Consider the following 60,948-nt stretch of genomic DNA (forward strand, 5'->3'; position numbering starts at 1 on the left):
GATGGTATTCATCCCAGGGTACTTAGCGAGCTTAGCTCAGTGATTGCCAAACCTCTTTACTTAAAGGGATACTGTCATGGGAAAAAAAGATTTTTTCAAAATGAATCCGTTAATAGTGCTGCTCCAGCAGAATTCTGCACTGAAATCCATTTCTCAAAAGAGCAAACAGATTTTTTTATATTCAATTTTGAAATCTGACATGGGGCTAGACATTTTGTCAATTTCCCAGCTGCCCCATGTCATGTGACTTGTGCCTGCACTTCAGGAGAGAAATGCTTTCTGGCAGGCTGCTGGTTTTCCTTCTCAATGTAACTGAATGTGTCATGGGTTTTTACTATTGAGTGTTGTTCTTAGATCTACCAGGCAGCTGTTATCTTGTGTTAGGGAGCTGTTATCTGGTTACCTTCCCATTGTTCTTTTGTTTGGCTGCTGGGGGGGGGAAAGGGAGGGGGTGATATCACTCTAACTTGCAGTACAGCAGTAAAGAGTGATTGAAGTTTATCAGAGCACAAGTCACATGACTTGGGGCAGCTGGGAAATTGACAAAATGTCTAGCCCCATGTCAGATTTCAAAATTTAATATAAAAAAATCTGTTTGCTCTTTTGAGAAATGGATTTTAGTGCAGAATTCTGCTGGAGCAGCACTATTAACTGATTCATTTTGAAAAAAAAATTTTTCCCATGACAGTATCCCTTTAATTTTTCAGGATTCATTGAGGTCTGGCATAGTGCCGAGAGACTGGCGAATTGCTAATGTGGTGCCTCTATTCAAAAAAGGATCCCGTTCTCAGCCTCAAAACTATAGGCCAGTTAGTCTGACGCCAGTGGTAGGAAAGCTTTTCAAAGGGTTAATAAAGGATAAGATACTGGACTTCATAGCAAATCATAATACTATGAGTTTGTGCCAGCATGGTTTTATGCGTAATAGATCTTGCCAGACTAACTTAATTTCTTTTTATGAGAAGGTAAGTAGAGACCTCGATTCTGGGATGGCAGTGGATGTGATTTACTTAGACTTTGCTAAAGCATTTGATACAGTGCCACACAGAAGGTTACTGGTTAAATTAAGGAATGTTGGCCTGGAACATAGTATTTGTACCTGGATAGAGAACTGGCTAAAAGATAGACTACAAAGAGTGGTGGTAAATGGAACATTTTCTAATTGGACCAGTGTTGTTAGTGGAGTACCGCAGGGCTCTGTACTAGGTCCCTTGCTTTTCAACTTGTTTATTAATGACCTGGAGGTGGGCATTGAAAGTACTGTTTCTATTTTTGCAGATGATACTAAATTGTGCAGAACTATAGGTTCCATGCAGGATGCTGCCACTTTGCACAGTGATTTGTCTAAACTGGAAAACTGGGCAGCAAACTGGAAAATGAGGTTCAATGTTGATAAATGCAGGTTATGCACTTTGGCAAAAATAATATAAATGCAAGTTATACACTAAATGGCAGTGTGTTGGGAGTTTCCTTAAATGAGAAGGATCTTGGGGTCTTTGTAGATAACAAGTTGTCTAATTCTGGGCAGTGTCATTCTGTGGCTACTAAAGCAAATAAAGTTCTGTCTTGTATAAAAAAGGGCATTAACTCAAGGGATGAAACATAATTCTGTCTCTTTATAGGTCCCTGGTGAGGCCTCATCTGGAGTATGGGGACAGTTTTGGACTCCAGTCCTTAAGAGGGATATAAATGAGCTGGAGAGAGTGCAGAGACTAAGTGCAACTAAACTGGTTAGAGGGAGGGAAGAGTTAAATTATGAGGGGAGACTGTCAAGGTTGGGGTTGTTTTCTCTGGGGGAAAAAAGGCGCTTGTGAGGGGACATGATTAGACTTTACAAGTACATTAGAGGACATTATAGACAAATAGCAGGGGACCTTTTTACCCATAAAGAGAATCACGTACCAGAGGCCACCCCTTCAGACTAGAAGAAAAGAAGTTTCATTTAAAGGAACAGAGTAGGGGGTTCATCACAGTCAGGACAGTGAGGTTGGGGAATGCACTGCCGGGTGATGATTCAGTTAATGACTATAAGAGGGACTTGGATGATTTCTTGGACAGACATAATACAAAGGCTATTGTGATACTAAACTCTATAGTTAGTATAGATATGGGTATATATCATTTATGTGACAGTAGGGAGGGGTGTGTGTATGGGGCTGGGTTTTCATTTGGAGGGGTTGGACTTGATGGACTTTGTCTTTTTTCAACCCAATTTAACTATGTAACTATGTAACCCTGATGCCCGTGCTGCAGTCTGTATATTAACAGTACAAACCAGCACACAGGATGCACTGCCCCACGGAGCTTACAATCTAGGTTATGAACCATTAAAAGGATCATGTAGTGCAGCTTAATCCTCTCCTCAAGGAGCCAAATGAATAAATTCCCCTATGTCAGGCCAGAAGTCTGAATCCTCCTGTGCTGGTGGGGACCAATGATTAGGACACGCCCACTGCTTATTTGCACCAGTGTCGGAGGGAATTACGTGCGGGTGAAGCAGTTGTACGGTGCATTGTCCTCATTAGCTACAACCCGCAGTGCAGATCCCTTTCCCTCCAATTGTCAAGTGGCTCAAAGGCTTATTTTTATTACAACTTCACTCCCCACCCATCCCCAAGCCATGTGACCCTATGGGACACTTGTTACTGGCGTTAGGGGAGGGGCCACAGTGACTAACAGCTGTGGGGTGTTTAGCATTGCAGCTGCATGGGAGGCAGGCTTCCTATTGGGCAGCTGTTGCTAAGCAGATGTAGCTGGCCAGTATAACATGGGTATAAAAGGAGCAGCTGTGGAGCCTTAACTCAGATCCTCCTGAATTACTGAAATGAGGAATGATCTCCTTATACAGTTGGTTTTCTTGTGTATAATATAGTGAATTAAGTAGCCCCTCTTGTAAAATATAAGGATATTATAAGTTACCGAGGAGTTTCATGACCATATAAAAGTACGAGGCCGAAGGCCGAGTGTTTTTATACAGTTCATGGAACTCCGAGGTAACTTCTAATATCCTCATATTTGCAACAAGGGGGACTTTATTTATTATAATACACAAGTTTCAGTGAGTCATGTGACAGAAATGACATCAGAACTCACCGTTTATAACTGATGACATCAGAACTCACCGTTTATAAGGATATAGTTTACAAGATTTCATGGTTTTTGTGTATTATAAATGTATCTATTTATTAAAATTAATTCAGAGATTGTCACAGCGATGATTAAAGTGGAGGAGTTTGTAGTTAAGCTTTGGGCCTAGGCTGAAAGGCCAGAGCCCAGGACTTGCTATTGGCCACTTGTTGCCGGGCAGAGGTTACTATAGTTGTGTTACCAATGGCAATGACAGAATCAGGTTGTCGGGTCTCATTTACTAAACCAGCCGGACACGAGCCAAGAGGCACCTCGACAGTAGCCCAAAAATAGCACAATGTGGGTAGTGAAAAAAAAATCTAAAAAATAAATGAATAGATGGGACATAAATATAGAGGGGGCCAGGAGGTACAGGGGCACATGAGGCCTAATTCATACACTGATTCAATAAATGTTGGTAAAAGAGCTCTAGACATGTGACCAGCAGATTAGTCAGTCCCAGTGCATGCTGGGTATTGTAGTCTCACATTCCTCTTGGCAGTTGGTAAATTGTGAGACAAAACCACATTACCCAACATGCACTGGGACACGCAGGCTCGGCACATCAGGGCAAGGAAATACTCTTGTGTCCAAAGTACAAAGACCCATAAAGTCGCCCAAATCCGCACGTTGTACTTTCTAATCCCGCCTGGGCTTTTAGTCAGTAGCCCAATTCGGCAGGAGAAGCACCGAGCTGCCAGCCCAGGACACAATAGGACAATACGTTGTTGTCTGTATAAAGTCGGGGGTTGGTGTATTTATTGGGTTCAAGCACAATTAGTGACTTCCCACGTGTGACCGTTAGGAGAAGAAGCGCAACTTCCTATTGGGTAACAGTGTAACACGTGCAGTGAGGGAGGGCGGGGTCACGTGATACTGACGTCTCCTGCATTCTATTGGCAGCTGAGGGGGCGTGGCTAAACGGGGCAGTTAATATGGCAATAGCTGACAGATTAGTACAGAACAAGAATGACGACGGCTGGAGCGGGAGCGTTGGGCTCGGTACTGTGTGTCCTGACTGGGGCCTCCCGGGGCTTCGGCCGGACTCTGGCCCATGAGCTGTGCCCGCGGGTGCTGCCCGGCTCTACGCTGCTACTCGTGTCCCGCACGGAGGAGGCGCTGAAGCGGCTGGCGGAGGAGTTGGGACACGAGTTCCCCGGGGTGCGGGTGCGCTGGGCAGCGGCGGATCTGAGTACGACTGAGGGAGTGAGCGCCACCGTGCGGGCAGCCCGGGAACTGCAGGCGGGGACAGCGCACAGGCTTCTCATTATCAACAACGCAGGTACCGGCATCAGACTGTGCGGAACATAGGGGAGGAGTCAGACTGTGGGGAACCTAGGGGTGGAGTCAGACTGTGGGGCACCTAGGGGAGGAGTCAGACTGTAGGGAACATAGGGGAGGAGTCAGACTGTGGGGAACATAGGGGAGGAGTCAGACTGTGGGGAACCTAGGGGAGGAGTCAGACTGTGGGGAACCTAGGGGAGGAGTCAGACTGTGGGGCACCTAGGGGAGGAGTCAGGCTGTGGGGAACCTAGGGGAGGAGTCAGGCTGTGGGGAACCTAGGGGAGGAGTCAGGCTGTGGGGCACCTAGGGGAGGAGTCAGGCTGTGGGGCACCTAGGGGAGGAGTCAGGCTGTGGGGCACCTAGGGGAGGAGTCAGGCTGTGGGGCACCTAGGGGAGGTGTTAGGCTGTGGGGCACCTAGGTGAGGTGTCAGGCTGTGGGGTACCTAGGGGTGTCAGGCTGTGGGGTACCTAGGGGAGGAGTCAGGCTGTGGGGTACCTAGGGGAGGAGTCAGGCTGTGGGGCACCTAGGGAAGGAGTAAATGCTATTTGTTGTAATAAAAGCCAATAGATGCACAGAATTGGCCAATCAGTAGCTTTAATCAGTCCCGACCCTTCAGGATCCATTGGAGACGTCAGTAAGATGTTTGTGGACTTCTCTGCCCCAGAAGAGGTGACCAAGTACATGAAGTTCAACGTCTCCTCCCCTCTTTGCCTTACTGCATCGCTGCTAAAGACTTTCCCTCGCCGGCCGGACCTGCAGCGGCTTGTGGTGAACGTCTCGTCTCTGGCGGCCCTCCAGCCATATAAATCCTGGGTCCTGTACTGCTCAGGGAAGGCTGCGAGGGACATGATGTTCCGGGTATTGGCAGAAGAGGAGGACGACGTGCGGGTTCTCAGCTACGCCCCAGGTAACATTGGCCAATCAGATTGCTGGGGTTGTGCAGTCTGATTACAGTATGAGCCAATCAGAAATAAGCTTTCACTGGCATAGTGTCATCAGAATAATGAATGGAAACATCGGATTGGCTGCAGTGGTACCTGGGAATCTTGCTCATTGGTCCAATAAGGTTGTTTATTTGACAGACGAGTGCTGAAATAGGTTTCAGTTGCCCTTGAAAAGGCCAAACCTTTACTTACTGAATGTGCAGCATTTCACTCCATTTACTTCTCCTCTATAATCAGTGCAGGTGGGCTCTGCTCCCGGGGGAGGGACTTGGACTTTGGATCTGAGCCGCATCACATGACTTTCTGGGCAGAACCACGAGGGCAGGAAGGGGGGAGGTCAGATTCACAGGAAATGAGCAGAACACAATTTTGCGCTTTTGATCATTTAGTTGAGCCAGAACTACAGTTTTAAAGGGGAACGTGGCCCCAAACTGAGCAGGAGACTTATATCCAGTCTAATATACATTTGCCTCTCTATTTGTTATATTTCTCCTGCAGTGATGAGCGGAGACTGGGTAACAAGGTAGGTCTGGTTGTGCAACTACATCTCCCAGCATTCCACCCCCTGCACTGTATTCTCATAACTTTCCTTTATGTGGCTGCTGTACATGTGGGAGGTAAATCCATAAAATAAAAACTCTTTTTTGGTTTGTATGCCCTTTAACTCTCCTCGCCCCTGTACCTGTATGAGATTACTCAGAAGCACGGTGCATGGCTGCTTAGAAGCAACACAGTCTCACACGCAACACGGTGCATGGCATAGAAGCAGTTAATGGTGAGTTAAGGGCCACTGCAGTCTGCGGCATGATGTCATGCAGTGTATAGTGTGTGTATAGAGTGTGTGTGTGTATAGAGAGAGAGAGAAAGAGAGAGAGTAAGAGTAGAGTGGTGCATGATGGGGCAGTACCTATAAGTAAGTGCCTATATTGGGGTATTTAGCAATATGGCAGCTCAGCATATTGGCAGTTGCACTGAGTGGGGCCCATTGGTGATCCCCAGAAGCTACGGGGCCACCCCAGCCTGTTCAGTTTGACTCTGTAGCCAATCAGATCACAGGGATTTCACCAGCCCCATGTCTCACTGCAAAATCCAACCTTCTCCCCCAAGTCTTACCCGGGTACAGATCTCTGTCCTTCCCACTCATGCAGGGGATACAGAGATCTCTGCACCTGGGTAAGTACTGGGGGAGATTGGATTCACTTACCCAGGGGGAGGTTCCTGTCTGACCATGGGAAAGAGAACAGACCAGGAGCAGGAAGTACAGAGAATGAGTAACTACTGGGGGCATTTGGAGCGGCTGGTTCTGTAGTATTACATTTTATATACAGTCAGCTGAGTATTCAGAGTCTCCTCCCTGTGTCACAGACATGTACTGACCCGTGTATCCGGCAGGTCCCCTGGACACAGACATGCATGAAGTGGCATGCACCCAGACGGCCGACCCAGAGCTGCGCCGCGCCATAATGGACCGCAAGGAAAAGGGCAACATGGTCGATATCCGGGTTTCTGCTAATAAGATGTTAGATCTGCTGGAGGCCGACGCCTACAAGTCTGGCGACCATATTGATTTCTACGATTAGCGACAATACGACCTGTTCCAACTGGACTTCTCACTGCCACATACAGCACTAAATGCCATCTCTCTCCTCTGTGTAACACTATGTGTGTGTGTAACTGTGTGTGTGTTTATAACACTATGTGTGTAACACTAGTTATGGTTGTTTAACTCATTATGTCTCTGCTCAGTGTCAGCCAGGGATATAATTATAATGAGTTAATTACAGGCCGGTATTAACATAAGGAAACCAGTGAAGGCAGAACATGAACTTTAATAAACTGGAGATTTTATTTCCTTATAACCAGACAGTTCTGTGTGTATGTTCCTCAGTCCTGGCAGCAGGGGGCAGTGTAACTGGAGTCCCTCCCTCTCGCCTGGTCCCACCCACATTTCCAGCCAATCAGTTGGAAGCTTTGCTCCTCTCTGCAGAACTTGCAGTAGTCATTGGAGAAATGGATGTGGAATGTAGTTTATTTCTATATCTGAGTCTCCTGATTGGCTTTATCCAACGTTTCCACTTGTTTCACCCCACTGCCAGGCTGTGCCCCTATCCCAAAAGCAAAAAAACAGCAGTGATGATGCCCCACCCCCTCCCACCAACGTGACATATGCCTCCCCCATTTCTCAGATCAACCTTAAATTTTTCCTCTATAAAGGGCATGTAAGGGCAAAAAAATAAAATCCCATTTTTATTTTCTTTAATAAAAATAAATCTATCTTCAATATACTTTAATTAAAAAAAGTGTACCGTTTTTATAAGAGACCTGACTGTATGCAGTGAAATTCTCCCTTCATTTACTGCTGTGGATAGGAATTGTCAGACTGTCCCTAACTGCTCTGCAGGGAAACAATCATACTTATGAACAGCAGGGGGAGCCCCCGCCTTACTTCCCAGCCATGCAGAACTCAAGCAGCTTTGTTTGTTTCCCTGTAGAGCAGTCGGCGACTGTGTAGAGATTTGTATTGGATTTTATTTTTGCCTTTACATCCCCTTTACTGTTTCCAACTCCAGCTGCAGGAACAAAGATCATGGAGCCAGATTTAAACAGATAAACTGGGATTCTATTTGGAGGATTATTTTGCTGCAGCCACTGGTTCTGCAGAGTTGGAGAAAGTTTGTATTAAACAATACAAAAACTATAAAATCCACATTAGATGACATGACAACACAGGACCCAGTGCAGTCTGTATATTCTGATTATTAAAGGACAAGGAAAGGCAAAAAAATAAAATCCCATTTTTACTTTCTTTAATGAAAAAGAAACCTGTCTCCAATTTACTTTAATTAAAACATGTGCACTGTTTTTATAAGAAACCTGACTGTATCGAGTGAAATTCTCCCTTCATGTTTATGTTTAGTATACAAAATACAGCATTTCTAGCCTTATTCTATTTTAGAATAATGAGGGGAGCTGCATAGAGGGGGGGTATCCTTTCATTAATATGTAATACTGTAGTTGGGGTTGGTTTGTCCTTTAACCAATAATACAATTCAGCAGGTCATTGGCCCCGGGGCCCGTCTGCACATAAATAGAGTCTGGTACCTAATTCCTAAATTCACCCCATAACCTCCAGTGTCCCCCCAGAAATGTCTAAATTGCCCGTTACAGTTTTGGGGAGGGTCCCGAAAACAAGATGTTCCCCCCCACCTCTAGACCTCAAGATTTATACTGGTTGTACTGACACTGCCTCAACTACTACTTAAGATGCTGAACTTATTATAAACCAGGCCTCCTCCTTTTTTTTTAATTTTGTCCCCCCTCTTTCTAAAAGGTGCAAGTGATAAATGATTGACAGCCGAGTCCCCCCCCCCTGAAAGCCCTCCCATTGGCTCGGCAGAGAAGCAGGAGAAGAGGATCCAGTTGCTGATGTTTCTCATGATAAAGAAGTGATGTGATTGGTTATTCGCTGCCTCTGCTACTGACCATGTAGTGACACTGAGCCGCCAGCAGAGGGCGGTCCCTATAGGCACAATGAGTGACACTTGTAGTTATAGGTTATTGGGGGGTAACTTCAGAGGAAGGGGGGCCAGTAGCTATAGGGGGCCCTAATTAATGAACCATTATATTTATTGGTCAAATACACCAACACATTTTGTGCTCTATAATGAATTTGCTGTGGGGCCCAGTGACATTAGTTATGTAACAAGTGGATGTGGGGGTGCATAGACGTGGGGTGCAGTGTTGGGCTCCATATTTGCTTTAATACAGAACCTCAGGCCTCAGGGTCAGACTAGTGGGTGCAGGGCTGCCATCCCAGAAGCCCCTCCACAAGGGCCCGCGGCTGCTCCGCCCCCAACTCCCTCTCCTCCTAGTGGGAGATCAGCAGTATGGGGGTGTCCTGCCTATATTTTTTTTACATGGGGAGACCCTGGACATCACTAATTTTTTAAAAAATTCTATGAGGGGGGCCTGGCCACCAATGTTATTTTTTACCATGTGAGGTTCTTCGTCACCAATAGTTTTTTTATGACCACCAATTTTTATTTTTTTTAATAACGTGGGGGCTCTGGCCATCAGTCTTTTTGTTTTCACTGTGAGAGGGGCCCAGTAAATGTTGTATTGGGGGCCCAGTTATTTCAGCTGGCAGCCCTGTATATATATATATATATATATATATCATCAGAGGGATATTATACTGCACCTTTACTGATACACAATAATGAGCTTCTTATATATCAGTGACTGAGAGTTCATCCTTAGATACATATTCCTCTTAGTGAGAACTTATAGTTCCTTCTACAAGAGAAACGAGGATCAATAAAGCGAAATTCTCTCCCAGTCTGTTTCACAATTACATCCTCCTTTATTTCTGGAGCACCAACGTATTCTGAGATTATACCTCATTCCAACCAGTCCCTGCCCAGAAGAGCTTACAATCTAAGGGCCTGATCACAGTCACACACTGGTGTCAGTTTCATGGCCAGAGATGTGGGGAGTGAGAGGGAATCCAGAGAGAACAGACTCCTGTAGATAATTCCCATGGCTGGAATTGAACCCAGGACTGAGGAGCTGCAGGACTAAGCACTGAGTCTCCAGTCAAGGTTATTAGCGGCTTCTTCAACAGGAACCTCGGCCACTGACGTCTTACACTCCAGGAAATCAAAATCTCTTTAATTAATAAGAAGTAACAATAACAATACATATGTGGCCTTACAGAGCATTTCTTTTGTAGATGGGGTCAGTGACCCCCATTTCAAACCTGGAAAGAATCAGAAGAAGAAGGGAAATAATTTACTACTATGAAAAAAATGAAGACCAATTGAAAAGTTGCTTAGAATTAGCCATTCTATAACATACTAAACGTTAACTTTATATTACTCATTTTTCTATTCAGGCATCTCCTATTCATATTCCAGTCTCTGATTCAAATCAGTACATGGTTACTAGGGTGATTGGTACCCTAGCAACCAGATGGCTGGCCAGGTGTCTCCTTTCTACACTCACAGGATGATTCTGCCAAACCACTTACCTGATTCTTGTCTATGACCAATAATAACATGAATAATAATGTGCCAAAAGCAGGCCCCCACTTATCAGTACGACTAATCAGTACCACTACTGGCAATTATAGGCCAGTAAATCTGACATCTGCGGTGGGCAAATTATTTGAAGGCTTGTTAAGGGATCACATTCAAAATGTTGTCCTCGTCAATGGCATTATGAGCAGCAATCAGCATGGCTTTATGAAGGATAGGTCATGTCAGACAAAATTGATTGCTTTTTATGATGAGGTAAATAAGATGCTGGACAGTGGGGGGGGGCAGTAGATCTATTTGGATTTTGCCAAAGCGTTTGATACTGTGCCCCACAAACGACTGCTTTCTAAACTAAGGTTTGTTGGGCTTAATGAAGTCGTTTGCACATGGATAGGAAACTGGCTACTGGATCGGGTACAGAGGGTGGTTGTTAATGGGACATTCTCTACTTGGAGTAAGGTTCTTAGTGGGGTCCCTCAGGGCTCAGTATTGGGTCCACTTTTATTTAACTTGTTCATTAATGACTTAGGGGAGGGTGTTGTAAGTAATGTATCAGTGTTTGCAGATGACACAAAACTATCAGCCCAATTAATTCCATCCAGGATGTGGCACTTGCAACAGGATCTTGACAAACTGGCAATCTGGGCAGCTAAGTGGCAAATGAGATTCAATGTTGATAAATGTAAAGTCCTGCACCTGGGATGTAACAATATCCACTTATACCCTTAATGGGACTGCACTAGGCAAATCCATAATGGAGACGGAGCTTGGAGTCCTTGTAGATAATAAACTTGTCTGTAGCAAGTAATGCCAGTCAGCAGCATCAAGGGCAAATAAGGTCTTGACTTGTATTAAATGGGGCAGAGAGTCACGGGAGGAGGGGGTCCCACTGTATAGAGCACTGGTAAGGCCCCATCTAGAATATGCCCTACAGTTTTGGTCTCCATCACTCAAACAGGACATTATTGTATTAGAGAGGGGACAGAGAAGGGCAACTAAGCTGGTAAAGGGAAAATCTTAGCTATGAGGAAAGACTGGCCAAATTGGGGATGTTCACTCTGGAGAATAGGCGCTTAAGGGGTTATATGATAACTATGTATAAATATATAAGGGGATCATATAATAATCTCTCTAATGATTTATTTACCAGTAGGACTTTCCAGCTGACACGAGGTCACCCATTCCAATTAGAAGAAAAGAGGTTCCAGCTAAATATTGGGAAGGGGTTTGTTACAGGGAGAGCTGTGAAGATGTGGAATTGTCTCCCTGAATCAGTGGTACAGGCTGATACATTAGATAGGTACAAGGAAGGGTTGGATGCTTTATTCACCAGTAGCTCCTCCCAGCAGACAGGAGGGAACCAATGAGATTAGAGGAGGGAAAGGGGTGTTACAGGGAGAGCTGGGAAGTGAATCAGGGGTACAGGCTGATACATTAGATAGGTATAAGAAGGGGTTGGATGGTGTTTAGCAAGTGAGGGAATACAGGGATATGGGAGATAGCTCATAGTACAAGTTGATCCAGGGACTGGTCCTATTGCATTTTGGAGTCAGGAAGGAATTTTTCCCCCTCTGAGGCAAATTGGAGAGGCTTCAGATGGGGTTTTTTGCCTTCCTCTGGATCAACTGGCAGTTAGGAAGGTTATATATAGACTATATTACTATGTTACTATGTCAGTACCATTACTAAATAGTAGGGGAGAGAAATCCAGACAAACACAATCCCTGGTCCTGGGGTTTAGCAGGTAGAGGTCAGACACCCTGTCGGATATTGGGGGGAGCTCACGTGACATGAGGATGGTATGGGGGGGGCAGGGAGCCAAATGTATCGATTGCGCATCATCTCCTGTCATGTCACATGATGGAGGATTAAACCATTGCTGCCCACTGGCATGTGAAGGAACAGGGAATCAGAGGCCGATCTTCCCGTGGAACAATGAGAGAAGGAAGAGAGAAGCTGCAATGTATCAGTAGGAATCCATTCCCTGGGTCACTCTCTGGCTGCTCTGGGCTTATTATCTGCCTCTAATACAAAGTATAATGGAAGTGCTACTGACTTGTCCAATTAATCACATTCCCTGGGCCCCTGTAATTCAGTAAATAAACAAGTGAATGTGATGACAAAGACGGGGTTTTAGTTACAAAGTTATTTTCGTACAGTTGATGAGCCCCCATAGTACATGAACGTAACCCCCAAGTTGTTACCTCTGGTCATTGTATAAAGGATCTTGGGCCTCTCTGCACAGTCACATTACTGGTAATAAGTGTCTCCTGGACCTTCGTTTCAGTCTGAAGACTCGATCCTCCCCCGCTGCTAACTTGCAGCTTTTAAGAGTAAGGGCACATTGGGCGATTCTGGGAGATTTAGTCGCCTGGCGAACACCTTCCCTCACTCGGCGCTGGCTAAAATGAAAAAACGCCGGCGCTAATCACACGCGACTATTCATTTTCCGAAGTTGCCTGAAGTTTTCTTGTGAGGCAACTTCGGAAAACGAATCACTGCATGTGATTAGCGTCTGCGATTTTTCATTTTAGCCAGCGCAGAGTGAGGGAAGGTGTTCAGGGAGATTGGTCGCCGCAAAGTCGCAGCAATTAGTCGTCAGGTGACTAAATCTCCCCGAATCGCCCAATGTGCCCTTAGCCTAAGAGGGAGAGATTGCCCAAACCAACGCCCATTTTTTAAAAATAGTGAAGGCAAAGTAAAATTTCTGCCTGCTCTGGGCTTTTTATCTGCATGCTCTGGGCTTACTATGTGCCTGCTCTGGGCTTATTATCTGCCTGCTCTGGGCTTATTATGTGCCTGCTCTGGGCTTATTATCTGCCTGCTCTGGGCTTATTATGTGTCTGCTGTGGGAAAGTGTGAATAATGCTGCACAACTAGTGGCTGGTGGGAGACAGAATAGTGTCAGTAAATAATGGTATAAGGTGCAGTGACACAGAGAGACCAGCAGATGGCAGACAAGCTCTATGGATTTTATCATCAGCTCCCACATACATTTCTCTAAGGCAGGAGACCCCAGACTTTTATACTGGTGAGTTAAATTGAAATATAAAGAGTTGGGGAGTCCCAAAACTGTCTGTCAGTGGGGGGGGGGGCTTCCTCGCTATATATGTGCAGCAGGGGGTCAACCATTATTATGTACAGGAGGGTCCGAACCCCTAAATTTACTCCCCTGGAATCTGTGTGTATTGGGAAATCAGTTGGGATTTGAGCAGCCAATCAGAATGGAGAAAGTGATGCAGAACTTTTGTGTATTAGTCAGTGAGTATATACTGTATATATATATATATATATGTGTGTGTGTATCAGTCAGTGAGTATATACTGTATATATATATATGTGTGTGTGTGTATTAGTCAGTGAGTATATACTGTATATATATATATGTGTGTGTGTGTATTAGTCAGTGACTATATACTGTATATATATATATATGTGTGTGTGTGTATTAGTCAGTGAGTATATACTGTATATATATATATATATGTGTGTGCATCAGTCAGTGAGTATATACTGTATATATATATGTGTGTCTATTCATATGGTCCCACCAGCAGTCTAAATATAAATATACATATAAATATAGATCTTTAATGTACAGGTACTGTGGGGGCTGAGGGGGTATTACTGTAATACATATAATATTTGGGGGGTACTCGTGTATTTGCAGGGGGCACTGGGAGATTTCTGGAGTTAACCCTCACATGTATTGTCATTACACAGAGAGACCAGCAGGGGGCAACACAAGCCAAGAAATTCAGACTCACCAGGAAAGTCTTTGCCAATAGGGAAGTGTGGGGGGACAATGAATCTGATAACAAACAGGCTGTACAGTAAATAAATGACAGTTACAGAATGAAGCAGGAGGATGGGGGGCAGTCTTCACAAGAGCTTACAATCTAAAGGATGCGGATTGCACAGGAGCATGTGACTGAGGAGACCTGAGGGGTCAGACTATGGCATGAAGGCCCTGGGTCACCGACCCTCTGGATGTAACACACACTTTATATATATGTGACTGGGAGCTACAGTGTGCAGTGAGGGTCATTACAATTAAAGTGGTACATCCCTCCCTATAGTAAAGAAGGAGGAGCCTGGAACTGATCCAGTGTCAGATTTAGCTCAGCCCCCCCCCTCAACTGTGACTCTGGGACAAGTTTATTATTTCAGGGGGTCACGGGGCCCCAATAATGAGAGTCTGAGGCTCAAGGGCCCAATGAGATCTTACTGAGAAGTTAAATGGCCTGAAATTGTCAGTCTCCTGCCTGGGGGGGAGGGGGCTGGATTTAGGGTCTTCACTTGTGGCCATTGAGTCAATCATCTTAATTTCAGCCTCTGTCTGACCCTAATAATAATAATAATAATGACTCTAATCCCCCCCAGTCACCTGTCCTTACCCTTAACCCCTTATTCTGCAACAACCCTCACATTGACAGGAACATTTCCCCTTGAACTTACCCATGAGACTCAACCTGCTTCCCCTCAGCAGTTATTGTATCATCCCCCCCCCCCGAGTGACATATGGCAGCTCCGCCCTGAACTTTCTTCTTCTTCTTCTCCTGCTCTGACACATGGAAAGTGATATGGGGGGCCGGCCGGTGTCTGGGGGGTATTTTGGGGACAGGATAAGGGGGATATATTTATCTCTTGTGCATTTCTTATCCTCACATACCCCCACTCTCTAAGGTCCGTCTGTATATTCAGTCCACCCCCAGGCACTGTCACTCACTTATGTTTATTATTATTATTATTATTATTATTATTATTGTGTTATTATGTTATTATTATTAATGTATTATTATTATTATTATTATTATTATTATTATTATTATTATTATTATTATTATTATTATTATTATTATTATTGCTATTATTGTTATTATTATTGTGGTGCTTTGGAACAACTGTCTGCTGGCCGGGGCCTGGGCAGAGGAGAAGGGGCCACTTCCAAAGCTGTATGGGGTAAATCAGGGGAATCTGAGGTCAGAGAAAATAAAGAGCCAAACAAGTTCTGGGAACAATGGAGTCTTAGGCAAAGCTGAAAGTGCAAGTTCAATAAGATGTTCACACGCAGTATGGTATATCACAGCCATGCAATATAAATGCAGATATATAGTAGAAATATTCTGTAACATAATCCCTGTCTATTAATATCAATGTCCATATCTGAGGGTGAGACAGTGGGGGAGGGGCAGAATAATAAGTGGGCGGGGCAGAATCCTGAATATCAGCTGATAGAAGTGCAAATGTCAGACAACCCTTCACATAGTGACTGTGAGTAATATTTAACGACGGTTGTCTCATTAGGATGAACAGCAATGACTGATTAACCAGATTAGTGTCGCAGAGCAATCACTTCGCTGGTAAACTGTCCTGTCCGGGGCCACTTGGGACTTTAATGGATAATTATTTAGGACACTTTGGAAGTTAATGAAGGGGGGTGGAAAAATTCCAACTCAACCCTGGAATCTGCGCTCGGCCGTGTCCACATATTATTGTCCATCTTCAGCTTCTCCTTATTCCAATAAATTAATTAAAGAGCAATGCGGGGCCCCGGGCTCCCAGGAGAAGCTTCAATGTGTCCCACCCCCTGTACTTGCCCATTAGCCAATATATTTCTATTGATTTGTTTCACTAAGTCATTGTCCCGGGTGTGACCTAATCCTCAATCTTATTATATTCTCCATTCAGCCACTAGGTGGCGCATCAGGGAACTCTAACAGCAGAGACATCGCTTCTCTAAAATCCTTGGATGATGGCATTGCTGCAAAGTCTCCAGATATCACTAGGGGGCAACTAACGATAGTTCCTCACTGTCATTAGGTATAAACGAACAAATTACTCCACTGTGGAGATTTCCCCTAAAATAAAGTGACTGTATTATCTTTATTCCCTATTAATAACATTGGGATCATATCACTGACCTTCCTATATATTTATCTTTATTCCCTATTAATAACATTGGGATCACTGACCTTCCTATATATTTATCTTTATTCCCTATTAATAAAATTGGGATCACTGACCTTCCTATATATTTATCTTTATTCCCTATTAATAACATTGGGATCACTGACCTTCCTATATATTTATCTTTATTCCCTATTAATAACATTGGGATCACTGACCTTCCTATATATTTATCTTTATTCCCTATTAATAACATTGGGATCACTGACCTTCCTATATATTTATCTTTTTTCCCTATTAATAACATTGGGATCACTGACCTTCCTATATATTTATCTTTATTCCCTATTAATAACATTGGGATCACTGGCCTTCCTATATATTTCTCTTTATTCCCTATTAATAACATTGGGATCACTGACCTTCCTATATATTTATCTTTATTCCCTATTAATAACATTGGGATCACTGACCTTCCTATATATTTATCTTTATTCCCTATTAATAACATTGGGATCAACCATAATTTTTGCCAGTCATGTGACACCCCTTACTCCAATTAACAGCAGCTGGAGGGCCCCAGGTTGGACTTCCCTGATACATATATATTATTATTATTATTATTATTATTATTATTATTATTATTAATACACAATAAAATTATTTCTGTAGTTTTCCACCCCCCAAGTTGTCCTTAGGATTCTGGGGCCCCAGAAATAACCCCCAGCAGATGGTTCCCAGGAATCAGACGGGGGGGTCCCACTGGTCTCAGTGTTGGTTACACAGTTACACTCTCTCAGTTGTACTAAATGAGCAGTCATGAGACTAATCACAACAAACACTAACGGGCAGATTAGACAGATAAGGGCACTGGTCTGTGTAACTGATTCCCAGTTACTTATTATCCCCCCCCCCCGCCTTCTGTTATTTAGAGGTCACATTACCCAATGTCTAATCCCTCAGCCCTTTCCCAACTCTCAGCCCTCAGCTCTCTCTTAGTTCTCTCTCAGCCTTCTTTCAGCTTTATAAGCCAACACTCAGCTCTCTCAGCCCTTCCCCAGGTCTCTCTCAGTTCTCAGCCCTCTCTCTCAGTGACCTCGCATCTATCTCATTCTCAGCCCTTGCCCCTCTCTCAGTTCTCTCAGCTCTCTCATTTATATCAACAGCATCTCTCTCTCTCTCTCTCTCTCTCTCTCTCTCTCTCTCTCTGTCAGTCTCTGTCTTTTTCCTTTTTTGAAGATGCCCCAGTAGCCCCCCATCTTCTTTGCTAATTCCCAGCACATGCTCTTAGTCAGGGACTAACAATATACAGAATATAGAGAATATAACAAACATAACAATCATCCCTGTATCATCAGCTTCTATAAGAGAGAACCTGCTCTCCAACAACCCCCCAGCTTATCCCAGAGCTGTCTGAGCATGTGCAGTGCCGCTGACTCTCACAATGGATTCGCTTTACTACTCCCCTTGGGACAATGTTGGAAAGTGTTTTATTCAGACAGAAAATATAATCGTTTTGTTTCTGTGCCTTGAAGGTGTCATTAGGTTAAAGGGCCGGGTGTAGAAACTGCCTCTTACTTATCCCACATATTAGGCCGCATGATTGGCAGATGAAGAAGGGAGATAAAATTCCTGCCCGATAAAATCATTAACCTCGGCCAATAATGAGGCTCGTTAGAAGGAAATAGAATTCCACTTTGATGTTACATTTGCCTCCCCTCCAGCATCGGGGGCAGCGCCAGGGAATCGCTCTTTTTGTTCCACAATTTGACCAATAGCTGATCTATTAATTGCCCCGGGGCAGATGGGCAGCCACAGTTTCAGATCTTTCATCTTTAAACCCTAAATTATTGAAAGTAAAATAATGGTGTCTGGTCCCTAAAGGAAAGTCTCCCTTAACCCTCTGTGTCCCACAGTCTCCATTATACCTTTCCCACTTCTACCCCCAAGGGCTTCCCTCCTGCTGCCCCTCAGAGATTCACTTCTTGCCCCCGTCCTTACCTACTGCCCCTCTCATCTCTCCTGCTCATCTCATTCCCACGGGCAGGGCGTCCCTCCTGCTGCCCCTGTGACTCTCATTAACTGCCCCTGCCTGGGGCCAGAAATAAGACTCTGGGGGTGACTGAGAAGTTGAGATCGGCTGTTGAGAGTTGGGAGAAAGCAGCGGAGCCAGTGTTTGTAGCCTCCCCATGAGACACATTCACCTTCACCCAATAGAACCTCCTAGTGTGTATAACACTGCTGTTGTGTAGGACTGAGGCCTGGAGTTCAATTCCAGCCAGGGCACTATAAGCACAGAGAGTGTGTGATCTCCCCGGGCTCCTCCCACAAATACACACATGCAGGTTAGATGAAACCATAGTGTTTAGTGATTGTGATAGGGACAAATACAAGAGTCCTCTGCACTCAACCCATTATCAATATATTTAAGACAGCGACATTTTGTGCTACTGCTACAAAAAAATGCCTTACCCTTTAAACAAAACAGGGATTGTTTGTCCATATATTGCAATATATTTAAGATGAACAACTACATCAAAGTCATCCCATATCTGGCCAGTCCTACGCTTAATTTTCATCTGATTCATTAAGAATTCTATTGCTTCATTATACATTTTACACAGGGACTAAGTTTTACCTGCAACTTACTTGCTGCTTTTCCTTGTTTGTGATGGTGATAGGAACCTTAGATTGTAAGCTCCTCTGGGACAGAGACTGCCGGAAATGACCAGTGTCGGACACCGGGAAAATACCCGGTGGGCCCCGACTCTAGTGGACCCCTGCCGGGCCAGACCCCCTCTCCCAAACAGTTTTTCAAAAAAAACAATTTCGGCGCATCGCAGTGCCGTTTGCGCATGCGCGCTTGGCGATTTTTGCGCATGCGCAATGCGCCGCCCGAGCGAGTATGCTGATCAGCTCTTCGGCTCAAAGTAGGTAGCGGGGGCCAGAGGGGGGCCCTGGACAGCGGTCCCGGTGGGCCCCCCAGTCTGACCCTGGAAATGACAATCTCAGTAGAGCACTGCGGAATATGTCAGTACTAAATAAGTAATGAAAACTAAGAGGAGACGTCATTAGCCATTTCACCATGTGGTGGCGCCCAAGCAGCACATCTGATATATGTAATTCTCCTGTATTGCACGGGGCTCTTTATATGTTCATTTATGTGCGTTTAACATAATATATATAAATATAATACATACGGTTTTACACCTTTAGTCTGCTTTTATAAAGGCCTGGGCACACGCTGCTATTTCGATAGATTGGTCGCCCAACGACAAATCACTTAATTTCCCAGAACTGCCTTCCCGTCGGCAGTTGGATCGATTTGGATTTCCGAAGTCACCCCTGAAGTTTCCTCATGAGTCAACTTCAGGCGACTTCAGAAAACGAAGCGTTCCAAGTGCCACCCCGAGGGCAATTTATATTCTAGCCGGTAGGAAGGCAGTTGGGGGAGATTAGTCGCCCGAAGAAGAAGTAATTTGTCGCTGGGGGAAGTGTGTGCCCTGACCCTAAATGTGTTACAATTACCTGCGGGGCTTGTGCCCTGGGGCTACTGTTCAATGCCATAGTCACTGTTTATTGAAAGAAAGAGGCTGATGTTCTTCTGCTTAGGAATAAAATTATAAACCTCTCACATCTTTCCTAAGCAGAAGAACATCAGCCTTTCTTTCTCCTGACAACTTCCTTGACTACTTGCTGGTCAGACTGGTGGGAAACTGACCAGCAGGTGGCGCTGTTGTAACAAAATTCATTCATATTAACAGTACATGTATCCCTTAATATCTTGGAATTAAAATAAAATAAATAATGAATGTAAATTGCAAAAGTGCTTAGAATAGTCCCCTCGTTTATTTTACTTTCACTTATTTTAAAGCTTTACTTATCCATTCAGTGGATTTGGGGGTTTGTTTTTGAGAATGTGAATCAGATTCAGGTCTCCTCCAGTTGGTGGGTGTTGGGTTCCCTTACTGCTATTAGATTAGATTTATTGTAGATACATAGGAATAATAATAAGTCCCGGGTGCAGTTACACATCTCTACAACTAACACAGAAGCACAGAAAAGGCCCAAACAAGAGAGGGAGAGAGAATAAATCGGCACATATTTTGGCTGATTTACAGGATAAATTGACAAATAGTTTCCATATTTAATCTGTAAATTGCCTCAGTGCTTATGATTGTACAGTCTGTAGGATAATTGTGCCCCTGAGCACTACATCCCCTCTGACTCGCCTCTAAAAAATGCAGCAAAATTGTACCCAAACCCATCCCTGGCACTCACTGATCATCTGAACCAGCAGGAGCCTGGGAGTTGTAGTTCTGCAGCATCTGCATAACATCAGGATGGACAACAGCAGGAGGGCCCAGATCCTCAGAACATTCCTTCTGTCATGGAGCATAATAGAATAGTGATAGACTGAGTGTGTGAGTAAGTGAGTGAGTTTAAGTGAGTGAGTAAGTGTGTGAGTAAGTGAGTGAGTGAGTGAGTGAGTGAGTGTGTGAGTAAATGTGTGCGGAGCAGTGCTGAGTAATTGAGACACTATACTACGTTCTCTGTGGAACTGTTCTCTATGTACTATACTGCGTTCTCTGTGGTACTATACTGTGTTCTCTGTGGTACTATACTGTGTTCTCTGTGGTACTATACTGTGCTCTCTGTGTTACTATACTGTGTTCTCTGTGGTACTATACTGTGTTCTCTGTGGTACTATACTGTGTTCTCTGTGGTACTATACTGTGTTCTCTGTGGTACTATACTGTGTTCTCTGTGGTACTATACTGTGTTCTCTGTGGTACTATACTGTGTTCTCTGTGGTACTATACTGTGTTCTCTGTGGTACTATACTGTGTTCTCTGTGGTACTATACTGTGTTCTCTGTGGTACTATACTGCGTTCTCTGTGGTACTATACTGTGTTCTCTGTGGTACTATACTGTGTTCTCTGTGGTACTATACTGTGCTCTCTGTGTTACTATACTGTGTTCTCTGTGGTACTATACTGTGTTCTCTGTGGTACTATACTGTGTTCTCTGTGGTACTATACTGTGTTCTCTGTGGTGCTATACTGCGTTCTCTGTGGTTCTATACTGCGTTCTCTGTGGTGCTATACTGTGTTCTCTGTGGTACTATACTGTGTTCTCTGTGGTACTATACTGTGTTCTCTGAGGTACTATACTGTGTTCTCTGTGGTACTATACTGTGTTCTCTGTGGTACTATACTGTGTTCTCTGAGGTACTATACTGTGTTCTCTGTGGTACTATACTGTGTTCTCTGAGGTACTATACTGTGTTCTCTGAGGTACTATACTGTGTTCTCTGAGGTACTATACTGTGTTCTCTGTGGTACTATACTGTGTTCTCTGAGGTACTATACTGTGTTCTCTGAGGTACTATACTGCGTTCTCTGTGGTTCTATACTGTGTTCTCTGTGGTACTATACTGTGTTCTCTGTGGTACTATACTGCGTTCTCTGTGGTAAAATATATTGCGTTCTCTGTGGTACTATACTGTGTTCTCTGTGGTACTATACTGTGTTCTCTGTGGTACTATACTGCGTTCTCTGTGGTACTATATTGCGTTCTCTGTGGTACTATACTGTGTTCTCTGTGGTACTATACTGTGTTCTCTGTGGTACTATACTGTGTTCTCTGTGGTACTATACTGTGTTCTCTGTGGTACTATACTGTGTTCTCTGTGGTACTATACTGCGTTCTCTGTGGTACTATACTGTGTTCTCTGTGGTACTATACTGTGTTCTCTGTGGTACTATACTGTGTTCTCTGTGGTACTATACTGTGTTCTCTGTGGTACTATACTGTGTTCTCTGTGGTACTATACTGTGTTCTCTGTGGTACTATACTGTGTTCTCTGTGGTACTATACTGCGTTCTCTGTGGTACTATACTGCGTTCTCTGTGGTACTATACTGTGTTCTCTGTGGTACTATACTGTGCTCTCTGTGTTACTATACTGTGTTCTCTGTGGTACTATACTGTGTTCTCTGTGGTACTATACTGTGTTCTCTGTGGTACTATACTGTGTTCTCTGTGGTACTATACTGTGTTCTCTGTGGTACTATACTGTGTTCTCTGTGGTACTATACTGTGTTCTCTGTGGTACTATACTGTGTTCTCTGTGGTACTATACTGCGTTCATCTGTGGTACTATACTGCGTTCTCTGTGGGCGTTCTCTGTGGTACTATACTGTGTTCTCTGTGGTACTATACTGTGCTCTCTGTGTTACTATACTGTGTTCTCTGTGGTACTATACTGTGTTCTCTGTGGTACTATACTGTGTTCTCTGTGGTACTATACTGTGTTCTCTGTGGTGCTATACTGCGTTCTCTGTGGTTCTATACTGCGTTCTCTGTGGTGCTATACTGTGTTCTCTGTGGTACTATACTGTGTTCTCTGAGGTACTATACTGTGTTCTCTGTGGTACTATACTGTGTTCTCTGTGGTACTATACTGTGTTCTCTGAGGTACTATACTGTGTTCTCTGTGGTACTATACTGTGTTCTCTGAGGTACTATACTGTGTTCTCTGAGGTACTATACTGTGTTCTCTGTGGTACTATACTGTGTTCTCTGTGGTACTATACTGTGTTCTCTGAGGTACTATACTGTGTTCTCTGTGGTACTATACTGTGTTCTCTGTGGTACTATACTGTGTTCTCTGAGGTACTATACTGTGTTCTCTGTGGTACTATACTGTGTTCTCTGAGGTACTATACTGTGTTCTCTGAGGTACTATACTGTGTTCTCTGAGGTACTATACTGCGTTCTCTGTGGTTCTATACTGTGTTCTCTGTGGTACTATACTGTGTTCTCTGTGGTACTATACTGCGTTCTCTGTGGTAAAATATATTGCGTTCTCTGTGGTACTATACTGTGTTCTCTGTGGTACTATACTGTGTTCTCTGTGGTACTGTGTTCTCTGTGGTACTATACTGTGTTCTCTGTGGTACTGTGTTCTCTGTGGTACTATACTGTGTTCTCTGTGGTACTATACTGTGTTCTCTGTGGTACTATACTGTGTTCTCTGTGGTACTATACTGTGTTCTCTGTGGTACTGTGTTCTCTGTGGTACTATACTGCGTTCTCTGTGGTACTATACTGTGTTCTCTGTGGTACTATACTGTGTTCTCTGTGGTACTGTGTTCTCTGTGGTACTATACTGCGTTCTCTGTGGTACTATACTGTGTTCTCTGTGTTACTATTCTGTGCAGCCTATACATGTGCTGGATTATGTCAGTGTGAAACGCCCGTGTCCCTGAGTCTCCCTCAGTCTCTCTGTGCCAACAACTCCTCCCACTTCCTCTCTCAGGGACATGTCACTTCCACATTGGACAGGGATGACAGTTCCTGACACCATACCTCCCAACATTTTGGAAGTAAAAAGCACAGCAATGTTTTTGACCACACCCCTTTCTGTGGCCACACCCCTAATTACCATGTTTGTTTTACAAATTTTGTCAGGTTATGAAAGTTTGAAAATATTTCTCCTTATCTAAACTGTGTTTTTGTGTCTCAAAATTGTTACAAAGTATCTTATTTGCACCTGTTAGCTGTTCTGGGCTCACTGCTAAAAGCCAATTAAGTGAGAAACTTTGTTTCTTTTTCTGGCTGTTCAGTGCAGAGAAAAGAGGGACTTTCCAGTACAAATGAGGGACTGCGGGTTGAGCTGTCAAAAGAGGGACTGTCCCTCCGAAAAAGGGACAGTTGGGAGGTATGTGACAGGCAATGACTAAGTTTTGTTCAGTTCAGTGATCAGGTGATGTGACTCTGTCCATATAAACATCAATTGAGACACTTGGGGAGATAGAGAGATTAAAATGACTGACAGACTCCCCCCAACTCTCTGTGGGACACTAATCTCCCTGTTACACAATGATTATCCCATTACTGAATAGAGATGTGAGAAACAATCCCAATTACACAATTAGTGACACACACACTGGGGAGGTTCCTCACTGTATCACATGGGACAACTGGACAGACTCCTGATAATCACAGACTGACTGTGGCGTAACTGTAAGGGCTATTCCACACGGGGAGATAGCGACGCGTTTGCGGTCGCGGCGACAAAGCGCCGCGACAGTCGCCGCGACCGGCGCAGGCGACAGTTTTGTATGGGCGCCTATGTAAAAACGCCTGTGCTAACCACACGAGGCGATGCGCTTTTCAACAGTCGCCTGAAAATGCCTCGCCAGGCTTTTTCAGGCGACTGTTGAAAAGCGCATCGCCTCGTGTGGTTAGCACAGGCGTTTTTACATAGGCGCCCATACAAAACTGTCGCCTGCGCCGGTCGCGGCGACTGTCGCGGCGCTTTGTCGCCGCAAACGCAAACGCGTCGCTATCTCCCCGTGTGGACTAGCCCTAAATATCAATATCACTGACCATTATCTAGAAATAATGCTTTGCAAATTTACAAATTACATTTTATTACTGCTACTTTTTATTACTCATTTTTCTATTCGGGCCTCTCCTATTCATATTCCAGTCTCTTATTCAAATCAATGCATGGTTGCTAGGGGAATTTGGACCCTAGCAACCAGATTGCTGACATTACAAACCAGAGAGCTGCTAATTAAAAGCGAAATAACTCAAAAACCACAAATAATTAAAATGAAAACCAATTGCAAATTGTAACTCTCTACATCATATTCATAGTTAATACAAAAGTGATCAACCCCTTTAACTGAGGAACATTAGTTGGGTTGAGTATTTTTATTATTCCCGAACAAAGATAGTCGTAGACAGACAGACAGACAGACAGACAGACAGACAGACAGACAGACAGACAGACAGACAGACAGTTAGATAGATAGATAGATAGATAGATAGATAGATAGATAGATAGATAGATAGATAGATAGATAGATACTGTAGATAGATGATAGATAGATAGATAATAGATAGATAAATATGTAGATAGATAGATAGATAGATAGATAGATGATAGATGATAGATAGATAGATAGATAGATAGATAGATAGATAGATAGATAGAGAGAGAGAGAGAGAGAGAGAGAGAGAGAGAGAGAGAGAGAGATAATAGATAGATAGATAAAAGATAGATAGATAGATAGATAGATAGATAGATAGATAGATAGATAGATAGATAATAGATAGATAGATAGATAATAGATAGATTACAGATAGATAAATAGATAGATACATTATATAAATTGATAGGAAGACAGATGAGAGATATTATCAAGAAGAATCCTATGACATACTGTGGCTTAGAAAACTGTGTAGATTGTAAGCTTTACAGGCGAGTCACCTCTTTTCTACTGTATCTCTTACAACATGGCACTTAAGATTTGTGTCCTTATATAAGCTCATTGTACTGTGTAATGTTATTGTATTTATTGTCTGACTTGTGTGTATTATATATTGTACTTGTATATATTGTACTTGATTATAATACACAAAAGCCATGACTATCCTGTAAATGATATAGTGAATAAAGTACCCCCTCTTGTAAAATATAAGGATATTATAAGTCACCGAGGAGTTTCATGACCATATAAAAGTACGAGGCCGAAGGCCGAGTGTTTTTATACAGGTCATGAAACTCCGAGGTAACTTCTAATATCCTCATATTTTACAACTGGGGGTACTTTATTTATTATAATACACAAGTTTTAGTGAGTCATGTGACAGAAATGACATCAGAACTCACCGTTTATAACTGATGACATCAGAACTCACCGTTTATAAGGATATAATTTACAAGATATTCATGGCTTTTGTGTATTATTTCCTTATAAACGGCAAGTAGTGATGTCATTTTGGTCACATGACTCAGTAAAACTTGTGTATTATAATAAATATTAGTCGTAACCTCGGAGTTCCATGACCTGTATAATAACACTCGCACTTTGGACTTGAAAACTTCTTCTTATATTTTACAATAGGGGTTACTTTATTCACTACTTTATTCACTCCTTTATTCACTGCTTTATTCACTACTTTATTCACTACTTTATTCACTCCTTTATTCACTACTTTATTCACTGCTTTATTCACTACTTTATTCACTACTTTATTCACTCCTTTATTCACTACTTTATTCACTGCTTTATTCACTGCTTTATTCACTACTTTATTCACTCCTTTATTCACTACTTTATTCACTACTTTATTCACTACTTTATTCACTACTTTATTCACTCCTTTATTCACTACTTTATTCACTCCTTTATTCACTACTTTATTCACTCCTTTATTCACTCCTTTATTCACTCCTTTATTCACTGCTTTATTCACTACTTTATTCACTGCTTTATTCACTGCTTTATTCACTGCTTTATTCACTACTTTATTCACTACTTTATTCACTACTTTATTCATTACTTTATTCACTCCTTTATTCACTCCTTTATTCACTACTTTATTCACTACTTTATTCACTACTTTATTCACTACTTTATTCACTGCTTTATTCACTGCTTTATTCACTGCTTTATTCACTACTTTATCCACTACTTTATTCACTGCTTTATTCACTGCTTTATTCACTCCTTTATTCACTCCTTTATTCACTACTTTATTCACTACTTTATCCACTACTTTATTCACTCCTTTATCCACTACTTTATTCACTCCTTTATTCACTCCTTTATTCACTACTTTATTCACTACTTTATCCACTACTTTATTCACTCCTTTATCCACTACTTTATTCACTACTTTATTCACTCCTTTATTCACTCCTTTATTCACTACTTTATTCACTCCTTTATTCACTCCTTTATTCACTACTTTATTCACTACTTTATTCACTACTTTATTCATTACTTTATTCACTGCTTTATTCACTGCTTTATTCACTGCTTTATTCACTACTTTATCCACTACTTTATTCACTACTTTATTCACTACTTTATTCACTCCTTTATTCACTGCTTTATTCACTGCTTTATTCACTACTTTATTCATTACTTTATTCACTGCTTTATTCATTACTTTATTCACTGCTTTATTCACTGCTTTATTCACTACTTTATTCACTACTTTATTCATTACTTTGTAAACTACTTTTGTTCACTACTTTATTCACTACTTTATTCGCTGCTTTATTCACTACTTTATTCATTACTTTATTCACTGCTTTATTTGCTTTATTCACTACTTTATTCACTACTTTATTCATTACTTTGTAAACTACTTTGTTCACTACTTTATTCACTACTTTATTCACTACTTTATTCATTACTTTATTCATTACTTTATTCATTACTTTATTCCTTACTTTATTCATTACTTTGTAAACTACTTTGTTCACTACTTTATTCACTACTTTATTCACTATCTATTGTGTGGCTGCTAATAGAAATAAAGTTATATTATACACATATACACATATACACATATACACAGACAGACAACCAGACAGACTTGTTACAGAAGGACAAGAGACAGGGTCGGGTGTTTGCTACAGATTTGGGAGCAGATTTATATATTTGGGTGAATTCTGCAAAACATAATGTTTCTGTTATATAATTCACTTTATACAATTATTTACCCCAATTTGTTTTAGCTTTATATTTTTATTCATATATTTGTCTTGTTAATAAACGAGTTCCCCGAGCTGAGCTGTTTATTCCGCACGAGCCAATGGAGAGAAAGTGACTGTGCGACTTCCTCCGACTCTGGACGCAGCGACTTTATAGTCAATAAGAGAATTAGCGGAGAAGAGTCTGTTGTACAATCAGTCCCTCGGCTTCTGACATACGGGGATTTATATCTATAGACCCATGAGCTGTATGTAACTCTCTCTCTCTATATGTATAGAACTAAACTGACCAGGGGAATCATTCCACTGATTCGCACTCCCGAGCCCGACCCCGGCGCTTCCCGACCCCCCATTCACTATTCACACTGATAAATCTGTGAGTGTTCAGCTTTTGACTTTACTGATAATAACCAATCAGCATCTGTAGAAATAATAGTGACCTCAACTTACTGGAAATATTCTGACTTTGAACTGAGACAGACTGAACTGAGAGACTGAACTGAGAGAGACTGAACTGAGAGAGACTGAATTGAGACACAGACTGAACTGAGAGACCGAAGTGAGAGAGAGACTGAACTGAGAGAGAGACTGAATTGAGGGAGACTGAACTGAGACGGACTGGGGGAGAGACAGAGACACTGGGGAGAGAAAGTGAGGGAAAGAAGGGGATCAGGAGGGAATATGAGAGTAATGGGGGGTGAGAAAGAGAATGAGACAAATAAAATAAAGGCAACAGAGGAGGGAGAGAAAAGAAAGAATGAGGGAGAGAAGACTCATAAAAGAGGAGACAGCGAACAAAACGGGAAAAAATAAAAAGGAGAAAGAGAAGAAAGTGTGAAGAGGCGAAAGAGACGTGAGAATGAATGAGAGAGAGAAGTAGGATTGAGAGACAGAGAAAGAGAGAGAGATGAGAGAAGTGAAAATAGAGTAAATGAGAAAGAGAGAAAGGGAGACAAAGAGAGAGAAGAGGAAGAAAGAGAGAGAATAAAATAAGAATATAAAATAAATAAAGGGAGTGAATGAGAGAAATGAAAGAGACAGAGAAGGGGGAGACTGACTTGTAACGTTGATATTTATCGTATTTGTGGGTAAATAGAAGATATTGGGTTAACTCTTCCTTCCCCGGAGAGTCCTGTCCAATCCCAGGCAGTGCAGCATTACAGGGGTTAATGGGGAGGGTGTGGTCGCCTGTTATAATAAGAGATTCATTAGGTGGGAGGTGGTCGCCGCCCCTCGGAGCCTCTATGAGACCCTCCCCTCCATCACCAGGCAAGTGTGTTATTGGGGGCGCTCATTCCTGAGTAGAGGCTTCCCTGGGAGCAGGTGGAGCAGAGTCAGAGTCAGTCAGTCAGTGAGAGTCAGAGTCAGTCAGTGAGAGTCAGAGTCAGTCAGTGCGAGGGGAGCAGCAGAGCCAGTGGAGCAGCAGCAGCAGCAGTGAGTGGAGGCAACAGATCTTTGTGTCTCTCTTCGAGGCCGAGGTGGATGGAGTTGGGGGTCGTGTGTGGACATTGAGCTAAAAGTTTTCTCCCCTGATCTCTGGATTCTTCTATTGGGGGTTGGGGGGCTGCAATAGACTGTGAGCTCCTGGGACAAACTCGGGCCCCTGAGGAATCATGTTCCAACCTGCAGGAAAGCGCTGCTTCACTATCGAATCTCTGGTGGCGAAGGACAATCCCTTGAGCTCCGAGGAGCCCCTCCGACCCGCGACCCTCCAGTACCCCGCGACCCCAGCAGAAGCCTTTGTCAGTGGCTTCCCCAGCCCGGCCGGACGCTCCATCTATAACAACCCGGAGCTGGTCTTCCCCGAAACTGTCACCCACCCGCCTCTGACTGTCAGTCACCCCCACCAGCTCGGGGCGCCCCACCTGCAGCACCCACACTCCTTCTTCGCACCCCAACACAGGGACCCCCTCAACTTCTACCCCTGGGTCCTCAGGAACAGGTTCTTCGGACACAGATTTCAAGGTAAACCTAAAAAATAGTCATGTCCCCTGCTCGGGAGCCACTTACCTGCATGAGCACTTACCTTCCTACCTGGGCACTCATTTACCTGGGCACTCACCTACCTGGGCACTTACCTTCCTACCTGGCCACTGACTGTATAAGTGAGTCAGCTGGGAATTCACGTGCCTGGGCATCGGGCTGGGGTTTCTTCAGAGCTAAAATCACTTTAATCAGTACCGCGATTTTGTAGTGCGATTTTGTAGTGCGATTTTGTAGTGCGATTTAGTAAAGTGTCGGCTTAATAGTAATTATAATCATGTAATTAAATGTTACACTAATCAGTATGTGTTTGCGAAAGTAATTAAGGCAATGTATAAATATATGTGTATATAGTGACTCCTGAACAATATCATTACTGATTGATATCATTCGTATGGCAATAAATCTGTAACATCTCTTCTATTAATTGCTCTGTGTGTGTGAGACATAATATTATAGGGGAATGTTCTGTGTATTACAGAGAGGTATAATATACAGGAATGATTGGGGAAATATTCTGTGTATTACAGAGAGGTATAATATACAGGAAAGATTGGGGGAATATTCTGTGTATTACAGAGAGAGGTATAATATACAAGAATGATTGGGGAAATATTCTGTGTATTACAGAGAGGTATAATATACAGGAATGATTGGGGAATGTTCTGTGTATTACAGAGAGGTATAATATACAGGAATGATTGGGGAAATATTCTGTGTATTACAGAGAGGTATAATATACAGGACTGATTGGGAGAATAGTTTGTGTATTACAGAGAGGTATAATATACAGGAATGATTGGGGGAATATTCTGTGTATTACAGAGAGGTATAATATACAGAAATGATTGGGGGAATATTCTGTATATTACAGAGGTATAATATACAGGAATGATTGGGGAAATATTCTGTGTATTACAGAGAGGTATAATATATAGGAATGATTGGGGGAATATTCTGTGTATTACAGAGAGGTATAATATACAGGACTGATTGGGAGAATATTCTGTGTATTACAGAGAGGTATAATATACAGGAATGATTGGGGGAATATTCTGTGTATTACAGAGAGGTATAATATATAGGAATGATTGGGGGAATATTCTGTATATTACAGAGAGGTATAATATATAGGAATGATTGGGGGAATATTCTGTATATTACAGAGAGGTATAATATACAGGAATGATTGGGGGAATATTCTGTGTATTACAGAGAGGTATAATATATAGGAATGATTGGGGGAATATTCTGTATATTACAGAGAGGTATAATATACAGGACTGATTGGGAGAATAGTTTGTGTATTACAGAGAGGTATAATATACAGGAATGATTGGGGGAATATTCTGTGTATTACAGAGAGGTATAATATACAGAAATGATTGGGGGAATATTCTGTATATTACAGAGGTATAATATACAGGAATGATTGGGGAAATATTCTGTGTATTACAGAGAGGTATAATATATAGGAATGATTGGGGGAATATTCTGTGTATTACAGAGAGGTATAATATACAGGACTGATTGGGAGAATATTCTGTGTATTACAGAGAGGTATAATATACAGGAATGATTGGGGGAATATTCTGTGTATTACAGAGAGGTATAATATATAGGAATGATTGGGGGAATATTCTGTATATTACAGAGAGGTATAATATACAGGAGTGATTGGGGAAATATTCTGTGTATTACAGAGAGGTATAATATACAGGACTGATTGGGAGAATAGTTTGTGTATTACAGAGAGGTATAATATACAGGAATGATTGGGGGAATATTCTGTGTATTACAGAGAGGTATAATATACAGGAATGATTGGAGAAATATTATGTGTATTACAGAGAGGTATAATATATAGGAATGATTGGGGGATTGGGGGAATATTTTGTATATTACAGAGAGGTATAATATACAGGAATGTTTGGGGGAATATTCTGTGTATTACAGAAAGAGGTATAATATACAGGAATGATTAGGGAGAATATTCTGTGTATTACAGAGAGGTATAATATACAGGACTGATTGGGAGAATAGTTTGTGTATTACAGAGAGGTATAATATACAGGAATGATTGGAGGAATATTCTGTATATTACAGAGAGGAATAATATACAGGAATGATTGGAGAAATATTATGTGTATTACAGAGAGGTATAATATATAGGAATGATTGGGGGATTGGGGGAATATTTTGTGTATTACAGAGAGGTATAATATACAGGAATGTTTGGGGGAATATTCTGTGTATTGCAGAGAGGTATAATTTACAGGAATGATTGGAGAAATATTATGTGTATTACAGTGAGGTATAATATATAGGAATGATTGGGGGATTGGGGGAATATTTTGTGTATTACAGAGAGGTATAATATACAGGAATGTTTGGGGGAATATTCTGTGTATTACAGAAAGAGGTATAATATACAGGAATGATTAGGGAGAATATTCTGTGTATTACAGAGAGGTGTAATATATAGGAATGATTGGGGGAATATTCTGTGTATTACAGAGAGGTATAATATACAGGAATGATTGGGAGAATATTCTGTGTATTACAGAGAGAAGTATAATATATAGGAATGATTGGGGTAATATTCTGTGTATTACAGAGAGGTATAATATACAGGAATGATTGGGGGAATATTCTGTGTATTACAGAGAGGTATAATATACAGGAATGATTGGGGGAATATTCTGTGTATTACAGAGAGGTATAATATACAGGAATGATTGGGGGAATATTCTGTGTATTACAGACAGGTATAATATACAGGAATGATTGGGGGAATATTCTGTGTATTACAGAGAGGTATAATATACAGGAATGATTAGGGAGAATATTTTGTGTATTACAGAGAGTGAATATTCACATAGTGACAATAGTTATATTTGTACTTTATTATCAATATTATTATTATTATTATTTTTATTTGTTGGAACTGATTGGTTGCTGCACTGATAGTCTTTGATATATATATATATATATATATATATATATATATATATATATATATATATATATATATATATATATATATATATATGGGTGAGAGGCAGGGTGTGTATAGATATATATATATATATATATATATATATATAGGGGTGAAAGGCAGAGTGTATATAAATATATACGGGTGAGAGGCAGAATATATATATATATATATATATATATAGGGGTGAGAGGCACGGTGTTTATATATATATATATATATATATATATATATATATATATATATATATATATATATATATTTATATATATATATATATATATATATATGTATATAGAGGTGAGAGGCAGGATATATATATATATATAGGGGTGAGAGGCAGGATATATATATAGGGGTACCAGGCAGAATATATCTATATATAGGGGTGAGAGGCAGAATATATCTATATATAGGGGTGAGAGGCAGGATATATATATATAGGGGTACCAAGCAGAATGTGTGTGTAGAAGAGAAGAGGAATTATCCCAGGATTATATTGCTTAATACATGTGCCCGTTCTATTGATGTCAACACGTGCTATGCCTGACATTATAAGAAATAGTGCTGCCCCCAGGTATCACATATAAGGATATTATAATCACAGCTGAACGGCAGGAAACTCTGGGTCAGTAGCCTAAGCTCCAGCTCTGATGTTGGACTGTAAACTCCTTCTATGTCACATTAGGGGGGACTTATATTTGGCTTATTTCCCCTTTATTGTGCCAAATGCCGGTGCCCATGTGACAGTTGTGCCGGGGCCTCTGTTCAGGGGGTAAAGTGGAACAGGGACACGTGGGCTGTGTAGGGTGCAGGGAGTTGTATGTTCCACGTGTCTCTGGGGCTCAGCGGCTGAACTGGAACAAACTGAAGTTGTGGGGGGCGGGGAGGCAACTGTCAGTTTCATGTAAGTCCCAGCGGGGGGTCACTAGTCTATTGTCACTTATTTATCCTTCTATTTCCACTTGTGTCTCGGGGTCGGGGGACAGGAAAGATCTGAAGGAACCTCGGGGGCCCAATTGGCTGAAGGTCCCTCCGTTTAGAATCACTCGGAGCCGACAGATAAATGAGAGAAGTTACTGAATCTCATCAAACTTGCCCCGTGCGACTGACCGAGGTCCATTTCCCATGATTCTCCCTCAGCTCCAAACTCCGGCAATTCCCTAATGTCACTTATTTGCCTCCAGCCCCCACCGAAATACCGGGGTCGGACTGAGATATATAAATATATACGGAATATACAGGAGGTGTTTATATAATAGCACTAATAATGGCCAATACACAGCACACAGCTGACACTCATAATAGACATATAATTAATAATAATAATAATAATAATATGGGTATAAACATCATAATAATAATAACGGGATAACAACAACAATAATAATAATAATAATTAAAAATAGGGGTATAATAATAATGATAATAATAGGGGGTTAATAATAATAATAATAGGGGTATAGTAATAATAATAATAGGGGTATAATAATAACAACGGGATAACAACAACAATAATAATAATAATTAAAAATAGGGGTATAATAATAATAGTAGCGGTAATAATAATAATAATAATAATAATACGGGAATAAAAAAAAATAATAATACAAATATTAGGGTATAATAATCACAATAGGAGTATAATAATAGAGTTATAATAATAAAAATAATAGCGGTATAATAATAATAAGGGTATAATAATAGAGTTATAATAATAAAAATAATAGCGGTATAATAATAATAATAGGAGTATAATAATAGAGTTATAATAATAAAAATACTAGCGGTATAATAATAATAAGGGTATAATAATAATAACAGTGAGATTTGCGCCTTCCGCATGCTTCATTTCTCTCTCTTATCTGTCAGTTTCCCCCATAATAGGACATTGGCTAAATGAGGTTTCATTGGATCCCACAACACTTGGTGTTTTTTATCCAAAAATATCCTGAGATTGGGAATCAGTTGTGGCTCTAATTGGGGCCTCTGTGTATTTGGGCATCAGCCATTGTGCTCCTATTGTTGGGCTTCTGCTTCTTCCCATTCGTCAGTCAGTTCAACGGATTGTTGGGGTTACGTTTTGTCATTTTGTAGATTTATTCCCCCCACCCTTTCCAATGCCAAGAGCTGAGTGTCACATAGTAATTTAGATTGAAAAAAGACAAAAGTCCATCCAGTGTCGGACTGGGAAGCCAGAAAACCGTGGACCCACTTTCCAAACTCTTATTCCTCCTCTCCTCTCTCAACCTCTTTATTCTCCTAGTCTTTTATATCTACTTAGTCTATTCTTCCATTATTAAGCATTTTTCCCATAAAGAAATAAGGAATGACCATGAAATTGGACACATAGTTAGAAGCAAGAGGCCCACTGACACCTGGGCCCACCGGGAGTTTTCCTGGTGTCCCTGTGGGCCAGTCCGACACTGAGTCCATCAAGTTCAACCTTCTAACTTTTTTTAACCTGCCTAACTGCCAGTTGATCCAGAGGAACCCATTTGAAGCCTCTCCAATTTGCCTCAGAGGGGAAAAATTCCTTCCTGACTCCAAGATGCAATGGGACCAGTCCCTGGATCAACTTGTACTATGAGCTATCTCCCATATCCCTGTATTCCCTCACTTGCTAAACACCATCCAACCCCTTCTTATACCTATCTAATGTATCAGTCTGTACCCCTGATTCACTTCCCAGCTCTCCCTGTAACACCCCTTTCCCTCCTCTAATCTCATTGGCTCCCTCCTGTCTGCTGGGAGGAGCTACTGGTGAATAAAGCATCCGACCCTTCCTTGTACCTATCTAATGTATCAGCCTGTACCCCTGATTCACTTCCCAGCTCTCCCTGTAACACCCCTTTCCCTCCTCTAATCTCATTGGCTCCCTCCTGTCTGCTGGGAGGAGCTACTGGTGAATAAAGCATCCGACCCTTCCTTATACCTATCTAATGTATCAGCCTGTACCACTGATTCAGGGAGACAATTCCACATCTTCACAGCTCTCACTGTAAAAAACCCCTTCCGAATATTTAGGCGGAACCTCTTTTCTTCTAATCGGAATGGGTGACCTTGTGTCAGCTGGAAAGACCTACTGGTAAATAAATCATTAGAGAGATTATTATATGATCCCCTTATATATTTATACATAGTTACCATATCACCCCTTAAGTGCCTCTTCTCCAGCGTGAACATCCCCAATTTGGCCAGTCTTTCCTCATAGCTAAGATTTTCCCTTTACCAGCTTAGTTGCCCTTCTCTGTCCCCTCTCTAATACAATAATGTCCTGTTTGAGTGATGGAGACTAAAACTGTAGGGCATATTCTAGATGGGGTCTTACCAGTGCTCTATACAGTGGGACCCCCTCCTCCCGTGACTCTCTGCCCCATTTAATACAAGTCAAGACCTTATTTGCCCTTGATGCTGCTGACTGGCATTGCTTGCTACAGACAAGTTTATCATCTACAAGGACTCCAAGCTCCGTCTCCATTATGGATTTGCCTAGTGCAGTCCCATTAAGGGTATAAGTGGATATTGTTACATCCCAGGTGCAGGACTTTACATTTATCAACATTGAATCTCATTTGCCACTTAGTTGCCCAGATTGCCAGTTAGTCAAGATCCTGTTGCAAGTGCCACATCCTGGATGGAATTAATTGGGCTGATAGTTTTGTCTCATCTGCAAACACTGATACATTACTTACAATACCCTCCCCTAAGTCATTAATGAACAAGTTAAATAAAAGTGGACCCAATACTGAGCCCTGAGGGACCCCACTAAGAACCTTACTCCAAGTAGAGAATGTCCCATTAACAACCACCCTCTGTACCCGATCCTGTAGCCAGTTTCCTATCCACATGCAAACGACTTCATTAAGCCCAACAGACCTTAGTTTAGAAAGCAGTCGTTTGTGGGGCACAGTATCAAACGCTTTGGCAAAATCCAAATAGATCACATCTACTGCCCCCCCCCCACTGTCCAGCATCTTACTTACCACATCATAAAAAGCAATCAGATTTGTCTGACATGACCTATCCTTCATAAAGCCATGCTGATTACTGGTCATAATGACATTCACTAGGACAACATTTTGAATGTGATCCCTTAACAAACCCTCAAATAATTTGCCCACCACAGATGTCAGACTTACTGGCCTATAATTGCCAGGCTGAGATCATAATCCCTTTTTAAATATTGAAAATCAGCTTTTCTCCAATCTCTAACCCTGGTGTATGATGGGTTAAAGGGCAGTCAGAGAATGACCCCGGTATAACCCCACCCTGCTCTTGGTACTAATCCAGGTCTTTGGCCATGAGATTCACCCCATGACTTACTCTATACCCCCCCCCCCATTCTATCTGCTAAACTCAGATATTGGGCTATTTTAACCCCCAGTGGTAAAGACTGTATTTGCCCCATGATAGTGAACATGTATCACTGGGTGCTGGGAGTTGAAATTCTGTAAGTAATTAAACATGTGGTTCTTAGCTGTGGCTGGAGACGGGGCACTGAGATTGGGCACAGGGGGTGACGTTCAATGTCACTTTTTTCTCATTTCATCACTGGATCTTTATTGTGTTTCATTCAGTTAATGACCTTGTGATTGTGTCCGGGGGGGGGGGGGTCTGTGCTGGGGAATAAAGTCTGACTGACCAACCCCCAACCCACCTGGAAAGAGTCAATCATCAATAACTGAGGTCTTTAGTCACAAGAGCTTACAATCTAAGCAGAGGGGATAATGTACAATGGGGGGGGAGTCCTTAGACGGAAGTGTCTCCTGGGGGGCAGTTGGACTCAACTCAACACAAATACAAAACATACAAGTCTGTCCTTTGTCAACTCCCTGCAAATTGCATCACTCCCAGTCACCCTGGATTCAGCTACAAAGTTCTGCTGAAATGTGTGCAATTGTGTGTGTGTGATTGCGTGTGTGTGTGTGATTGTATGTGTGTGTGTGATTGTATGTGTGTGTGTGATTGTATGTGTGTGTGTGATTGTATGTGTGTGTGTGATTGTATGTGTGTGTGTGATTGTATGTGTGTGTGTGATTGTATGTGTGTGTGTGATTGTATGTGTGTGTGTGATTGTATGTGTGTGTGTGATTGTATGTGTGTGTGGTTGTATGTGTGTGTGTTATTGTATGTGTGTGTGTGATTGTATGTGTGTGTGTGATTGTATGTGTGTGTGGTTGTATGTGTGTGTGTGATTGTATGTGTGTGTGTGATTGTATGTGTGTGTGTGATTGTATGTGTGTGTGTGATTGTATGTGTGTGTGTGATTGTATGTGTGTGTGTGATTGTATGTGTGTGTGTGATTGTATGTGTGTGTGTGATTGTATGTGTGTGTGTGATTGTATGTGTGTGTGTGATTGTATGTGTACAAACATGCCCCCAGGGAGGGGGATAAAATGTTGGACCCCTCGCCCTTGTGCCCCAACTGGGATGACAGTAGTTCTAGTTCTTGTGTTCTCTCTCCCTGTCACTCCTTGTCATCTTGTCATTCATTGTCCCGAGATTGTCAGCTCTGTGGTACAATTGTGCCGCAGATTCCCAGCACTTACTGCATCAGACTCCATTCATTAATGTCCCACGTCCTATAATGTGTCCTGTCCCCCCTCTGTAATGTGCCCATACCCCCCTGGCAACCCATTAATCTATTATTATTAATTTTTATTATTATTATTATCATAATAATAATAATGATTCCCTCACCCAAGAACACACATTAGAATTTTATTATTTTAAAAATATTATTTTCCTGACAAAATAAAATTTAAACAATTATTAAATATCCCTGGGCTTTTTTTTTATTTTTTATTTATTACTGTATATTTATTGAAAGATTCAGTCACTGAGCTCAAGGAATGAATCCAACATCTATAAAAAAAAAATAAACAAAAACCTTGAATCATTAAATTAAAAATGAAAAACTGTCAAATGTAAGAAAAGATAAAATAAATACAGTAATTAAAGGCTAAATGATTTCCCTTGTGCATGTGCCCTTCTAATTAACCCCCGCTGCTAATGACATTTGGGTTTCTGATCTCGACAATGTAGGGGAGAATATGGAACTACTGGGCAGCATTGCCATAAAGTAAAGACGCAATGAGTTTCACACACAAAAATAGAGAAGAAAAAAAGAGGAAAGAAAATGTAGGAATGAGTCAAAATGGGCACAATTTGTTAGTGATTTATCTATAAATACACAGAGATCAGCAGGCAGGTTGTAAATATACAGAATGAGAAAAAACTGATTTTTATGATTCTTATAATTATTTTATTTGACATTTATCCTTGTTTTTCACACCAAAATAAAACATTCCCCTGGTTGTTCGTTTCTGCCACTTTCTGTACATTCAGCACAATCTCAGGCAAAATTTCACCCAAATTTTATTTCTCGTTTGATTATTTCATTCATTATTTTGATTCTTTAAAACAAAAACCTAAAATCTTCCCTTCACCAAGTTTCTGATTCGCACTGAGTTTCTCTCTGCCGTTTCCCTGACACCAATTCTCTCCGGCAAAATGTCTTCTTTACAAAAATTCTCCCTCAGAAACAGCTGTGTCATTATTTTAGAGAATTTTGAGAAGAATTTCCTCCTCTCCTTTCCGTGAATATCCCATCAGTTCTCCCCACCCAGAAGTGCAAGTCAGATTTGCAGCGTTGGTTCGTAAAATATAATGAAAAATTATAAAATAAATCAATTCTGAGAAATGAGAGAAAACCGTTTCAGATGTAGAATTGAACTGATTTGCAGCGACAATAAAAATAAAAAATGCAAATATGGCAAAAAATGAATTCCTTCATTTAAGATAAAAAATATTTCATTTAATTCCCTTATTTCAATATTTAAAAAGAATTACAAAAATATTTCCAATTTTCTTTTCCTGTTTTTGTAATATTCCAAAAAATATTTTAAAAATGTATCCTATACCCTGTTTTTATTTTATTTATTGCTAATGAAGAATTCAGCTTTAAATATTTAATAGAGAAAATTTGGAAATGGTTTGAGTATTTCTCTATTTCAAATATAAATGTTTTAAAGGATTTGATGCCTTCGGTGACGAAAGTGAAGTCGGGGGAGATCTATTACTATCAGTACTTCACGCTTTTATTCTATTTTATAACCTTTTCTCTATTTCAGGGTTTTTTTTAACATTATTTAAGAAAAACACATGAGGGATTAAATTCTGCGTCCCGCGTGCAGCCATTTGTTATTGTTAAATATAAGGACCATCCCAATTATTATTAGAAGGGCAGATTTATCAAAATGTGAGATTAGAATTTACTACAAAAAAAATTCACTCACTTTCTGTTCATTTTTAAAGCATTTTTAGAATCGTATTTATCAAATGATGAAATTTAACTTTCACCCATTAATTAATACACTGCTAAAATCCCATAGGAATGAACAGAAAGTGAGTGAATTTTTTTTTAGTTAATTCTAATCTCACATTTTGATAAATCTGCTCCAGAATTCAATGACAAGAAGTTAAATAAACACTTTACTAATATTGTTCATCAGAATTGGATCTACGATTTTTTCTCCCTGATCATAACTGATTAATAATATGTTTTCTGTTTGGGCTGATGATTACGAGTGAATAAAGCAGTAATTTGGAGTATTCTGTTACCGTTTCTTTAGTTTAGTAAATATCGGTATTTTCCGGTGCAGACGGGGGTAGGGCTCTCATTGGTGGCAGTTGGGTCGGTGCTGGGGAGTCGCACTTTATTTCTGTGCTATTGAATTACTTCTTCTGTAACAGCACAAAAAGAATAAGATGGATTAATTTTGAGTAGGAACAAACAAATATTGTGTAAATATTGTTTATTTTCTTATATATTTCTTTTTCTGTTTCCAGCAGCTGCATTAGGTACAGTCCCGCTGCTCCCAGGAGCCTCCCAAACACTGTTTATTATTTACTACATATTTAGGGGGCCATATAATATTTTTCTAGGTCTGGGTCTAATTAAAGGGACCAATAATGCATGCAATTTTGATTTCCTTCAGTTTAACTTATGTGTTAGGGGTGAGTGTTAGTGAGTGTTAGTGAGCATTACAGAGTGTTAGTGAGTGTTAGTGAGCATTACAGAGTGTTAGTGAGTGTTAGTAAGCATTAGGGGGTGTTAGTGAGTGTTAGTGAGCATTACAGAGAGTTACTGAGCATTACAGAGTGTTAGTGAGTGTAGGTGAGCATTACGGAGTGTTAGTGAACATTACAGAGTGTTAGTGAGTGTTAGTAAGCATTAGGGGGTGTAAGTGAGTGTTAGTGAGCATTACAGAGTATTAGTGAGCATTACAGAGTGTTAGTGAGTGTTAGCGAGCATTACAGAGTGCTAGTGAGTGTTAGTGAGCATTACAGAGTGTTAGTGAGAATTAGTAAGCATTAGGGGGCGTTAGTGAGCATTACAGAGTGTTAGTGAGTGTTAGTAAGCATTAGGGGGTGTAAGTGAGTGTTAGTGAGCATTACAGAGTATTAGTGAGCATTACAGAGTGTTAGTGAGTGTAGGTGAGCATTACGGAGTGTTAGTGAGTGTTAGCGAGCATTACAGAGTGCTAGTGAGTGTTAGTGAGCATTACAGAGTGTTAGTGAGAATTAGTAAGCATTAGGGGGCGTTAGTGAGCATTACAGAGTGTTAGTGAGTGTTAGTAAGCATTACGGAGTGTTAGTGAGTGTTAGTAAGCATTATGGAGTGCTAATGAGTATTAGTAAGCATTACAGAGTGTTAGTGAGTGTTAGTGAGCATTACAGAGTGTTGGTGAGTGTTGGTAAGCATTACGGTGTGTTTTAATGAGTGTTAGGGAGCATTGCGGAGTCTAAGTGAGTGTTAGTAAGCATTACGGAGTGTTAGTGAGTGCTATTGATCATTACGGGGTGTTAGTGAGTGTTACTGAGCATTACAGAGTGTTTAGTGAGTGTTAGCGAGCATTGCAAAGTGTTAGTGAGTGTAAGTAAGCATTACGGAGTGTTAATGAGTATTAGTAAGCATCAGGGCTGATCCTATCAAATGTGGGGCCCAATTGGGACCATGTTGGCGGGGCCCCTAGACAAAGTTTTGCTGGCTCCCGACACACCAAGTATTTAGGAAAATAAGGGCATACAGGCACAAAATAGAAAGGAAAGGGGCAGACAAGGTAAGAGAGTGAGAGGAGTTGGGGGCAGGCCAGGCAGCATCATGTGCTGGGGGAAATATTACCTGTGCTGCCCTCTGGTGCGGGGCCCCCAGAGGCGCGGGGCCCAATTGGGCCCAATTGGTCCAATAGGCCTAAGGCCGGCCCTGGTAAGCATTACAGAGTGTTAGTGAGTGTTAGTGAGCATTACAGAGTGTTAGTGAGTGCTAGTACAGAGTGTTAGTGAGTGCTAGTGAGCATTATGGAGTGTTAGTGAGTGTTAATGCATGTTAGTGTTAGTGAGTATTTGTTCCCCTATAATCTATTGGAATACAAATCATATTATATTTAACACACGGGAAGGGTAGTCAGACTACAAATCCCAGCATGCCCAGCAGCAGCCCTTGGCAAAGCTTGGGGGGTGAATTCCCGGCTTCTGCCAATAAACTAACAGAAGTGATTTCCCTCCCTATATTCCCTGTGAGTAGCCTGGTGCCCAAGCTTAGTGTGAGTGAGACCTGGTGGTACCCGAGTGTAGGATTACTGGGCAGGATGCACTGGGCACATCTAGAAGGATCCATAAGGGAAAGGGGTGCAAACAACTGTCCCCCATAACCGCACGTGCCGGGGTCCAACATGTAATACAGACTTTCCAGCAGCACCAGATTCAGCACAAGCAGACGCATTATATAGAGATCACAACCGCAGGGCTGACACTCCCCCTAGTGATATTTATTTAACTTCATGGGTTGCACTTAATCCCCCCAATGTACATTGTGCTGCTGTTACACACACCCCTCAGTCGCACACCCCTCAGTCGCACACCCCTCAGTCGCACACCCCTCAGTCGCACACCCCTCCAGTCGCACACCCCTCAGTCGCACTCCCCTCAGTCGCACACCCCTCAGTCACACACCTTCAGTCACACACCCTCAGTCACACACCTTCAGTCACACACCCCTCAGTCACACACCCTCAGTCACACACCCCTCAGTCGCACACCCCTCAGTCGCACACCCCTCAGTCACACACCTTCAGTCACACACCCTCAGTCGCACACCCTCAGTCGCACACCCCTCAGTCGCACACCCCTCAGTCACACACCTTCAGTCACACACCCCTCAGTCACACACCCTCAGTCACACACCCCTCAGTCGCACACCCCTCAGTCACACACCCCTCAGTCACACACCTTCAGTCACACACCCCTCAGTCACACACCTTCAGTCACACACCCCTCAGTCACACACCCTCAGTCACACACCCCTCAGTCACACACCCCTCAGTCACACACCCTCAGTCACACACCCTCAGTCACACACATCTCTGCCCTTCCTCACGGCAACTAGACACAAAGAACAAACTATAAATAGATAGAGATGCTCTCAGTCCACTATTTTGGATTAGGCTGAACCCCCAAATCCTTCCCAAAAGATTCGGCCAAATACCAAGCCGAATACGAATCCTAATTTGCTATTGCAAAAAATATGCAGGTGGGAAGGGGGAAACTTTTTTTACTTCCTTGTTTTCTGACAAAAAGTCCAGTGATTTCCCTCCCCGCCCCTAATTTACATATGCAAATTAGGATTTGGTTCGACTGGGCAGAAGGAGTCGTCTGAATCCAAATCCTGCTGAAAAAGGCCGAATCCTGCATTGGTGCATCCCTTTAAATGGCAAATCATTCTAATTCAGCTGATGGTAGGAAGCCATGACTACGGTTACTCCACCCATCTTACTGCAGAGCTCCACCCCCAAGTCAAAGCAGCACAAGCAAGTTAGGCTGCAGCATCCATGTTGTGTCACAGACGCTTGGCCCTTATCAGCCCCCACAAGCAGAATATTTGCCCCCACATAAGTCTAGTGACAGAATTACCCCTCATTGAGTTTTATAACTAAGGAGCTTGTGTGTTTGTTTTCAGCCCCCCCCCCCCGGCTCCTACACCGGCAGCAAAAAAACTTCTGTTTAGTAAATGAATCCTCCTCGGGGGGAACAAAGGGGAAATCATCCAATTCAGAGGGTACTGGGAGTTTTGTCTGCACTAAACACTGTTTTGTCCTGAATTCCCCATTTTTATTTGTTCCTGTTATTTCTATTTCCCCAGCACAGAGATTGTACATCAGTCCCTACCCCAGTGAGCTGACAATCTAGTCCCTATCACAGCCCCACACACTAAGGGCAGTTTTATCAGGAGCCAATGTACCTGCCTGTAAATACAAACTCCCTGCAGTTAGTAACCCCCGGCTGGATTTGAACTCAGGACCCCCAGAGCCAATTTTAAATCAATCTCTTGGAAGTGGCCCCGTGGCTATTAGACTTGCCTTAAAGGAAACAGTGGCACAATAAGGCAGCTTTGCAGTTGGGCCTTTTTTTAATTTTATTCTGTTATGATGTTTGTTCTCATTGTTGTTGTGAAGTTCTAGGGCTTAAAATGTACAGGTTACTATGCTGACCTACCCCGGCAACCAGGCATTTGTCACAATGAGCTAAGGTTAAGGAGAGCATAAACGGGAAACATAAGCCAAAGAAAATCCATCCTGCTTTATAAATAAGCCCCTTTATAACAAAGTTTTCTGAGAGGTGTAGTTTTACAGCAGCCAAGAGGATATATAGTATTATTTTGTATTTCTGGCCCTCTGCTATGAATCCTTGTTGCTAAGGGCAGCAGCCTTAGCAGCATAATTCAGATGCTGGAATGGAGAGAAATAGGATACAGTCAGATACAGAGAGATACAGAACTGATACTGAACTGATACTGATACTGAACTGATACTGATACTGAACTGATACTGAACTGATACTGATACTGAACTGATACTGATACTGATACTGATACTGATACTGAACTGATACTGAACTGATACTGATACTGAACTGATACTGAACTGATACTGAACTGATACTGATACTGAACTGATACTGATACTGAACTGATACTGAACTGATACTGATACTGAACTGATACTGAACTGATACTGATACTGAACTGATACTGAACTGATACTGATACTGAACTGATACTGAACTGATACTGATACTGAACTGATACTGATACTGAACTGATACTGAACTGCTACTGATACTGAACTGATACTGAACTGATACTGAACTGATACTGATACTGAACTGATACTGATACTGAACTGATACTGATACTGAACTGATACTGAACTGATACTGATACTGAACTGATACTGATACTGAACTGATACTGAACTGCTACTGATACTGATACTGAACTGATACTGAACTGCTACTGCTACTGACCTGATACTGATACTGAACTGATACTGATACTGATACTGAACTGATACTGATACTGATACTGATACTGAACTGATACTGATACTGAACTGCTACTGAACTGCTACTGATACTGACCTGATACTGACCTGATACTGAACTGATACTGAACTGATACTGATCTGATACTGAACTGATACTGATCTGATACTGAACTGATACTGATACGGAACTGATACTGATACTGATACTGAACTGATACTGATCTGATACTGAACAGAATAGAAAGGTCAGTGTGTCTCTTACGTTGCTACACACTCATTGGCACCTCAGCTCTTGCACCTGCAGCTATCTGCTCACTGATTGGTTGCTCTATAAATAGGGGTATAAATAAGGGTATTTCCCTTCCACTTCCCACAATGCATTGCTGCAAGTTACAGCATTTCCCCTTTGGAATTTAACTCATTAAATGCTGCTTCCCAGTTTTCCTGAAACTTTAAACTCGGGTGCACTAAATGCAGAACTGGGCCTCTATCCGCAGGATTCAGATTTCACAAGTGGCTGATTGAATTGCCTCCAAATCCTTAAAATCACGTGCATTTTCCTTCCACTAACGGGTGAGTTATAACGTGTATAACGCGTTTCCTTGCCTTAAATTGTAAATACAAATCAGGGTTTGGATTCAGTTTGGGATTCGGCCAAATCTTTCATGAAGGATTCGGGATTCCCACAATAGAATATTCAGTGCATGGCTCCTGCTGGAGTCGCTAAATCTATATTTAGTCTGACTACAAATCCCAGCATGCCCAGCAGCAGCCCTTGGTAAAATCCCGGCCCCTGCCAATAAACTAACAGAAGTGATTTTTGTTCCGCAGGCAGCGACGTTTCCCAGGAGTCTTTGCTCCTCCACGGCCCATTCGCCCGAAAACCCAAGCGGATCAGAACGGCCTTCTCGCCGTCACAACTGCTCAGGCTGGAGAGAGCGTTTGAGAAGAATCATTATGTGGTGGGGGCCGAACGCAAACAGTTGGCCAGTAGCCTCAGTCTGTCTGAGACCCAGGTGAGAATGGGATGTGCCAATATAGGGGGGAATGGGATGTGCCAATACAGGGGGGAATGGGATGTGCCAATATAGGGGGGAATGGGGGTTTATTACTAATAATATTACAACTCATTGATATTCAGCAGCTTTACTCTTCACTTTTCACTTCCTGCTCAGTTGGACGTTGCCTGTGAGTTCAGTCCTGCCCTGTGTCCCCCCCTGTCCCTGATACAAAAGTGTGGGCACCCCCTCCCCAACAGCTCCAGTTGTTTGAAGTATTTAAGGCGGGAGCTGCCATTGCCTTACAGACAACCTATGCCCATTGCTTTCTGCTTCCTGGGAAATAAATGCAGATATTGGGCACTTTCCATACGCTGAGACACAACAGAGAGTTTGTCAAGTACAGCAGCCCCCCAATCTCCCCGCACCCCAGATCCCAGCCCCCCCGCAGCTCTCCGTTCTGCTATAGAATTACATAGGCACAGTCACAGCTGGAGCCACTGAGATATTTGTGTATATAGTGAGACACATTTGATCACAACCATCTGTGATATTATTCAGCTTTGTATGCTAATATTTCCATTTATATCCGGCTCTCAACTCCCGCACACAGCTCCCCGCTCTGCACTCACACATACATATACACATATATATATACAGTATACAGTATATACACACACATACATATATTTATATATATATATACACACACACACACAGACACACACACATACACAGATATATACAATATATATACACACACACATATATATACAGTATATATATACAGATATATATATACACAGACACACATACATACATATATATACAGTATAAATACACACACATATATATGTATATACTAGAGATGCACCAAATTCAGGATTTGGTTCGGGATTCGGCCAGGATTTCGCCTTTTTCATCAGGGTTAAGATTTGGCCGAATCCTTCTGCCCGGCCGAACCGAATCCGAACCCTAATTTGCAAATTAGGATTCAGATACAGTTCGGTATTCGGCTGAATCTTTCACTAAGGATTCGGGGGTTTGGCCAAATCCAAAATAGTGGATTCGGGGCATCCCCAATAAATACACAAATAAACACATGTATATTTATACATACAGATATATATATACACACACACACATACATACATATATATACACACACACATACATACAGATATACACACACACACATATATACAGATATATATATACACACACACACATACATACAGATATATACACACACACATATATACAGATATATATACACACATACATATATACAGATATACACACACACATACATACAGATATATACACACACACACATATATACAGATATACACACACACACATATATACAGATATATACACACACACACATATATACAGATATATACACACACACACATATATACAGATATACACACACACACACATATATACAGATATATACACACACACACATATATACAGGCAGCACATAGAGAAACAATAACCAATGTTTCAGGGCTTTACACCTTTCCTGGATGATTCCCAGCCATAAAGTGAGACTGGACTGCTGTGCTTTTGCCAGAAAGGAATTAGGGACATAGAAGCATCAGCAGCTCAGAAATATTCCCAGTGTCCACCCCCAGTCCATGGGATCAGATCAGGGCACATAGATGTTATTGGGCTGCACAGAAAATTCAATTTAGGGCCCTAAAATATTGGTAAGGTGAGTTTTTCTACGTCAGTATATTGAATTTGCTCAGTAATTATAGGCAGAATACATGGCGGCATGTAAGTCGGTGCAGTCTGCGTGTAACATTGTGAGGATTCTCTATGAGCAGGGAACACACACTGTACTACTGGTCCTGGGGGGGGGGGTCATGTGACAATGTCAATGGCGCCCCATAGTCTTCTCTGTTGAGAGTTGTAGTCCAACGCTGACATTTCAACTTTTGTCATTTAAAGGGTCAGGTCACATGACATAAAAAAGCGTCTGTTTCCATCCAACCCCCCATAATCCTCGCTGTCACGCCGCCCTTCCATAGGTGCCAGCCCCCAGACTAATATATTGGCCGACAATTGCACCATATGCTGCGATGCATTTTAAGAGCCTCTCTCTTCACCTTACGCTGCTTCAAACTTACTTTTTTTTTTCCCTCCTGTGCCAGGAATATAAAAATTTGCCTTTTCCGCCAGTTTGAGCGCAAAGTTATTTGCATAGGGATGGGAGGGGTGAGAATGTTGGAGGAAATGCTGGCTCCCCATTGGCTGGCGCTCTAATAGCTATGCAAATCAGGCAGCAGTGCGATATTGCGGGACGTTTGCCTCGCAGGGGTGACGTCTGTATAAATTAGGATTTGACACAAAAAATGGCCCAAGGATAGAAAAAAGTGGATAAAGTAAATTAGAATGAGTATCACCTATACCAGCGGGTGCTAAAATCCCTCCTGTCATATGAAATTATTCCAATATCTCGCGTCTTTGTCTGACTTTCGTTTTTTTTTCCCCCCTCTGTTTCTTTACGAGCGTTTGGCTTCTGTGTCTGTGGGAAGGGCAGGTTCCAGCTCATGTGCACAATTCAGAGTAAACCTCTGATTCAACTACAACAATCAGCAGCTCTGCAGGGTCACATGATATCAGGAGCTGGCCTATTGAACATACAAAACTGGCCTATTGAGTGTAGGATAAAGGAGAGGGAATGTGCCCCATCTGCTGGTTCAGGATAGAATAACAGGAGTTTGCGGGTGGGGGATGGGAGATGGTACTGCTAGCCACACCCACCACACTCACTGATATATACTAAATGCAAATGTCTATCCCTGCTGTCCTCTGCACTGCTGGTTCTGACTACATGCACACAGGCACAAATATCCATCACCATAACTGTCAGGGATTCTTTTCTATGACTGGTTTATAGGGAAGCACCTGACCCACTATTTTTGGATTCACTTTGGCCGGATACCGAACTGGATCCAAAGCCTAATTTGCATATGTAAATGAGAGGAAAAAGAAGCATGCTCGCAGCAAGCGGCTAAAAACATTTTGACTTTTTTTGTTTGTGTAACGAAAATTCACCAGATTTTTTGGATTCGGTTCGGTCAGGCACCTGGATTCAGCCGAATTCGAATCCTGCTGAAAAACGCAGAATCTTGGCTGAATTCCGAAACAATTCCTTGATCCAGTGCAGCCCTCCTGCTTTATATGGAAGAATAGGAAGGGCATAGCTGAGGCTGCTGGGAGATGTGGCTATAGGTGCCGCGTATGTGGGGAACACTGGGTCCCATTATAGAGATACGGCAGCGCCGCAGCAAGTGGATTTGGCAAGAGAAAGATAAACAGAGGGGGTGGCTCCCGGCACAGAGGAATGAGGTGCAAAGACTGCGCCGTAAATACCAAGAGCCACCGATCCAACAAAGGTGAGAGACAACATCAGCCTGAATTGTATCAGCACAAAGGCCAAGAAATGCAGCAACTGTCACATAAACTGCCGCCACCTGGGGCAACATGGCAGCGATACTCAGTAACAATGTTGTTTCTACAGCACTGCAAAGAGTAACAAACATATTATTAGTATTATTACTATTATTAATAATAATAATAATAATAATGTATTTAAAAAGCACAAAAGTGAAAAAATACAAGATAACAAACAAATAAAACATTAACAAGCAAAAATGATAGAAGGTTAAAGATATTCAGTTACAAATAAAGAAAAGAGTAATAGAAAAGTGATAGTGAGTAACAGAGATGATATAGAGCAACAATGATAAACAAAAGGGAACAGCAGAGAAATGACACGGAGTAATAAGAGTAACAACTAGAAATGCCAGAGAGTAACAGAGAATGTATATAGAATAGCACATGACTGAGTAACAAAGATGAGATTACAAATAGAACATAGAGAGTAACAAAGGAAGTATGTAGAATAACAAATAGAAACGACAGAGAGTAACAGAGGAAGTATGTAGAGTAACAAATAGAAATGATAGAGAGTAACAAAGGAAGTATGTAGAGTAACAAGTAAAAATGATAGAGAGCAACAAAGGAAGTATGTAGAGTAACAAGTAGAAATGATAGAGAGTAACAAAGGAAGTATGTAGAGTAACAAGTAGAAATGATAGAGAGCAACAAAGGAAGTATGTAGAGTAACAAATAGAAATGATAGAGAGCAACAAAGGAAGTATGTAGAGTAACAAGTAGAAATGATAGAGAGTAACAAAGGAAGTATGTATAGAGTAACAAATAGAAATGATAGAGAGTAACAAAGGAAGTATTTAGAGTAACAAATAGAAATGATAGAGAGCAACAAAGGAAGTATGTAGAGTAACAAGTAGAAATGATAGAGTGTAACAAAGGAAGTATGTATAGAGTAACAAATAGAAATGATAGAGAGTAACAAAGGAAGTATTTAGAGTAACAAATAGAAATGATAGAGAGTAACAAAGGAAGTATGTAGAGTAACAAATAGAAATGATAGAGAGTAACAAAGGAAGTATGTAGAGTAACAAGTAGAAATGATAGAGAGTAACAAAGGAAGTATGTCGAGTAACAAATAGAAATGATAGAGAGTAACAAAGGAAGTATGTAGAGTAACAAGTAGAAATGATAGAGAGTAACAAAGGAAGTATGTCGAGTAACAAATAGAAATGATAGCGAGTAAGAAAGGAAGTATGTAGAGTAACACATAGAAATGATAGCGAGTTACAAAGGAAGTATGCAGAGTAACGAGTAGAAATGATAGTGAGTAACAAAGGAAGTATGTAGAGTAACATAGAAATGACAGAAAGTAACAGGGAAATTATATTGTATAGTAATGATAGAGTAACAAATAGAAAGGAAATTATATTGTATAGTAATGATAGAGTAACAAATAGAAAGGAAATTAAATTGTATAGTAATGATAGAGTAACACAGAGAACTCAGAATAAAAAGATGTAGTTTAGTTATAATAAAATGATACTTACCCGCATATGTATTTCCTATGAGAACTCTACTCTGTTTGCAAAGTAACACTTGGGGCCCAGTTTTTAAAGGGGAAAACTTGAATGTTTAGAGGGAACATTTTTTGAAATTTGCTATACCCCAAAGCTGCTAAAAATCCAAATCCGAAAATACTCCATATCAAACCTGTCAGGTTCATGCAGAAGTCAATGTCAGATGTTCCTAAATTGTTTCTTCAAATCGTGATTTGCGCTGGATAATCCGAAAAAGTTGAGTTTTGAGAGCACCAATCGTATGATTCGAATTCACGCTCAATTTTGTTGCAAAGTTTTTTCACTCCAACTTTTTCAAGAAGAATTATTGATTTAAATCCATTGATGGGAGTGAGATCAAATTTGTTTTAATTAAAGAATGAGATAAATTTGAGTTTCAGTAAATACCCCCCTTAGATTGCAGTATTTATAAAAGGGATTTTAAGAGTAACTAGGGGAAATTGTACAGAGTAACAAAGGGAAGTACTACACAGTAACTAAAGGCAATGATGCAAAGTAATGAAGGGAAATGATAGAACGTAATTAATGGAAACTGTATAGTAACAGAGAAACAATGGGACATGATACTCAGTAACACAGCAATTTTCTAAAGAGTAATTAAGGAAAGTCATCCAGAGTATGAAAAATAGTAACTAAGGAGTGATACAAAATAACTAAGGAATGTCGCACTGAGTAACTAAGGGACATTATAAATTGTAACTAAGGGGAGTAATACAGAGTAACTAAGGGAAATTATAAATTGTAACTAAGGGGAGTAATACAGAGTAACTAAGGGAAATGAGACAGAGTAACTAAGGGAAGTGATACTCTAACTAAGGGGAGTGATTCATAGTAACTAAGGAGAATGATACATAGTAACTAAGGGAAATGGTAGCGCGTAACAAACGGAAACAAAAGAGAGTAACTAAGGAAAAGGATACAGAATGATAAAAAGTAACTAAGGGAAGTAATACAGAGTAACTAAGGGAAATGATACAGAGTAACTAAGGGAAATGATACAGAGTAACTAAGGAACGTCATCCAGAGCAACTAAGGGAAATGATACAGAGTAATTTAGGGGAATGATAAATAGTAACTAAGGGAAGTCACACTCAGTAACTAAGGGAAATTATAAATTGTAACTAAAGGAAGTAATACAGAGTAACTAAGGGAAATGAGACAGAGTAACTAAGGGAAGTGATACTCTAACTAAGGGGAGTGATACATAGTAACCAAGGAGAGTGATACATAGTAACTAAGGAGAGTGATACATAGTAACTAAGGGAAATGGTAGAGCGTAACAATAGAGAGTAACTAAGGAAAATGATACAGAATAACTAAGGGAAATGATAAATAGTAACTAAGGGAAGTAATACAGAGTAACTAAGGGAAATGATACAGAGTAACTAAGGAATGTCATCCAGAGCAACTAAGGGAAATTATACAGAGTAACTTAGGGGAATGATAAATAGTAACTAAGGGAAGTCACATTGAGTAACTAAGGGAAATTATAAATTGAGTAACTGAGTAACTAAGGACAATGATAGAGAGTGACAAAGGGAAATGATACTGAGTAACTAAGGAAAGTCTTCCAGAGTAACTAAGGGAAATGATTAATTGTAACTAAGGCAAGTAATACAGAGTTACTAAGGAAAGTGATACTGAGTAACTAAGGAACGTCATCCAGAGTAACTAAGTGAAATTATACAGAGTCATTTAGGGACATGATAAACAGTAACTAAGGGGAGTCACACTGAGTAACTAAGGGAAGTTATAAATTGTAACTAAGGGAAGTAATAGAGAGTAACTAAGGGAAGTAATACAGAGTAACTAAGGTAAGTGATACTGAGTAACTAAGGGAAGTAATACAGAGTAACTAAGGGAAATGATAGAGAGTAACAAAGGGGAGTGATAAGGAATAACTATGGGAAATGATAGAGAGTAACAAAGGGGAGTGATAAGGAATAACTATGGGAAATGATAGAGAGTAACAAAGGGCCATAGTAAGGGAAAGAGATTATGTGTTATTATTGGCATGATGCTGATAAGTATAATTTCCCAGCTCAGTACCAGGAAGGGTAACAGATGTCCCAGAAGCAGTGGAAGGTGTTGTGGCCCCACTCATGCCGGGGGAGGAGCAGCAGAATATACAGCGGCCCCTCTAGATTCCCATGACATCACCACCATCTGTTCTATAGGATACAGTACTCGGTATAGAATCCATATACATTCCAGTGTGAGATAATTCAGCTGTGGCTGAGAAAGTGTGGCCCAGTGTGGGGCTGAGGATGCTGGGAAATAACAGCTGGACCCCCCACACCTTAATACTCTGAGGAACATCCTTCTGCCTTTCTCTTTGTATTAGACACAACACCAGCCTTGCAGGACCTGCTCAACTTATACTCACTACTACCTACTGTAAGTCTCAGTAACACTGCTGCACTGTTGGAAGGGTTACTGTCTGCTCTACTCTTAATTCCCTACAGAAATAGGGATTGGTAGCACTAGATAGGTACCTAATATATAGAGACAAGAGGAAAGTGTTGGAAGGGTTACTGTCTGCTCTCTCTCATTTCCCTACAGAAATAGGGATTGGTAACACTAGATAGGTACCTAATATATAGAGACAAGAGGAAAGTGTTGGAAGGGTTACTGTCTGCTCTCTCTCATTTCCCTACAGAAATAGGGATTGGTAACACTAGATAGGTACCTAATATATAGAGACAAGAGGAAAGTGTTGGAAGGGTTACTGTCTGCTCTCTCTCATTTCCCTACAGAAATAGGGATTGGTAACACTAGATAGGTACCTAATATATAGAGACAAGAGGAAAGTGTTGGAAGGGTTACTGTCTGCTCTCTCTCATTTCCCTACAGAAATAGGGATTGGTAACACTAGATAGGTACCTAATATATAGAGACAAGAGGAAAGTGTTGGAAGGGTTACTGTCTGCTCTTTCTCATTTCCCTACAGAAATAGGGATTGGTAACACTAGATAGGTACCTTATATATATAGTATATTGGCCCCTATGAATTATGACATGATTCTATATGCAGTGCGTTTTCTTCAGCATTTGCTAATAACTGACATCAGTTCCTGCACCAGCAGAGCTTGCAATCTAAAGTCCCTACACATACTCTGAATGAAAGGGAAAAAGAAGGAAGACCCAGCTGAACAGGTGAATAAGTTCTGCCTGTTCCCCACTAGAGACGTGAGACTTGAGTCTGAGGAGGAACTGCGGGATGTGGACTATTAATATGCAGTTTGTATTTTCTCGTTCCCATGGATTGTGGCCAAATGAGAGTTTGTGGCTCACACTGAATATCTTGGAATTAGTCAATGTGTATAATTGCTATCACGCTGAGTTCTCACCCAGAACATTCCATCTGAAATATATGGTTTGATTCACTTCTGTACCGCAGTCCTACGTCCCTCTCCTTCTACTGGCAGAGACCATGGGGCAGCGAGGGGTGGGGAATGTTCCTAAATCTTTATTAATGTATAAACCACATGTTCAGCCCAGATGCCTCCCTTTATCCCTTCTCAGCAAACAGTGGTTGTGCTGTTTCCGGGTTAAGGGGGAGCAGGTCCTGATAACACAATGAGGCTGGGCCCCTGACTTGAGCAATAAATGTAAGGGGCCACAATACTGCCATCATGTTTATGAGTTAAATAGAAATATTAAAGGAGCATGAAAGTCTACTAAGGCCTGAGCTTGTCCATCGGCTTTTGTTCTCCTTTAAGAAGGTGGTAGCATCATGTATGAATTATAAATCCACTGTGCTCTGGCCACTGAAAACCTGCCTATCTCTTCCCAAAGTCCTCCTGTTGTGTTATAACAACAAGAACAGAAGAGCTTTACAGCAGTAAGGGTCAACTTTCCAACAGGAACATTGTCCATTCTATGACCCACAATACAAAGGTGTTCTTGATCAAACCCTCAATGTGTAGGCCTTAGGTTTCAACCCAACTCTCTCTCCTAACCAGCTCATTCTGCTCTGTCCCACCAGGTGAAGGTTTGGTTCCAGAACAGAAGGACAAAATACAAGAGGCAGAAACTGGAGGAGGAAGGTCCGGATTCTGATCAGAAGAAGAAAGGGTCTCATCACATCAACCGGTGGCGAATGGCCACCAAACAGCCCAACGGAGAAGACATTGATGTCACCTCCAATGACTAGTTGGGTCAGTTGTGAGAGTCAATGTAGGGATGAGACTGGAGACAAACGCCCAAGGATTTCACTGACACAGAATCTGAACAAGCTCAGACGCCAAGGAGAACTATTAGAGACCTGCTAACACTTAGGCCCAAGGGCAGCAGGATTAACCCACGGGAGGAGGATGAGGAACATGTGCACTTGTTCTGTGAAGGACGGAGATGGACTGCTCCAACCTATGGCTGATATCTCTCATGGACTTCCATCAGCCTCAAGCCTGTCCATCAGCAACTGGTCCAAGCAAAACTTCTCACTTGTCCTCTGTCTTGTTTTTTGGCCCTTTCCCCTGTTTTTTCTAATTTTTAATTTATTTTCTTTTCATGATATAAAAAAGAAGTAGCTATTACCAATTTAGTGTTTAAATGTGTGTTAATAAATATCATCTGGAAACATCAAGCTGAGACGTTGTTGTGGTCGTGAGGAGATGGGGGGTCCATTGAGAAGGTTGTAGATGTATATGGAATATATATGTAGAATGGTCAGTTGGGTAAGACATTGAGCCCTGGCTAACACTGAGCTTGGCTCTGCAGACTTGTGGGTGTATTCCACCAGGCCCAGGAGATCAAGGAAACTGTGTCCATGACAATCACTTTTGCTACACAGAAGCCAATGGTGGGAAAGAGAGCAGCCCAGGCAAAGGTGGTAGCCCCAAATATGTAGACCAATAAAATTGCCCATCATTGAGACTCGGTTCCTCTGTTTCGGTGAAGCTTTAGCACTGGGACCTGCCCTTCTGCTCTCTATTCTGTATCTTGGGATCCATATGGATCAGCGGCGCCAGTAACATCATATTAAAGTAGGGATGCACAGAATCCAGGATTTGGTTCAGGATTCAGCCACGATTGGGCCTTTTTCAGCAGAATTCGGCCGAATCCTTCTGCCCGGCCGAACTGAACCCGAATCATAATTTGTATATGGAAATTAGAGGCGGGGTCTGAAATCCCAAGACTTTTTGTCACAAAACAAGGAAGTAAAAAATATTTTCCCTCCCCACACCTAATTTGCATATCCGGATTCGGTTCAGTAATTGGCCAAATCTTTCGCGAAGGATTCGGGAGTTCGGCTGAATCCAAAGTAGCGGATTCGGTGCATCCCTATATTAAAGAGATACTGACAACTTTTTACATCATAACATTGTCAACAGGTTGAGGAACGTCAATGAACAATTCCCTATAAAAGCAGAACTTTCGGTGAAGAAATGATCAACATGAGCTATAGGTACATTTTAAAGTATATTAATATTTTGAAGAATATTATTTTAGTATCAGCTTAAGCAGCTAATGTTTCTGCCGCATCGGCATGTTGCCCCTCGGTTGCACTCATGTCCCATAATGCTTTGCAGTAAGGCAGAGTCAGGCTATTTGCATAGAGCTGTTTGTTTGTTTGTGCAGCATTAGCCCCGTTACTTTACTTAATCATATTTACAGATTTTTGCACTAGACAAACAAATGCTATTTTTGAGAACAAAGGCTGCCAGTTTGGCTCCTGCTCAGCAGCGCAAATCTCTTCCCCACTCCAGATTTTTATTTTCTCACGTGTGTCAGTAGCCAGATGCCACATCCCAGGTGCCGTCACACCTCCCCCTGTACTTTGGGGTTACTGGCAAGTGAATTCACTCAGCACATGTCACACCTTCCCCAACATCACTCCAACATCACTGCCTCCAAACTGCGACTCATGGAAACGGGCCCCTCAATAACTCCAGTCACACAGGCTGGAATCTTACCTTGGGGTGAGTGCTTATTTGTACCCTGGGTACCCCTGGAACTATAGCAGGGTGACTGTTACCCCAATGTTTCTATATATCTGTAACCTTGTTATGAGCTAAGGGGGCCCAGTCTGAAGGTCAGTTAGGGGGAGATTTGGGGTGAGTGATTATTTGTGCCCTGGGTACCCCTGGAACTATTGCAGGGTGACTGTTACCCCAATGTTTCTATATATCTGTTACCCTGTTATGAGCTAAGGGGGCCCAGCCTGAAGGCCCTTTAGGGGGAGAATTGGGGAAAATTCTTATTTGGGCCCTGGGTACCCCTGGAACTATTGCAGGGTGACTGTTACCCCAATGTTTCTATATATCTGTAACCTTATTATGAGCTAAGGGGGCCCAGTCTGAAGGTCAGTTAGGGGGAGATTTGGGGTGAGTGCTTATTTGTACCCTGGGTACCCCTGGAACTATAGCAGGGTGACACCCCAATGTTTCTATATATCTGTAACCTTGTTATGAGCTAAGGGGGCCCAGTCTGAAGGCCAGTTAGGGGGAGATTTGGGGTGAGTGTTTATTTGTGCCCTGGGTACCCCTGGAACTATAGCAGGGTGACTGTTACCCCAATGTTTCTATATATCTGTAACTTTGTTATGAGCTAAGGGGGCCCAGTCTGAAGGTCAGTTAGGGGGAGATTTGGGGTGAGTGTTTATTTGTGCCCTGGGTACCCCTGGAACTATAGCAGGGTGACACCCCAATGTTTCTATATATCTGTAACATTGTTATGAGCTAAGGGGACCCAGTCTGAAGGCCAGTTAGGGGGAGATTTGGGGTGAGTAATTATTTGTACCCTGGGTACCCCTGGAACTATAGCAGGGTGACACCCCAATGTTTCTATATATCTGTAACCTTGTTATGAGCTAAGGGGGCCCAGTCTGAAGGTCAGTTAGGGGGAGATTTGGGGTGAGTGCTTATTTGTACCCTGGGTACCCCTGGAACTATAGCAGGGTGACACCCCAATGTTTCTATATATCTGTAACCTTGTTATGAGCTAAGGGGGCCCAGTCTGAAGGTCAGTTAGGGGGAGATTTGGGGTGAGTGCTTATTTGTGCCCTGGGTACCCCTGGAACTATAGCAGGGTGACACCCCAATGTTTCTATATATCTGTAACCTTGTTATGAGCTAAGGGGGCCCAGTCTGAAGGCCAGTTAGGGGGAGATTTGGGGTGAGTGCTTATTTGTACCCTGGGTACCCCTGGAACTATAGCAGGGTGACACCCCAATGTTTCTATATATCTGTAACCTTGTTATGAGCTAAGGGGGCCCAGTCTGAAGGCCAGTTAGGGGGAGATTTGGGGTGAGTGCTTATTTGTGCCCTGGGTACCCCTGGAACTATAGCAGGGTGACACCCCAATGTTTCTATATATCTGTAACCTTGTTATGAGCTAAGGGGCCCAGAACCCGTGAGTAGAATTGATCTGAGAGAAGGGGTTGAACCTCATGGAAGTCTTGTATCAGTCGGGATAGTTACGTTTTCCTCGCCTCTCTGGAATGCATTCCTGGGACAGATTGCGGCTGGAGAATTTTGGACAAGTTGGCTCATGTTTATATGACACTGTCCTGGCTCATTAGGGCCACAAGCAGTTTGGAGCCAATATCCTTTAACTGGTTGAATGATTTATAGAGCGGGGCCAGGAATATCATGTTTGGGAGGGGCTGTCTGGCAATGATATAGAGTTGGGGTACACGTGACTGACAGGTTGAGGGGGGACAGTGGATGGAATATTTTTAGGAAAGGGAATGTACTGGTCTTGCTGGAAATGAACTGGTTTGTGTGCCCGACAGTTAAGGGAAAAGCTTGGCAAGGAGACAATAGTTAATTACTAAACAACAAGTAGAAATATAATGGGGAACGTTGGGCCTGTAGGGATATGTTCTTATACACAGAGCTGGGGGCGGGACAATGACTTGTGTACAAACAGAGCTTCTGTCTGGCTGGGGGTCACTGACCCTAGGGATTATGAATGCAGAGAGGTGCTGAGCAGTTACATGTTCTCTATGAGACAGAGATGCCCCGGCCTTTCATGTGACAGTTAGGAGAGTGTGTAGGTAAAACTGGCGGCTAATTGCTGCTGACATTTAATCCCCAGCCCAGGTGTGAGGAGCTGCAGTTGCACAGACATTTACCTGGGCTGCCTCTCAACACAAACTGGGATGGGGGGGGGTCGGATCCTCTGATATAAACTGACAGGTACCGGCTGAACTGGAAACATGATCCAGAAGTACAAACGGACGCACCTGGAAACCCTATCCCTGCCTTGTGGAGTTGAGTTTGGCATCTCCTCATGGTGCCACTCCAGGGTCTCGAGTGGAATGGGGTGTCCAGGGGATGTGTTGGTTGCTATGGGTTACTAGACTGAGGCGATGCTAAACCACCCTACTATGTAACCTTTTCTGTATGTCACATGGAGAGAAAGGAGATCTCCCAGAGTTCTTTGCAACAGCTTGAAGTCCCTGAGGCTTTTCCCAGGTGCACCGGGATGGGACTTGTTTGTTTATTCAGTGGCTGAGCTGCTTAAATGGCTTGTTAGGGACCTGTTGCACGGCTACTATACATACGGCCACTACACACACGGCTACTATACACATGGCTACTACACACAGCTAGGGTTGCCACCTGCCAGTATTTTACCAGCCTGGCCGATAAAAATGTGGCTTGATGCCAATGTTATTAATAGGGAAAAACCACAAAAATATAGGAAGGCCAGTATTTTTTTCCAGAAAAGGTAGCAACCCTACACACGGCCACTATAGACACGGCCACTATAGACACGGCTACTATAGACACAGCCACTATAGACACGGCTACTATAGACACAGCCACTATAGACACGGCTACTATAGACACGGCCACTATAGACACGGCTACTATAGACACGGCCACTATAGACATGGCTACTATACACACGGCCACTATAGACACGGCTACTATAGACACAGCCACTATAGACACGGCTACTATAGACACAGCCACTATAGACACAGCCACTATAGACACGGCTACTATAGACACGGCCACTATAGACACAGCCACTATAGACACGGCTACTATAGACACGGCTACTATAGACACGGCTACTATAGACACAGCCACTATAGACACGGCCACTATAGACACGGCCACTATAGACACGGCCACTATAGACACGGCCACTATAGACACGGCCACTATAGACACGGCCACTATGCAAATAGAACTGCCATCTGCCCCCCCGCCCATAGATCTGCCATTTTGTGTGAGAAAGAAAAGACGGAGGCAAGTAATGCACATGATTTTATTATATATATATTGATATCTATATCTCAGTGTTGTACAGTGAAAGAGAAAGGTGCCAATTGCTCATCAGATAGAGGTATATGTATATGTGATTAGTTTCACATTACTTGGAAGACTCACACAAGAACTGCTGGCACATTCTATACCCACAATGCCAAGCTCTGCAGTGCTAGTGCCCTCGCCTAAACATGGCCCTGTGTATGGATGCTGGGAATTGTAGTCCAACAACAGCAGCAAAATATCCACCAATGACACTTGATTTAGTCAAATCAAGAGAGATATGGAATTCAAGCAAATCTTATTAGTCCTATTGTGTAAATATCCCTATAACCAGCAACCGCCTTCATTTGTACCCCCCGACTGAGTCTGTGACCCTAAAAATGTTCAATATGGCTACCATGGTAGTTACACATCTGTGCCAGGCTATTGTGCCAGGGTATTAGTTACACAGCAGTGCCAGGGAACTGTACCAGGGTATTAGTTACACAGCAGTGCCAGGCTATTGTGCCAGGGTATTGGTTACACAGCAGTGCC

The 60,948-nt window shown here is 41.9% G+C and overlaps 2 protein-coding genes across 3 annotated transcripts; both read left to right on the top strand.

The window, feature by feature from the left end:
- Window positions 1-3,949: 3,949 nt before the first annotated feature.
- spr.L (sepiapterin reductase L homeolog) lies at window positions 3,950-7,214 on the top strand. Of its 2 annotated transcripts, XM_041563368.1 has the most exons (4): window positions 3,950-4,408; window positions 5,028-5,318; window positions 5,854-5,878; window positions 6,748-7,214. In XM_041563368.1, exons 1-4 carry the CDS (start codon window positions 4,096-4,098, stop codon window positions 6,770-6,772), a joined length of 654 nt encoding a protein of 217 aa, XP_041419302.1. In that variant the 5' UTR covers window positions 3,950-4,095; the 3' UTR covers window positions 6,773-7,214.
- A 21,864-nt stretch (window positions 7,215-29,078) lies between these two features.
- On the top strand, window positions 29,079-55,772 carry emx1.L (empty spiracles homeobox 1, L homeolog). Its single transcript, XM_018227667.2, has 3 exons — window positions 29,079-29,790; window positions 46,027-46,211; window positions 55,173-55,772. Exons 1-3 carry the CDS (start codon window positions 29,439-29,441, stop codon window positions 55,338-55,340), a joined length of 705 nt encoding a protein of 234 aa, XP_018083156.1. The 5' UTR covers window positions 29,079-29,438; the 3' UTR covers window positions 55,341-55,772.
- Window positions 55,773-60,948: the final 5,176 nt, after the last annotated feature.

Source organism: Xenopus laevis, chromosome 1L (genome assembly GCF_017654675.1).
Source record: "Xenopus laevis strain J_2021 chromosome 1L, Xenopus_laevis_v10.1, whole genome shotgun sequence".
In the NCBI taxonomy this organism is placed as follows: Eukaryota; Metazoa; Chordata; class Amphibia; order Anura; family Pipidae; genus Xenopus; species Xenopus laevis.

Coding starts and splice junctions, on each gene's coding strand:
- spr.L (XM_041563368.1), top strand. CDS start 4,096: ATGACGACGGCTGGAGCGGGAGCGTTGGGCTCGGTACTGTGTGTCCTG. Junction 4,409..5,027: donor TCTCATTATCAACAACGCAG/GTACCGGCATCA, acceptor CCGACCCTTCAG/GATCCATTGGAGACGTCAGT. Junction 5,879..6,747: donor AGCGGAGACTGGGTAACAAG/GTAGGTCTGGTT, acceptor TGTATCCGGCAG/GTCCCCTGGACACAGACATG.
- emx1.L (XM_018227667.2), top strand. CDS start 29,439: ATGTTCCAACCTGCAGGAAAGCGCTGCTTCACTATCGAATCTCTGGTG. Junction 29,791..46,026: donor CTTCGGACACAGATTTCAAG/GTAAACCTAAAA, acceptor TTTGTTCCGCAG/GCAGCGACGTTTCCCAGGAG. Junction 46,212..55,172: donor TCAGTCTGTCTGAGACCCAG/GTGAGAATGGGA, acceptor CTGTCCCACCAG/GTGAAGGTTTGGTTCCAGAA.